Raw genomic sequence first — 71124 nt, 5'->3', positions numbered from 1 at the left:
AGTACAGCAGAGGAATGACTCTCAGGTCAGTGATGCCCCTACAAGGAGGGTGGAGCTCCTTTCTCAGAACATGTTCTTGCATTACTTTTGCAGAAACATCTGCCAAAGGGGCCCACTGGAGTGGAAAGCAGCCTGATCCTTCCACTGTTCCTGGGGGATGTGCTTGGGAGAGAGCACTGCTTGGCTGCAGAGAAAGAAATCTGTGCAAGAATCTTCCTCTGAAGGTTTGGCAAATATTTTTCTTTTGTAACCTCCCTCCTATGTTGTTTGGGAGCACACAGGGAGTGTTTTACTGGGCTGCAATGATCTCCGCAGCCTGGGCATCAGGTGCTGCGAAGAGCTCAGCATTTGCAGAATTATTGGTCATTTTGGGCTTCCAAAAATAGATGTGATCTTTAAGGCTCCATTCCAATAGCTGGCTCTGATGACAGCTCAAAATGCCTCACAAAATGAAGTGCAGTTAATGCTATTTCTGTCCTGAGCTGATCTATGGGTTTTTTTTAAATTATTATTCTTAAATATTAATAACAATGTCTCCACAAATGATCCAAAGTTCAGAATTCCACATTTCCTGATCATTTAGTGAATCCATTCCTTAAGCTAGGTGCTACTTATGCTAAAATGGCGGAAAGAGCACGTCTCAGCAAGGTAAAAACTTGAAGGATTGGGATCACTCTCCTTAGGAGAAATGGTTCCCTTGGGAAAAATCCTAGAGAAGTTGCTCCTGAGAACCTACTGGGAAATAAGAGGAGTTTTGTTTGCTTTTTAAAAGTCTAGAATAATTCATTTATTTTTAGATGTTTGGCAGTGAATCTGGCTGCTTTAGGGATGCTTAAGCTCTTCTTAAATTCAAGTGAGGTTTCTTGTTTTTCCTTCAACACCAAGATGCCAGCAATAGTTTTGATTTCACAGACCTCTCAGTTTCAGTTTTGTTTGCTTAATTGACAGTCTGATAAAGCCTTGTTTGTAAATATTTTGGTTCCAAGGGTTTGACTGGCCTATCACAAAGGCAAGGATTTATAACAGGAAAAGATTAGGACATGATATATATTGTAAAGAAAGCTTTTCCTAAAAATCAGAGGCTACTCAAAGCAGAGTTCTAGAAAAGTTTAACATGTGATGATGTGTACGAACAGGAAATTAAATTTCTGGGTTTTCAGGGCTGTGGAACTGAAACATGATAGGAACTTTATGGCTCAAATTCAAAAACAGCTTCCATGATAAATTTAAGGCTTCTCTTCATCTTTTAAGAAATAATTTAGATATTTCTCCACAGAGGATTATTGACTTCAGTGAGAGCAAAATCAGAAAGAAAATCCCGTCTGAACAGAAGCAACTGGAGTTTGAAATCTTGCATGGGAAAGGCATTATGTATTTTTAATAGAAAGCAATAAAATATTAATTCCTTTTAGTGACTTGGATGAGCTCTCTAAAAAAAAAATATTAGAACTGGGGCAAAAGAATTGCATTATTCAACCACATCCTCTTCATTACACGTTATTAAAGAGTTGTTCGATATTTTGAGAGGAAAAAGGCTTTTATAGTTCTGGTTATTAGAGTAAAAAGTTAAAATTTTGTCAGTCTTGGGAGAGAGAACTGCGGCTGAGGGAGATGTTCCCACTCCTTTCTTTCTAAAGAAGTGAGCATCAACATTATAATTAAGGAATTTTGTTTGACCCTTGTGCCATTTTACAGAAATGTTCCTCAGAAAAGCCCTCAGTGGAGCCAGGCTCTAATACTGCTGACATTCCAGGCTCCCTCCCAGTGATCCCAAAGGAGGTCAGAGGGATTCCACCAGCCAAGGAAAACTGCTCCCATGCCTGTACCTCCAACAGTACCTAAGTTACTATAAAAGGCTTCTCCTGGGACCAAGATGGTGTAGTATTTGTTCCTTACAGTCACAATCCATTGGGTGCTGACATCTTTACAGTAAGCCTTGACCTGGTCAATGCTATAAAAAGTTAATTTTATGGATTTCTCATTAAACTCCAAAGGGTGTTTTAGGAAGGTTTGTTTTACAGGCAGCTTGTGCCTGCTCAGGGTGGGTTTTTTAAAAAAATATAATGAAAGTGGTGCTGCTGTTGTTTCTCCTCCCAAGTCCTGAGGCCTGGCTTGGCAGGCATTAGGAAACTTGGATATAAGTGTATAAGACAGATCTAATTGGAGAGATGTCATGGAAAGAGCATGATTCACTGCTTTGGGCTGTGCATAGAGCTCAAATCCTTGGTTTAATCTGGTGTTAGGTGACAGCTCCATGTCTATAGTTTGAGACTAGGACAGAGAGCTTTTTTCCTTGGCTCCTGGTGATCTTGAAACTCTTCGTCCCTTTTGGAGGATCCTTCCTGCATGCCTCAAGTTAATCATATCCCAGTGTGATAATTATATATTGGTGCTGTAGACGTGTTCTGCAAGCAGCAACTGGAGCTTGGAGAAAACACCTTTTCCTTGGAAAGCCTTGCTCTCAAAGAGGTTTTACAGCAAATCTCTCCCCGGTCTGCTTCTAAGATTAACACAGAAGGCTCTAAACTGCATCTAGTGCTTAAAACTGTTACTCTACCAAGATCCAAACCTTGAAAAAAACTAAAATTGGAGGTCTCATATCAGACAAATTTGCAATATAGCTCTCTTCCATTGCAGTTTAACACATTGCTCAGATTCCATTAAGTTGTAACACAAGACATAGCCAGGGAAGTGCAATGGCTTTTGTTTCCTAGATAATGGACATTAAGGATGAGACAACACTGTATTCCTGATAAAACAAGGGAGGCAACATTGCTGGGAAAACTAAAGAAAAACTCCAAAAAGCAATGAGCACCTCAGATTTTCTCCTGTTCTTTTCTGTACCTTCCCTACCCCACTCAGCAATTTATGCATTAGCTTTCCTTTTTTTTTTTGCCTGTTTATTTATGGAGCCAGTTCCTCTTGCCCTGAAATCTGATTCAGACTGAAAGAATCAGAACTTGTGGCTCTCCAGTGGTTTCCAAAAAGTCCCAGAGCAGACAGAGATGATTTTTGCATGGGTGATTTCTGTCAGATATTTTTCATCCTCGCCTTATTTGTGACTCTTACGTTTTTTATTCAGCTTCTCTGCAATGCCCCACTGCTTTCCAGCAATTTTCATGCAGGGGAAGAGATGGCTTTTGTTACAGAGCTAATCTTACATGTGTTTTTATTGCTGTGTATTTGAAGACTGACTTTGTGTTCCAGTGGTCAAGAAGAGGGGAAGTAATTTCTAGCCTTTATAGCCAGGAAGGGTGGGAAGGCTGTGTGAGTGGATTTAGTCTGGTACTGAGTTTTGTACATCAGGTTGAGCCCTAATTGAATTTTTTGTCTATTTGGTTTATATTCAGTAATAATAATACCAAAATACTACGTTCAATGATCATGTTACTGTTATATTTTGAGGAATCTGGTAAAGCCCTCTCTGCCCCAGCTGGAAGGTTTCTTGCTGATCTTAAGACTGCTCAAATGAGATTGTTTCATGTTGCTTGTCTACCTCTGAGCTAATTTGCTTGTTTGTTTTTATTTTGAAAGCTTCTGCTAAAACAAACCAGGAAAAAAAAAATTGGCTGTCTCAGAAACAATGTTGGTGGAAAATGTTTTGCTCTGCCTGTCAGAAGTTATTACACTCATTTTGCTGCAAAGCTCTCCTACTTTTTGAGCAGAGCCAGAAAATTTGGCAGGGGGGTATTCTGATATCATGGTGCTCTCTGCCATCCTTGAAGAAATTTTTCTCAATGCATTTTTTTAACATGTATTTCATTAGAGACTTGTCAGAGCTTTACTATGGAAGTGCCTGAGGATTTCTTAGCTCTGTGAAGACCAGATGTTCCTGTATCAGTGGGGGGAGCTGTTCTGGCTGGCCAAGACCTGCCGCTCCTGGCAGGGAGGGATGCAATAACAGGTGGCAGGCTGAGAGCTGTGTCTCCAGGGCTCTCCATGCCTGCAGGCAGGACACTGGTAAGTGGAAGGGCACAGAAATCCGAGAATGGGATGAAGGGAGAGGCAGCCTGAGGTGAGAGAAGGAACACAGTGCTGCCAGCTGTCCTCACAGGTGTGGACATAAACCTTTTTTAGCCAGTTGATCTCTGGAAGTCTCATCACTTCCATTCCAGGGGTGAACAGAAATCCCTGTGAAGGGCAATTTGAAGTCACAGAAAGGCCAAAAAGTTTCCCTCCTCTTTGTGGTTGGGGACTCTGGACAGGCAGAGGGGGAAGGATGGACGCATGACACACACAAGGGATGAGGGCTTCTCTTGCAAAAGAGAGTTCCCTTCACATCAGAGTGGTACAAATTTCCCTAAAATCTTTCTTTATTATTCCTTCTTAATAAAAGAGAGGGTGGCATAAAATAAAGTAATTTTTTCTGATGATACAGGCAACATCTAACAGGCTGTTAGAACTTGTTAAGGACTAACAAGTTCTAACAAAGTAACAAATTTAAATGTAGTGAATTTCCACAGCTGAGATGTTCTTTTGCTACTGTTGGTTGGTTTTCTTTTGGGTTTTGTTGGTCTGATTTGGTTTTGTTTATCTTTTTAATAAAGTTTAAACAGGTGTAAGTGCATGTGACTGTAGAGATACCCTCAGTGGAAGTTTTACTGGGTGATCCCAAGCTCTCAGGGATGGGTGTTAAGGCATGCTGTAAGTGGCCAGCAGCTCCTAAACTCTCCCCAAGTTTTCCATAGTTTCATAGGCCCCCTTCAATTGTCATGGCTCCTCCTGTTCCTCGTTGCCCTCATCCACTGAAATTAGTGACTGAAAAATTGTGGGATTTGTAATTTCTCAGTTATGTCTTTGTGTCTCTTGGTGTTTTTCTTTCTTTTTCCCTGTATTATCACCTTTCATAGAATTGTAGATTCACAGAATGGTTTGGATTGGAAGGGACCTTAAAGATCATTCAGTTCCAACTCCCTGCCATGGGCAGGGACACCTTCCACTATTCCAGGTTGCTCAGAGCCCCATCCAGCCTGGCCTGGAACACTTCTAGGGATGGGGCAGACACAATTTCTTTGTGCAACCTGTGCCAAGGCCACTCCACCCTTAGAGGGAAGAATTTCTAATTTCTTCTCAATATCCCATCGAAACCGTCTCTCTGTCAGTACAAAGCCATTCCCCTTGTCCTGTCCCTCCAGGCCTTGTCAAGAGTCTCACTTTGCATTGAAATGGTCCTTGACTGGGATGTCTTAAAACCAGAAAAGAAAGGAGCAGAAGCTTTCTCCTTCTACATAGCTTTACACAGGATATAAGGCATTGATAATTTCCTGGACCACTTAAAAAACATTGCACCACCAGCTAAAACAATCAGAGGTGCCACTGGCAGCATGTACAACCTGCTCTTAGCCAGGACTCTTTGCAAGGGCATTCTGGACTTGGGCTAACACAATTTTTCTCCCTGTATGTTCGGAAGCAGTGGATGGGCACCCAGATGTAGAGGGACTAAATGCCACCACAGAATTTTCAAGAATTTCGTGTCATTTTGGAAATAATGCTTTTCACTTGCATGGAAGCAGGACTTCATTGAAATATTGGGGTTTTGGTGTGAGCCAAAGTTAAATGAAAGGATTGGAGCAGAAGGAACTGGGAAATGAGGAAGGATAGAACAGCAAACTGAAAAGGCTGGGAGAAGATATAAAACGGGACATAGAAAGGAGCTGAGGAACAGGATAAAAGGATAAACACTTGGGACCACCTCAGGGCCTCTAGGATGGAAATAAATGGAAGAATGGAAATTGAATATTGGAGTGCAGGAGCAGAAGGGTTGAACTGACCCACAAGAAGACAAAGTCCAGCTGAAGCATGACCAGAGCTGTCCAAGCAGTTGCATCTGATGCTGCAAAACCTGACACAGTGTTTGTACACCTCAGTCATTTTAAGCTGCCTAGCAAAGAGCTGTGAGACCCTCCATCTTTCCCTGGTGAGGGGTCTGCACACTGCTGTCACTGTCTGTCACACATTCGTTTGCTCATGCACCTCAGGATTGTGTTGTGAACCTAAAAACTATGACAAGCCAGAATGCTTTTCCTCCTGTGATAAACAGAGATGTAAAGTTCCTGTAGTATATCCACAGTGTCTCTCTGGGAAAGGGCATCTGAAAAAACCCCAGCGTATTTACATGGGAAATACTGAAGGGATTAAAAATAAAGTTTTTTAAGTTGCTCATCTGTAGATAGTATTTTGGCGGGGAACCCAAGACAAACACAGTATTGAAGGCACTAGGTTAACAGAAGTACTTGAAAGCTAGGAAATATTTGTGTGAAAGTTTCTGGTACAGCCTGTTTCATCTTCCCCTGCCTCATTTATCCCAGTATTGTGAAAAAAATCTTTAGTTATATCATGTTCTGTTTTTGCCAGTACAAGAACCTGTCCTCATTCAACAAACAGAAAGGACAGCATTCCAGGAATAGTCTGGGTTGATCCAGGGAATGGGACTGTCACCTTCACTTTGTGGAAGTGCAGTTCTTCCTCCATCAGTGAGCAGTGGCACAAGCACCCTTTTCAAAGGGCAGCATAGAGACTGCTCAAGGCCTGGCTCCATGGGACTCTGAGCAACCTGGGCTAGGGGAAGATGCCCCCCCTGCCCATGGCAGGGCTTTGGAATAGGAAGGTCTTTAAGATGCCTTCCAACCCTGGCCATTCTATGATTCTGAGACTGGGATGGAGGGTTTCCCATCAGAGAATATTCAGGGTTACTTCTATTTTGAGAAAATTGAGGTTTTTTTAATCTCTGCTCATTGTAGTGATGCATGAAAATATGATTGATATGTGTGTATTGTTAGATGCCCCAGCCCTCCTCACCTTGTCTGGTTCTTTGAGATCTGCAGTTACATGAATTGAGAACTCTTTGAGTACTTTCTTCACTCTAGGAGTGTAATAAAAATAGGAAAGCAAAGGTTTCATTGCCCATATGCAGTGAAATCACTGTTCTTTCCTACCGTGAGTCTGGCTTTCTGTGAGATGCAATGTTTCAAACTCAGGCCTTCACTTGGACTAGAATAAGGAGGCTGAAGGCACTCAGGGATCTGACCAGGAACATTTTATACCTGACCATGAACATTTTATGCCACAGCAGTTAATGGCTGGAAGGCCATTAATAAACATCCTTCAGGTTTCTCCTGCTTTCTGGTGAGAGAACAAACCAGGAGAACTCCTGTTTCTGAGTGGTGTGCCTAACAACTCCAGGGCTCAAGCTAATTCTGCTTCCCTCCCCTGCTCAGCACTCTAATTTATAGATTTATGGTTCTGAGTAAGAAGGGAAGTATGAAGTTGGCTGCAATTGGTACTGTGCATAAGTGTAAATTACCATTTCAAATGGGGATGCTCTGCCAGCTATTGCTTTTCTTTTTTTTTTTTTTTTTTTTTTCATTTTTCCTGTCTATTGCTCTTTTTAGACTGTGGGGATTTGCTTGATATGTGGAATATTTTGGCTCCTGGGAAATGAATCCTACCCCAGGGCCTCCAGCCTGTGGGAGGTTCTGTTGTGACTCCCAGCCTGCACATTAGGGTGCTGATGGATGATTTTAGAGGTGCATTGATCACCAAAATATACTGCAGGCATGGAAGGTATTCTTGTGTCTCCATTTAATGAGGGTGAGAGTTACAAGATGTCACATGAGCAAAGCATGTCAAGCTGTTCTGCTGAAGGCCCAGTGGCCAGCCAGCATTCCCAGCATGTACTGGGCAGCCTTCAGCCCCAAAAGGAGTTTTGGAAAAGAGATATGAAAAGTATTTTGCTACTGGGCTGCAAACAAGTGAAGAGACTGTAGCAAGTTTAGGGGGATGAGCAGCTGGGAAATGGGGATGATAACTGGGAAAAGTACCTGAATGTGGGAAGCAGAAGATAAGGGTAACATAGGAGCCATGGAGGAGGAAATTGGAAAGTTCAGGAGATGATGGGGTGACTGGGAAATGCAGGAAGACAAGGAAGTGGCTAAGAAGTTTTGCATGCCCTAACCTCAAACCTGGATTCCCACCTGGGATATCCCTAGTTTTGGAGTGAGTGTCTTTGGGTTTGGCTTTCCCTGAGAATATGCTACACAGACACATTTTTTTGGCAGCTGCAATGCTGATAACATCCAATCCTGCAAAAGGGAGCTAAAGGAAATCCAAAGGGTGGCAGTGTTACCCAAAATGCTGAGCCACATTTGTGGGTGCATCCAAAGGAATGGTTGAAACTGAACTCCTATGCTGCAGATTGACAGTGCCTGTATGGATCAGGCCTGGAAGGACAATGCCCTTCCAGTTTTTGGAGCAGGATGAGAATCCAGAACTGGGTGTCCTGTGCAAGCCAGAACAATTTTCCCCATGAGTCTCTGAAGGGATTTTTGTTCACCTTGGCATTAATGACCAATACAGCTTGCGTGAGGATGTGGTCATCATAAACTCTTGAACCATAGCGAGGTGCCAGACCTGTGTTGGAGATGTGATCACAGCTACTGCCTCAAAGAGGAGCTTAAGGGCACCCTGAGGTGGAACGGCCTCGTGGTGTTGGCTTCAGAGCCAACACACAAATCTGTCTCCAGGGAGCATTATGGTACAGCAGTGTGGCTTTTGGGGACACTATTCTTGTCCCTCCTGACATTTCCGGGTCTCCTTGCCTCCAGCTCTGCAAATTGTGTGCCATCAGGAGCTGCTGGCCCAGCAGGATCTGCACGGAGGCTGAATTGTGGCAGCTGGTATTGCCTCCTAATATAGAAGTGAGGGAGGGGTGTGGCAGCACAGGCAACGCGGTGTGGAGCAGCTTGGGAGCAGGCTGTGTACTGAAAAGAGCTGTATTGCAAGGGCTTCTGGCTTTAACACCAAGCCTGCACACACTGTGAGCGCACCAGAGGGACAGCGGCTTCTGAAAGACTCTCAGAAGCAAGCCCAGGTGCTACAGAGCAGCTGGAGCGCCTGCTCGGAGCTGGGCTGTGGCAGAAGGGTGGGAAGGGATGGGATGCGGGAGAACCTCGGCTGCCTGGAGGTACTGCCTACTCGCCCAGGTGTTGGGAAGCCCAGAGCAAGGGCAGCATGGAATGGTTGTGTGGGCTGTGTGATCCTGCAAACCATTCTGGAGCTCCACGCTGACTCTGCTCTGCTGACTGAAGCTTGCTCCTTCAAACCCAGCATAGGGTGAGCTTCATCATGTAGACACGCTCTGTATGTCCTCCAAGAAACCTTGGGAGCTTTCCCATCCCTCCTGAAAGCTGTTTTGAAAGGATTTCTCAACAGTTGACCCTGCTAATGAATAAATCATAATTATGATTCAAATAATCCCAGGAATGAATAATTCATTGTAATAATTGAAAAAGAAATTTCAGCAAGAAGCATTTTACTATTACAAAGGCAAACATTGATTCTTTTTTTATTTTTTCCCAAATAATAGGTATATTCTCCAGCACAGTCTATTTCATCTGGCTGCCATATCCCAATTATGTTTAATGAAACACAAATACACTTCCTTGTGTGACAGCCATCTCCTCATAAATGAAATAATATGCTTTCTTTTGCAACAGCCATCTTCAATGCTAATGAGCAAGAAAGCAAAGTGGCATTTAATCCATATTCGCCTCCTTCCTGAGAACAAAGAAAGCAGTCACAGTCAGCTGGTCAAAATGTCCAGAGCCTGAACCAGGAATTGCCAGCCAGTTAGGAGGGAATGGGAGGAGGGAGGCATAAAAAGGGGAATGTTTTCCCCTAGATCTGTGCTGCTAAGAGATGATGTAGGCTAAGCACACGGCTTGCAGCCAGCAAAGGCATCAGATGCTGTGATGATAAAAAGCCTGGTTAATAACATTTTAGCACCGACAAAGGGTTTTCAAGGGAAATACAGACTTTTGTCCTGGGAAGGCTGGAACCAGAGTCACCTGTTAGCCAATTTTCTATCTTTCAGGAGAAAGTACAGTGTCATGAGTTTGTGCTTTCAAATGCCGAGCGTGACAGGGATGGCGCAAACCCACAGGTTTCTAAAGACAAAAAGAGCTGGTAGTCTGATTGCTTGTGAAATGCAGGTTCTGATTTTGGGAAGACTTAATGTTGGCTTTGTGGTGATGGACCAAAAAAGAAAAAAACAAAAAGAGCAAGCTCACGTGTTTGGTATGTGGGAAAAGAGGCAAACTCGATACACCCCAAATGAAGAGAGAAACTGCATTTACCTGTATCTTTCCCCGGTAGCACTGTTCACCGCGACAGGTTGTCTCCATCTGTGGATGGTCCGATACCCCCGTCGTGCTTGCATCATGGCAGTGACACTTATAAATGGAGGTCCACGAGCCACAGGCATGGAGTGACTGGCTCAAGGTCAACTCCAGCCTGAGGCGGGGACGGGAACAACGCCGAGGTCAGCCCGATCCCACGGCTGAGCTCTGAGCCCTGCCCGAAGCCGGCGGTGTCGGACAGCCCCCCCTCCAGAGGTTTGCCTGAGGGGACAAGGGCAGAACTCCAGGGGGAGAGGTGGGCGAAAGAAGGGCGGTGGCAGTGCCGCCCTTTGGACCAGCTGTTGCGAAGCTGCTGGCCGGAGAGCTGGTCCCCCAGCGGCTTCCTCTCAGGGGTCTCCCGCGAAAAGCCGACGCTCCGGGGCTGGGGCCGCCGCGTCCTCCGCGGCGGGGGAAGAGGTGGGGCAAGCATCCCCCGTTGGCGGGTGCGCGCATCCGTCTGTAGCTGAGCGTGTCGGCGCTGGCGCGGCGTGCGTGTCTGTGTCTGTCCGTCTCTGTGGGTGCCTGCCTGTGTCTGCGTGTGCCCTTCTCCCGTACGTGACACCGTGCGTGTGTGCTCGCACACCTCCCTCTCCTGCTCTCTCTCTCGTGTGTCTTTGTGTGTCCCTGTGTGTGCGCGGGGAGCGCAGCGCGGAGCCGGGCGCGGCAGCAGCGACAGCAGGAGCAGCAGCGCGGTGCCCCGAGCCCCGCGACCGGAGGAGGAGCCGCGCCGGGAGCACCGCGGAGCCGCCGGGCGAGCGCGGCCGCACCGAGGCGCAACAGGCGGATGGCGGCGGGCGGCGGGCGCTGAAGGCGAGCGGGGCGAGGCGGAGGGGCAGGGAAGGGCGGGAGAGGAAGGGCAGCGCCGGGCAGAGCGGGCGGGATGCGGGCGGAGGAGCCGCTGGCGCTGGCGGCCCCGCGAGCGGGCGGCGAGGCGGAGGCGGAGGTGCCCGGCGAGGAACGGAGCGGCGGCAGCTGCTGCAGCAGCGAGCGCCTGGTGATCAACATCTCGGGGCTGCGTTTCGAGACGCAGCTGCGTACCCTCTCCATCTTCCCCGACACGCTGCTGGGCGACCCCAGCCGCCGGGTGCGCTACTTCGACCCGCTCCGCAACGAGTACTTCTTCGACCGCAACCGACCCAGCTTCGACGCCATCCTCTACTACTACCAGTCCGGGGGACGGCTCCGCCGGCCGGTCCATGTGCCCCTCGACATCTTCCTGGAGGAGATCCGCTTCTACCAGCTGGGCCAGGAGGCTATCGAGACATTCCGGGAGGATGAGGGCTTCATCCCAGAGGAGGAGAAGCCTCTGCCCCAGCACCACTTCCAACGCCAGGTCTGGCTGCTCTTTGAGTACCCCGAGAGCTCCGGGCCAGCCCGGGCCATCGCTATCGTCTCCGTGCTGGTCATTCTCATTTCCATCGTCATCTTCTGCCTGGAGACCCTGCCCGAGTTCCGCCAGGAGCCCAAGGGACCCCAGCCTGGCTTCGGGGAGGCTGCTCCTCTCGGGGACGAGGCACTGCTGTTGCCGCCGCTGCCCCCGCCAAGCGGAACCCCCCCGCCTCTGCGCCCCGCCGCTGGCTCCGGCCCGTTCTTCACAGACCCCTTCTTCCTCATCGAGACCCTGTGCATCATCTGGTTCTCCTTTGAGCTCCTCGTGCGCTTCTTTGCCTGCCCCAGCAAGCCCGAGTTCTCCCGCAACATCATGAACATCATCGACATCGTGGCCATCATCCCCTACTTCATCACCCTGGGCACCGAGCTGGCCCAGCAGCAGCAGCAGAAGCAGCAGCCTGGGAGCAGCAGCAACAATGGGGGCCAGCAGCAAGCCATGTCCCTGGCCATCCTCAGAGTCATCCGCCTGGTCAGAGTCTTCAGGATCTTCAAGCTCTCCAGGCACTCCAAGGGGCTGCAGATCTTAGGGAAGACTCTCCAGGCCAGCATGAGGGAGCTGGGCCTCCTCATCTTCTTCCTTTTCATTGGGGTGATCCTCTTCTCCAGTGCTGTCTACTTTGCAGAGACTGATGACCCTGACTCGCTGTTCACCAGCATCCCTGATGCTTTCTGGTGGGCAGTGGTGTCCATGACCACCGTGGGCTATGGGGACATGTATCCCATGACCATTGGTGGCAAGATTGTGGGCTCCTTGTGTGCCATTGCTGGTGTGCTCACCATTGCTCTCCCTGTCCCTGTCATCGTGTCCAACTTCAACTACTTCTACCACCGAGAGACTGACCATGAGGAGCAGTGCCAGTACACCCACGTCACCTGTGGCCAGCAACAGTCACCCTTCTCTGAGCCCAAGAAAGGGGACAGTAATCAGTCCCTCAGCAAATCTGAATTCCTGGAAGCAGAAGACCTGGAGTCCATGAAGTATTCCAACTTCATTCCTCCCAATAACCAGGGATATAAAGAGAAGAAAATGCTGACAGAGGTGTGATGGGTTTTGTTGTCCTGGGTCCAGACATGGAGCTGCAAGCCACTGTTACAGTTGTCTTCCTACAAGCAGCTGGATCTATTCAGCATTTACATGCCAGACTGTGAATTGTGATACCGTAAACAGAATGATTGTGATAATGGGCTCTTCTGGCCTGATTTGCTGTTTCTCATTACTGTGTGCAGCCAGAAATGTTCTTGCTTTATTCGGTGGAGTGCTAGCTGTCATCCCCACTCCCTTATGCATTTCTTTCTCTGCTTTTGATGACTGCTTTAATCCAACATTTGCTCTGAGACCAAGCCTTGTAACTCCACTAGCAGAGAAGTCCTTGCCACTGCTTCAGCAGAAGCATTCAGCAGTGTAAACAGTTAAAGGGGCTACAAACATCTGGCTCGAGCCGTGCTCTCAGTCTCTGAGCCAGTGCGGTGCCCTTGGCTGTGGAATCAGTCACGCCTGCCATGCCATTGCCTTTGAATAATGGAAACGCTGCAGCCAGGATCACAGGGAGCTCTGCAGCTGTAAGGGAAAACCAGCAAGCAGATTCCTGCCTTCTTTGCAACCCTTGCAATACTAAAAGATCCTCCTGGTTTGGGTTTCAAAAAAAGAAAAAAAAGTGCATAAATCTAAAAGCTCTTTGCTACTTGTGACCATACATCATGTATCAAAAACAGGCTTAAAACAGTGAACAAACTTGGTGAAGATTCTCTGTGTTTTGAGCTTATCTCAGCCTTATTTATGCCAGTACCCTGATGTTAATTGGCTTTTATAGTACCAACTTAATCTTCATAGTGGTAAGTGCCTTCTGATACAAGGCGTGTTTGAGTAAATTCATTTGTTATCTGCAGAGTTCATCTTCACACAATAGCGTTTAATGAGATGTGCTTTGTGCTTCAGATACCCAGCTCTGTATTGGGCATGTGAGAGCAGTTGACTCCTCTGCTTCTTTTGATTGAGCATTTGTGTAGCTGAGGAAAGTTTGCATGTTGACGTTTTGTTGATGTGGCAGGAAAATCCTGACTACAGAAAGCTCTGCACCTGTGCTGTGTGAGGATCGTGCTGGTTTAGCAAGTCACAGGTATAAAATGCTCCAGGGTGAATGTGTCAACATTTGAAACTGAGACTGACACAGATAAAAACTTCCCTAAACTGTCTGCACAAAGCCAGCAATAGCCAACAGACCCTTTAAATGAGGGGAGAAACAGCGAGACCCAAAGAGATGTTCTTGCTGTATTGCTGGCCTAGCCAGTTCCTGGTATTTCATGGATAGGAGCGACAGCAGTGTTTTTGTAATTGGTTTTATGAGAGCAGTTTGTGCCAGCCATGCAAAATATGCATAGCTTGGCCTGCAGTGCCAGGTTTGCCAAGGGACCAGAGATTTCTATCTTCAAATACACATTTTGCTTCCCAGATAATTTCATTAGTTTCACTCAGCTCTGCCTTACACCTAACTTTTAAAATGTTTCAAGCTCTGCCAGCAGGTAAGAAAGGGAAATGTATGCTTTCAGATTCCACTAGCAGATTTTCCTGCAAGGAAAAATCCTTCTTGTTTGAATTCTAAGTGTTTATTCTGCTTTCACATGTCTGCATGTGTATGAAAGCAAAGGCAGCCATTAATGTCTTGAATTACAGTGTATGAAATGCATATTGGAATGTACTATATATTGCATGGGACACATGTAATACATAAAACAGACATAATGCCAAGGTGCAAAAATATAGAGAATAGATTTTGTATATATATTGTGCTTTTCAGCCATAAGACTAAGAATGCTAAAGGCATATCATAGAATCAGAATGACGTGTGTTGGAAGGGACCTTAAAGGTCATCTCTTTCCAGGGAGGGAAACCTTCCACTAGACCAGGTTGCTCAGAGCCCTATCCTTTATTATAGTCAAAACTGGCCATAGAACTGGTTATGAGGTGGTATCTGTTTGCATCTTCATTACTCTGTTTTCAATTGTCTTGAGATATGGCTCCATGCCTAGAGTGCTTTTATTGAGGCCTGTCTCCATCCTGGCCCTGCTCATATGGTAGAAGTTGTTTGTGCAAATCCTAACTACTCCTTTTCTCCAGAGTGCTGTTGCCTTCTCAAATGTTTTTAGTGTGGAGGGATCTCCCTTGGGGTCAGCACACAACCATTATATTAAAACCTCTGCTCTCTCTCTCTTGCTGAAATCAGTAGGAAAATGCCACTTCTCTCAGTCTGGAAGAAACAAGTTTGATGTGTGTGGAGATTCTCAGTTCAGTCAAAGAAAGAACAGAGATAATTTCTCCCAGCCTGAGCTTAGAAATCTTAGAGGAAAGAATTAGAACAGTTATTATCTCTCTTTCTGTAACCATTGTTTATAGTTATGGTTTTCCACAGTGTGCTATTCATAGTGCACCAATAGTGTGAGATGATTCTACTTTAAAACCAACCAAGTATCACCTTAACAAACCACATTATAAAAATACCTGCTACTTTCATTAAAATTAACCTTCTTATTCACCTAAAAACTAAAATCTTTCTTTCCATCCCTAACTCAGCAACATCAGATGTAGTGAGGGCTCATAGCTCAGAGGGGTTTACCTGAATAAAGCCTAATTTCTCTTTGCTTCATGGGACTGAAGCAAAGGTTTGTGAAGTTCTGAGCCTTGGGGACCATTCTGCATCCCTTGACACCTATAATCAGCTGGTGGGTAAATTGTCCTGGTAAATAAGTGGGACTGAGGGGCATGGTGGCATCTCTGTTGATTTTGTGTAAAAGTTGTCCAGTTCTTAGCATGTCTTAGTCTTGGTGGTGTTCTTAGTTGAGTTTCAGGGTCACCTTAATGAAATCTTTACTGTGAGGCAAGAGAGGCACTGGTCTTCAAATTTCGTATTGCTAGAAACTAGCAAAAGAAGCTGCTATTTAATAAGAGGGATGTTTTGAGGCAGCTGCCCTTTCCCAGCAGAATGCCCATGTTTGGGGATATTTTATGCCTGAGTCTATCAGCTGATAAAAGTTCCCCCAAAGTAAGATATAAAAAAATCAGGTTGAACACAAGTTCAGGAGGAGTCATGAGACACGCTGAGCCTACGTCAGAAAATTCCTGGGCTCATTTCTCCCCCTGGACCTGGCCCTGTTGGCCCTGCCAGATGAGAGCCCTCCTTGCCCAGAACAGATTGTTCTCCTGACCAGCATGACAGACAGATGGACATGGAGACTCTAGCAACAAAAAAAGATCACTGGTAGCACAATCTCAGTGTGTCTTACACAGATCCTCCTGGAAAGAGGTGTCCTGCCCTTGGGTGGAATCCAGCAGTGAGTTTCTAGTGGGTATTGGATTCTCCCTCCCGCAGATCGCACCCAAGGTGTGAAGGAATTTTTGTGGTGAGCAAGGCAGCTCTGTGCAGTTTTTGTGAGCCACATTAGTCAGTTCTGAAAAGAAAAGGGCACATGAAAAAGTGTAAAGCAGGAGTGGTGTTTGCTCCTTGGGTTTTCTATGTTTACTCTAAGAGAAATACAGACCACCAGCAGAAGCATGGAAACTGTAACCTTGGGACTCATTTGAGGCACGTAAATCCTTCTCAAAGCACCTCCTGAAAAGCAGTGAAGTCCCAGAGTCATCAGTAATGCTATATGTTACAGAACTTGTGGAATCTGACCTTTTTTAAGGAGCCTTCAGATTTTTTTTTTTTCATGTGACTGAAATGACACTGTGGCACCCATTGACTTTACCCGAGGTCTTGTGCCACTGAATCACAGAGATGCTTTCAAAAACCTTACCTCAAGTTCTCAGCCCTTGGCACTTCCCCCCAGCTGCTCAAAATGCAAATCAGTTTCCTTCTGAGGGTAGAGCACATCCCTGTGAAGCCAAGTAGGCACCTCCAGGGACTTGTTTCCATAACAACCTCCCGGACTGTTTCTCTCTGTGCTTTGATTGTGGCTACAAGCAAAAGCACTCCTTGGATATTTTGTGTTCAGATATCAGCACCTTATCTTTACAGATGTTTTCTTTGCCTAGTGGAGCTGATCCCATCACCTTATATCATGTACAGGACAGCTGCCCTGTCCAACTTCAGGTGGGCAGTTTCCAGCCTTTGAAAGCAGAGAGTGTAAACCTGGAGAGGGGAAGAGATTTTATTCGTCCATTCTTGCACACAGAGAGCTGGAGAGTGTGTGAAGAACAATCTGAGCACTCAGCCAGGGAGCTGAGGGGCAACTGGTCTGATGTAGAGTCACCTGTGTGCCTGATGACAAGGAATACAGCTAAAGCATTACATTAAAGATCCAGAAATTCCTCTTGCAGCAATCTCACTAGGAAATAGTTTTGCAGTGGAAGAGACTATTCCCCCTGGCTGGTTTGTGACAGTTGGTTCCTCTGATCATTTTCCCACAGGATGTTTTCACCAAAGCAGGACAGGGCAGAAATCATCTCCTTGGAGGTGGGGAAGGAAGGAAGGAAGGAAAGGACAAATTTTACTGAGGACACCATTTTTTTATCCACTCAAAGGTCTGGAAGCATGAAAGGCATGAAGACCTGTTCTGAGGTGTTTTACTGTTGGACTCCAAGATGAAATTCCTGTTCTGCTCCTTCTTGGAAAATACTGGAATTTGGGATTTTTTAGTAATTTTGGGCCTCTTGATTCCACTTTCATGGATAAAAATGCACTGCTACAGCAGCTGTGGGGGTGAAGGTGACTGAACTTGGTCTTCTGTCCTGGGTCCTCTCATTCAGAGGTCCCTATGGGATAAAGAAGAGTGAGTGTAAAAAAAATTCAGGGCAGCAAGAGACAGGGTAAGGACTGAAATGTCTTCCACATGCTGATGGAAAGAGCAGCATCAACCCTAAAAGCAAAGGAACAAACAGCTCCAGCATCTGCTGCTATGGCAGAAATAGGTAAGGTTTCTTTCTGTTCTGGGAAATTAATGACCAAGAGTTTCTTTAAATTAGTGAGGAAGGATTTCCTAATTAAGTTTTGCAGCCTAAAGGGAGAATCTGGTTCTAGGTGAAGAAAGAAAGATAATTATAAACTACAGAAATGTAGTATGAGCCAGATCCTCACCATCTGCTGATTCAAGCTGGCAAAACTCCTTTTAGTACAACTGCCTTGGATTATATCGGGCTCCATCTTCAATCTTCTGCATCAAATCCAAGCGTATGTACTGTTTGTTAAACTGCTTGTTTTTGTTTGTTTTTTCTTGAGGTCCTGTTTACATCAGGGAAAGATCTGCAGATTACAGCAGGAGTCAACCACAGCTTTCCCAAAAGCTTCTACCTGACTCGAGTCCAAGTAAGTCCTACCAAACACAGCAGAGCTAAGTTAAACTTAAATTTAAGTTTATATTGACAGAAATTAAGAGCAGCAGCATTTTATGCATTTTTTTCCTCACTGGTGGAAAGATGTGGAAGGATTCACGGGGAATTGGAAGACACTGCCCTCCATGGTACCCCTGTGATCACAAGATATCTCTGTTGCTGCTGCTGTAACCAAGACCACAGCCTTGAGCCCTTCATTGTTGCTCTTTGAAGCTCCCACTAGAGGCAGATCCCATCTGAGGAGATTTGCAGCCATGTTATCAGCAGGTTTGCAGGAGAATGCCTGAATTGCAGACACCTGCTTTAGACATAAGGAGGGGAGCAGGTGTGGCAGGATGAAAAGACTTAATCCCCCGATGAAAGGAACCAGGGAATGCGGTGTGTCCTTAGCTGCCACCAAAGACAGTGCCTGAGGAAACTGCCTGCCAGTTTCAAGGAGCTCTTCTTGTTCAGGCTGGGGTCCTACAAGACCCTGCCCAAGGAGATAAGTCCAGAAAAATGTTTTTGGGGAAAGCAGACAGCAACTGTGCTAATTAACAGTACAGCATATGCTGTTACTACATGTTAATTCCACATGCTTTTCCCTCTTTGGGTGGATTTTCCCTTGCTCCAGGGAAGTCTGTCTGGGGCTTGTTGGCTGGCACAAGGAGTTTGAATGTCATAACATGGCTTTATATTTTGGGAAACTCATAGCTGAGGTCAGTGAGGGTTTTACTGTCCTAAAACATCCAATGGTGAATCCTCACCACTGGACATTTTGAGGTTGTCTGTAATGCCAATTAATAAGAGGATGCCCAAGAAATAATTGAGCTTTGCTATGTAAAACTTCTTCTTAGTGAAAGGAAAGAAAGGATTTGCAGGAGGGAAAGTGCTCATCCATTTCTGTGTTCACCATAAATACTGAAGCTGTGTTGACTACTCATTGGAGATCAGAATTAGGGGAAACTTTTGTCTTCACACAAAGAAAATTCAGCAAGTCCTTCTTTGGCTTATTTTTCACTAAATTAATATAAAGATATTTATTCAGTGATATAAAATTTTGGAACACCCTTAGTCCAAAAGTGACATAAGTCACAAATTTATTGATTTAATTACCAAATCTAGCCACTGTCTGTTTAACAAAATGAGGGCCCTCGATTCTGCTCTCTACCCAGGGTAAGATAAACGTTTCCATAGGATTGTGGATGGTATGACTCCTGATTTAAATGAGTGTGAGAGAAGAATCAAGCTCAAAGAAGATGACCGTAAGTGCACATGACTAGACTGGATCTCTTTAGGGTGCTGAAGGTGCACATTGGTCCATTCACTTAAAAGCTTGTATACAATTTTACACCAACAAAAGGTCTAGCTTTTAGGGTACATATTGGTTTATTCTCTTACATTCTCTGGAGGGAAATTAAATGGTATTTTACAAGAAAACTGGAACATTACCATCCCTTCTTGCTGCTCCTTGATGCATCGGTTGTTTTCAATTAGCTTGATGGCATCCATTTTCAGAAAGCAGATGCTGCCCTGTTTTACACTGGTGCAATTCTGGAATAACTCCACTGATATCAGTGAAGTGACTCCAAATTTATCCCCAGCAAAAGCAGAATTGGACCACAGTCTCTTTGTCTGCCTCTTTGCTCTGGAGTTCTGGGGAAGGTGTGGCACTGCCACAACATAAGGTGAGGGCGAGTGCCTTTCTGCTGTGCTGTGCTTGGCATTTTTGTGTCCTTGACACCCCCACTCACATGCCTGGCTTGAGCAGGAGCCAGGCTGGCCTGGGTCAGGCATGGCCACCAAATTCCTCGTGCTGAATGTAGCACTTTCTGGCTCTGGATTCCTGACCACTCTCTATCTTAGCTTCCTCTTGCCAGGATATGTTTCTCAAGGAGACAGAGCTTTTTAAGATGAAGAAATGAAGTTGCAATTCTTAAGTAATAGAACAACAGAAGGGTGGCAGAGGTAGATGTGGACACAAGCTCTACGCCTCCTACATTTTTTTTTCTGATAGAGCTATGTGAAAATCATTGCAGTCCTGGTAGGTTGGCTTTACATCTGCTGGTTTCAAAGTCTCCATTTATAGGGAGTACTAGGTTAGAAAAATGGGACTTACTTGCTCTAACTATTCTGATGTCAGTCCTGCCTTCCCTGAAACTGAACAGAAAGCTTTGTGTAAAATCACCAGTTTGCTGTAAGGAAAAATACCACTGGAGCTGGGACAGATGAGGGTGAGTAGAGGGAATAGTTGTGGAATCATGGAATGGCCAGGGTTAGAAGGGATCTTAAAGACCATCTCATTCCAACCCCCTGCCATGGGCAGGGACACCTTGATTGCTCAGAGCCCTATCCAGTCTGGTCTTGAATATCTCCAGGGATGAGGCAGCTACAGCTGCTCTAGGAAACCTGTTCCAAGGCCTCCCCACCCTCACAGGGAAGAATTTCTTCCCAATACGGAATCTAAATCTCCTCTGTCAGTGTGAAGCCATTCCCCCTTGTCCTGTCACTCCAGGCCTTGTCAAGAGTCTCTCTCCATCTTTTCTGTGGGTTCCCTTCAGGCACTGGAAGGGCACACTGAGGTCACCTCAAAGCCTTCTCTTCTCCAGGCTGAACAATCCCACTGAGCCACCAGAGTGGCTCAGTTAAAAAAAAAAAAAAAATCCAGGTGGAAGTCTTGGAAAATCTCAGGACAAGAATGTCCAGTAACACCTGGAAAATGTTAATTCTGCAAGGCCTCATCTGGAATGCTGTGTGCATTGTTGGTGACCTAAATTTGGTCAGGCAGGATTCACAGAAGAACAGCAAGAATGATCAGGTGGATGGAATGTGCTTTGCTAGTGGAAGCTGGAAGAGCCTGACTTTTCTAGGCTAGCAAAAGACTGACAAGATCGATAGTTGGGAAAGTACTGGGGGCAAAATAACCAAAAAAGAGGAAGAATATGAGAAATTGTAAGATCTTCACATTTCTTGTGTCTCCAGATCAGTTGCCATACTGCACGTTTACGTACAAAACACCAAATTGTGGTGATTTTACTACTAAATACTTGGGTTTTGTGGGTAGGAGGGAGAGCTAGGAGAGGAACTGTGAGTCTTGGGAGGTTTTTTCCTCTGTGGGACTGAGGAGAGAGAAGGAAGTCCTAGTAGTGGGGTAGAACGGCACAGAGGATACCATATCCCTCCAGGAGCTGGTCTGGAGGCAGAGAGCAAATTCACACCCTTTAAAAAACCCCACCAAACTCTGTTACTACTCTTCCCCTCAATCTGGAATGGCTGCTCACCTTGTCCAGTCCTTTCTCCCTATCCAGAGCTCTCCAGCTCTTTGCTGACCTTCCTTCTTCCTGGAATCTGTGGTCATTCATCACTCCCATGAGCTCCCTGGAATCATTGGAATGGTGCATTCATTGCATCTAATGTTGAGGAAAGCCTTGAACCAGCTCTGCTGCAGCTCAGTTAGATTATCTGATTTGAGCAACCTGCCCTGGTGGAAGGTGGTTTCTGCCCCTCTGACAGGAATATTGTAATTAGGTGATCTTTAAGGTCCTTTCCAACCCAAATCAGTCTGTGATTCTGTGGTTTGTTGCAGAAATGAGCAGTGATGCGTGGTCTTCAACAACTGCTGCTCACAGAATCATTGAGGTTGGAAATACCTCCAAGATCATCAAGTCTATCCTTCAGTGGAATATCACAATGCCCAGAAAACCATATGATGAAGTGCTATGTCCACTCATTCTTTGAATAGTTCCAGGGCTGGTGACTCCAGCACTTCCTTGGGCAGTCTGCTCTAATGATTAACTGCTCTTTCAGAAAAATTTTTCCTAATCTGGTCCTGTCCCTTGTTCCCCTGGAGAAAAGGCTGACCACTACCTGGCCACACCCTCCTGTCAGGGAGTTGTGGCGAGCAGCATTGTTGGGTAGGAGGTCAAAGCAGTTGGTCCCAATGGCCACTCTAGCCTTAAGAGATGAACAGAAACATTTCCTATGGCATGCACTATTCTGACACAGAACAAAATTTCACATTTCCACTCTTACCTCTCTTACCTCTCTCAAATCACAGAATTCACAGAACCACTAGGTTGGAAGAGACCTTAAAGACCATCAAGTCCAACCCATGCCCTAACACCTCAACTAAACCATGGCACAAGTGCTACATCCAGTCTTTTTTTAAACTCATCCAGGGATGGTGACTCCACGACGTTCCCAGGCAAGCCATTCTAGAACTTTATTACTCTTTCAGTGAAAAACTTTTTCCTAATATCCAACCTATATTTCCCTTGGCACAGCCTAAGACTGTGTCCTCTGGTTCTGTCAGTTGCTGCCTAGAGAAAGAGACCAATCCCCACCTGACTATATCCACCTTTCAGGGAGTTGTAGAGATTGATAAGTTCACCCCTAAGTCTCCTTTTCTCCAGGCTAAACAACTCCAGCTCCCTCAGCCATTCCTCACAGGGCTTGTGTTCCAAGCCCCTCACCAGCCTCGTTGCCGCCTCTGGATGTGCTCAAGCGTCTCAATGTCCTTCCTGAACTGAGGGACCCAGAATTGTTTCCCCTTGTGGAGGTGAAGATCCTCTTAGGCTCAGGAGGCAGACAAAATATTGACTGAGGTGGGAGCTTCATCCATTCAGCCAGCTCTGTGTCATGGAAGTACCAGGAAGAGCTGCCCTTAGACTTTGTCCTTGAGCTTTCCTGCTTGTTAATGCTCTTTGTTCACTTCAGTGAGGAAACCATTGTCCTGTGATTTCCATCTCTATTTTAGACAAACTGTTCTGCTCTTTTGCTTTTCTCCTGTGTGTAGTAAGATGATGAAGGACCTGGATGGGAAGCCACATGAGAAGCAGCTGTGGGCACTTGGCCTGTTCATCTGGAGAAGAGCAGACTGAAGCCAGAGCTCACAGCAGTTCTGCAGCTTCCTCATGAGGGGAAGAAGAGGGGCAGGCACTAATCTCTGCTCTGTGTGACCACGGACAGGACCCAGGGAACAGCTGGAGCTCTATCAGGGAAGGGTTAGGTTGTTAAGAAAATTTTCTTCCCCCCAGAGAGTGCTGGGGCACTGAACAGGTTCCCCAGGGAATGGTCATGGCCCCAAGGCTGCCAAAGCTCCAGGCACAGGGTGGGATTGTTGGGGTGTCCTGGGCAGGACCAGGAGTTGGACTTGATGATCCTTGTAGGTCCCTTCCAACTCGGGCTGTTCTAGGATTCGTGATTCAATGAGGAAAAAAAGAAAAGCCAGGCAATAGAAATGTTATTAATATCCATGCACATCACAAAAGCCTGTGAATGTGGACACCACTTGTGCTCTATCCATGGCATTGGCAGGATGGTGCACACAAATATGGTGGCCCTTAAGATGTCTTAAGAACCTGTCCCAAGCACTTGGCATCATTTGAGTCATGGCAACAAGCCACATTAGAAAGGAGTTTTAAGAAATACGGAGTAAGCCAAGGAGTTTGATTTGAACCATGAACACAGTTGTGCATTTATTTCTGATCTCAGTTTACTCACAGAATTATGGAATAGCCCAAGCTGGAAGGAACCCTTAGCAGTGTGTAATTCTCAGGTTCTGAATTATTATCATATTTTAGCGTGTCAGAAATAGCATTGTCCTGCACATTCCTTTGAAAATTGTAGACTATGGCTTTTCATGCTTATGACAAAGAATTGATCTTTGTAGCTTGTCCTTGGAAGTGACTTTCAGAAATGTGTTGGAGAGTATTCACTGTTGCATTAGTCTGGTATTTGATGATCTAGTTTTCAGCAGTGGAATGCAAACATTTCTTTGGATGTGTTTTCAAGAGGTGTCCCTTCCTCAAAATCAGCAATATTTGTGTGAGAAGTTTCATTTTGTTCATTTTGGTACCCTTTACAAAAGGCATGTTTGGAATTTTTTGTAACATGCACAATCTCTTTCTTAATATTCTAAATATTTTTGCCTTTCTTTAAAAGAAAATGCATGTAAACAAGGTAAAATACAAAATTTTGTCCTGTTTTGGTTTTTGTTTGGTTGGTTTTGTTTGTTTGGTTTGGTTGTAGGATTTTTCTTTGTTTGTTTGGGGTTTTTTTGTTTGTTTTCTCTAACTTTGATCTGGAATGAAATATATAACATGCATTTGGGGTTTTCGTTGTTTTTTTCTTTTGGAAGGGAGGGGATATCCTTGGTTTAGTGGAGGTTTTTTTTTAATAAACTAATTTTTTAAGCAGTGTAGTGGTAGGCATTGGTTGTTCGTGTTTGCTACCAGCATGGCTCCAGTGTCAGCTCCAATACTTCCTTGAATTCAGCTAGGTGGTACTCAAATGCTCCAGAAGAGATGAAATGACAGCCCAAAGCTCATTGGTAATTACAGCATGTACTCCCAGTGACAGAAGGGATGTTCCAGTGCTTTGGCTATGGCTGAGCCAAGCCAGTTTTTCTTTTCTGCATCTCCAACACCTGCCCAGTTGGAAAAGTTTTTTGATGAGACCAAACTGCTTTTCCAGTGCTGTCGGACTTGTTAGAACATGTAATTCTGAACTGTGACCTCCTCCTGTTCCCACTCGGCTGGTCAGCTTTTAGGATCTTTTTACTCTGAGATTATGTGATAAGAAAAAAAAAATTAAAAAAACTACAAAAAGCTTGTTATTAAAATTTTCTGGATGAAATGAGAATGGAAGGAAAAGGTGCTATCTGCAGAGGACTGTGGCTCCTCTCTTACTTTTTTCTTGGCTCTTTAAAAATCAAACCTGTGCAGATTTGTGAGCTGCCACTAACACTTAGCTAAGGGGATTTCAGAGGAGATGAGTTGGGAGTTCCTTGCACAGTAACCACTAATCAGCATCCGTATAGAAAATGTCTGAATACATATTGATAGAGCCAGCTGCAGCTGAGAGGGGTTCTGGGAGCTGATGCAGCTTTCCTCCCCATCCTCTGTCCCCAGTCATGGAAACTGTGTAGACAAACCACCCATTGATACTTCTGGTCCTGGTATTTCTGCTTGTTGTAATTGCACCAAAAGGTTGTGTGGGTTTTTTGATAGTTAAGAGACTGCTTAGGAAGGAAGGTGATTTAAATATTGGGCTTGGAGTCAAGGGGACAGTCCCCAGTTCTGTCACGGGGCCTTTGGATATCACTCACATCTCAATGCCTCAGCAATAAGATGGGACAGTATAAAGCCATTGGTTTCCTTCTTTTCCCTAAACCTTTTAGACAGGGAGATCTTTCTGAGTATTCCTCATCTCCTCCCTGACACCTGGATAATGTCAGGTGTTGCAGTTTCCTGCAAGGCGACCTGGTTCTGGGGTCCGGCACAGTGACCCAAATACAGAGTCACTCTGTCCACATGCTGCAGACACCAATATGGTGGATAGCAAATGGCGTTTATTCAAAGGTTTCAGGGGTATTTATGGCTTGGGTAGTTTGTTGTCACTTCCTTTGGCCCTGTCCTGGGTGCGGCCAGGTAGCCAAGGTCAGACTGAAGGTGAGGAGGGTTCTTCCTGTCTACGTGTAACAGCCCAAGTTCTTCCGGCCGCAATCCCTAACTCTCCCACATTTCCCCCCCCCATCATGATTAGTAAAAATCTCATAAAGTTATAAAATGTAAAGGTTACAAAATTTCATGGGTTAGTAGGATTAGTGTAAAATCGTAAGTGTGTTAGTAACTTTAGCATGCTTTAAAGTAATTGTCGGCGCTCGAGAAACAAAATGTTAGCTGTTTCTAAACACCTTTTAACGAATAACACTAGTTTGTTTAATATACAAGGCCCGAAGATTAGGGTTAGTAAGATTATAGTGATTGGGCCTATTAGGGTAGAGATCAGGGTGGTGAGCCATGGAGACTGATTGAACCACGACTCGAACCAACCCTGTTGAGCTTCTCTGTCCATTTTTCTTTGGTTCAGCCGGTTTCTCAGTTCGGCCATGGAGTCCCTGACGACTCCGGTGTGGTCTGCATAAAAGCAGCATTCCTCTTTCAAGGCAGCACACAGGCCCCCTTGCTGCATGAACAGGAGGTCCGGTCCTCTCCTATTTTGGAGGACAACTTCTGAGAGTGAGGAAAGGGATTTTTCCAGCGAAGAGATGGACTTCTCGATCCTTTGCAGGTCCTCATCGATCGTCATTTGCAGTTGGGACAGTCCTTGGTGTTGGGTCGCTAGGGCTGAGACACCTGTGGCCGTTCCGGCTGCTCCTAGGCCGAGCAGCATGGCTATAGTTAAACCTGTCAATATTTCCCTTTTGTGGAGATGGCTGGTTTCTTCGAAGAGGTAGTACACTTCTTCGTCTGAGTGGTACAGGACCCTAGGAACGATTAGAACTTGGACACAAAAGTCATTAGAGTGATCGAATTTTTCAAGGAGTACACATGGGCTTACTCCGGATCGGTGACAGACCCACATCCCCGATGCAGCTGGGATCACCTACTGGAACTTCCCTCCCTTAAGTTTGCCAAATTCTTTGCAGACACTGCCCGTCTGCCTTGCCAAGGTTGCATTACCGAAGCATTTGCCTTGGCCCGTAACCTGACTTAGGGTAATGCCTCTCCGGGGGGTGTCCCATCTGCATTGGCGTGGATTGTTTGACTTTGAGTAGATGAACAGGAGATCAAAGGCAACACCTTCGTAAAATGGGGGTTGTGCATCATAGCATAACCAGCATGATTCTGTGAAGTTTGGGTTGGACTGATTTAACGATATGAAGGTAGCATTTAGCACGTTTATGATTGAATTGGAAAGGTTCGGTTTGGCTAGGAGACTGGATGGGGAGACTAGTTCTGACTTCTGCGTTTCGGGGCTAGAACTACTGTTAACTGCGATCTCTTCCCTGGGTTTGCTCACTACTAGAACTGAATTGGGTCCGACTGATTGGGACATAGAGGCTGGGAGTCTGATAATCTGCACATTCACCCACTCTTTTGACCCTTGAACGGCTACTGTCCATATTCTGCCTGTGGTCCAACTGGGGTGATCTGGCTGTAAAACTGTCATGTTGTAGTTAGTGCATTTCCGAAATTTGGGGATTTTATGACTGTTTCGATGGAAATTGCCATGGAAAAAGAAGGGTGTTTTGCAGCCAGTGGGTGCCCAGGTGAACTGCAAGAACCTGCCGGGCTCTTGTGGATCCCACCCAGGCCCCGACGGTCTGGCATCTGTGACAATGGTTTCGCAGCCCCAATGCCCACAGTATCCCCACCCTGGGTGATTGCAGTAGCTTTTTCCTGGGTTTGAGTCTGGACACCAGTAGGTTAGGTACGTTTGTGTGACGTGTGGGGAAGAGGGGTCTACCTTTGGTCGTCCCGGAAACAAGTCAGTAAAGCGGAGTATGAAGGATGGTGTGTTTGGTGTGGTGACTCCTTTGAGCACCTTGCCACTGCTAAGGTGTCGCATGACCCACCTGAATGGCTGATGAGGGTAGTGGTCTGGGCTGGCTTGCCCTCTGGCGACAAGCCCCAACAGCAAAATCACACAGAAACACCGTTGATGTCTGAGTCTCACCCGCGCGGCTCTCTCGGGCGCTGCTGGACGGCTTGGCAGTCCGTCCTCTGGAACGGGGATGTACGCGTCACGAGGACACCCCACGAGCATGTCCTGTAAACAAAAACTCACAACTCTCATCAGTCTTGTTCTGCTCATGGTTAAGATCGGGCTTGATTGACTTAAGCGGACACCATTTAATGTGCCCGTCCTTTTTAACAGCCGCATATCCCCGCCCCGTGAGCACCAATCTCCAACCCTGTTCCCACTCCCCCAGTTCGTTTTTGATCATCACCCACGGGCCCTCCTCTAATGCTCGAGGTGCCCAGTGTTTCTGAGCTGGACTGTTTGTTTCATCCCCCCCAGGGTATTGATTTAATGCTAGTAGTGCCGTTGCCAGGATGCACGCTTGGTCACCCGGGGGAATGGCATTGGAGAAGCCTTCTGCCTTTGCTAGCACTTCTAGCTTAGCATTCAGAGTCTGGTTCGCTCTTTCGACGATGGCTTGTCCGGTGCTGTTATATGGGATGCCCTGCACCAAGGAGATGTTCCGTTTCGAGGCGAATGTCTGGACTGCCTTTGAGATGAAGTTTGGGCCGTTGTCTGTTTTGATTTTCTTTGGAACTCCAAGCCATGCCATGGCTGTCAGCCAATGTTGGATGGTCGCTTTGGAGTCCGTCTTGAGATGCTGTGTGGCCACAATCATGCCGCTGTACGTATCTACAGTAACTGCGAGTCACGCTCGAGGTTTCAACAGCTGGCATTGTGTAAAGTCTGTTTGCCACACTTCTGAGGCTTTGAGACCTCTGGGGTTGACACCACACGACCATAGTGGCAACTTCTGGCAGTGAGGGCATCTTGCGACGACGTGCTTTGCGTCTGCAGTAGAAATTCTGCACTTTTTTGCAAGCGCTTTCGCTCCGATGTGAAGGGTTTCGTGCAGCTGACGAGCTTCTTTCAGCGTCCATACGCCCTTTGCTGCGGCGTTCGCTTTGTCATTGCCTATCTGGTAGAACCCTTCGGGTCGTGGCTGTTGACGTGGATGATTGATATGGTGCCTTTCCGTGAATAGAGCGCTTCCTCCAGCATCGTTGCCACTAGGGACACTGACACACCTGGTCCGGACATGGCTAGGCAGAGTTTTGCCACAAATATGGAGTCAGTCACGATGTTAAGGTGTTCTTCTGGGAACAGTCCGCACGCTAGCGCCACAGCTGCTGCTTCAAGCTGTTGAACTGAAAGTGTAGGGTTGGCCGCCTTGACACATTGCCACTGTTCTCCTGACTGCCACACTGCCGCTGCGGTGGAGGTCTGCGATGATGCGTCCGTGAAGATGGTTGGCCCTACCTGTGGTTGATCGACCACCTTGGGTGGGAGGTCGATATCGATGACCGTGAGCAGCTGAGTCCAAGGGGGTTTCTCTGCGTAGCGAATTTCTCCTCCAAAGCCTGTGAGGGCTATCGCTAGATATTCCGATATTGTTGTTGACTGCGCAGAGAGCTGTTTGCGGAGAGGCAAGCTTATCTTGGACGGCTCGATGCCTAGATGTCTCAGGGCGAGTTTCCTGCCTTTCATAATGAGATTGCTGAGGCAGTCGACTCCCGGAGAAAAGGCTCGTGACGGTTTCCCCAAGACCACCCATAGTATCACTTGGGCCTTGTCAGGGGATCCTTGGGCTAAGGCTCCCACTCCCCCCTTTTTTGTAAAGTGGACATACAGATCGACTGGAGCACTTGAATCCCATCTGGTGAGCATGCTCTCTGACATCTGACGTTCGATGAAGTCGAGTGAGCTTACCGCTTCTGGTGTCAGGGTTTTCTGCTCCCATGGGTTCTTCCCTTTCAAGAGGTCATTTAGAGGGTCCATGACCTCGGGAGGAATCAGGACAATGTTGCGGAGACACTGTAAGGACCCTACCAGCTGTTGCATGTCGTGCAGCGTCTTGATGTCCCGGCGGATTTTCATCTGGGGAGGGGTTATGTAGGAACTTGTGATTCCTACTCCTAGGAAGGTCACGCATGGTCCCTTTTTTATTTTTGCACTCGCCACCTCAAAGCCATTCGTCCTCAGGGTCTTGGAGATGGTTAACACCAGCTGGTCCACTTGACTCGTGGTTGGTGCTGTGATCAGGATGTCGTCCATGTACTGCACGATGGTTACCGTCGGATTGCTCTGCCGGACAGGTGCTAGCGCTCGGTCCACGGTGATCTGGCAGATGGTAGGGGAGTTGAGCATTCCCTGTGGAAGCATCCTCCATTGGAAGCGTAGGTTAGGCCACTGGCTGTTTGGGAAGACAATGGAAAAGGCGAAGCGCTCTTTGTCGTCTTCATGCAGGGGAATAGAAAAGAAGCAGTCTTTGATGTTGAGCACTGCCCAGGGTTGTCCTCTTGGTATCATTGAGTTCATGGGTAGTGACATTTGGACAGGTCCCATGGGCTGGATTCGCTTGTTCACCTCCCGCAGGTTGTGTAGGAGACGGAAGCCTTCACCAGACCGCTTAGGTATCACAAAAATTGGAGTGTTCCATGGACTTGTGGAGGGTTCTATGTGATTCTTGTGAAATTCATGGCTAACCAACTCAATGGGGACAGTTATTCGAGGCTTTGACAGGGGCCACTGATCGACCCACACTGGGTCAGCTGATTTCCAAGTCAGCTTGATGGGCAATGGTGGGTATGCTACAGTGGCCCCTAAAATAAATTTGTCACCCTAACATCCAGCAGGGCAAGGGCATCTCTTCCCAGTAAGGGTGGACAGTCCGACATCACGTATGTAGTGAGGGTGATGGTTCTTCCCGGTCCTCTCTCGGTGCAGAGGGTTATTGCCACTGGTTGGGTGCTCTTGTGGGCTCGGGACAGCCCTCCAACTCCGCCCACCATGGGGGCTGCTTCTAGCTTCCATGGTCGGGGCCAATGTATGCCTGGGATGACAGTGGCGTCTGACCCTGTGTCCACCCAAAAGGGAAGGCAGATGGCCGAGTCGTTGGAGCTGTTGTGAAGATGACACACTGCCCACATGATCAGTGGGTGCTTGCCCACTTTCGCGGCAACGGCCACCCATGGGTCCCGTTCCCATGCTTTCATGGCCAAAGCCACCCAGGGACCTCTCCCCCAAGGGGCTGTTTGTGGTATTCCTGAGGCGCAGGTGGGTTTGGTTGGACCATTGGCTGGGTGGCAAAGTTGGACATTCCCTGAGGGGTTGGCAGTGGTGGGCACGGGAACCCTGTGCCCCATTGAGGGTTGCTGTAGCTGGACCGTCGCATGTTCCCAGTGGGAGGAGGCTGGATACGGCCCGGCTGCCCCCTCCCTCTGCTGTTTCCCTGATGCTTGGATCTGCATTCCTTAGCTACATGCCCCTTCCTACCGCATGACCAGCATGGTCCCCGAGGTTTCCCCTGACGTGGGGGAGCAGATGCCAATGGGTGTCCTAACCGGGGACAGTTTATCGCCACGTGCCCACCCTGGCCACACTTAATGCATGCCATGACACTCGTTATTGCAGTGTGAACTGCTGCTTGGATGGGAGCTAGGTGTTCCTCCTTAGCAACATGCCTGATCATGGCAGCTGTGTTAGACCCCTGTGGCAGTGATCTTAAAATGTCCTTTGTGGCTGAGTTACATTGTTGGCGTAGGCACTCTGCCAGCACTGGACCTTTTGCCTCTGAGGGTAATGTGGAGGCGTCCAAGGCTGACTGCAGACGGTCCACAAACTGAGTGAAACTTTCACTCTCACTTTGCTTTATTGTAGTCCAAGGTGAAGGCTTGGCTATTACTTTAGAGGCAACACGGATGGCTTCTCGGGCAGCCCGAGTTGTTGTCATAATCTCTGGGGCCCTCAGGCCTTCTGCCTGTGCTTGGGGGGTAATCATAGTAGGGTCTGTGCCCATTAGCCTCTGTATGCTGGAGCCGTGCAGTGGGTGGTCTGCCCCTGTTACCAGGGCTAGCTGTTTAGTACAGTTATCTTCCCACTCCTGCTTAAATAAAATCATCCCTGCCCCATCAAAAATCATTCGGCAGGTCTGTTTAATATCAAAAGGTAACATGTCGTCCCCCCCAAAAACGCCATCAATGAGAGTTAAAACCATTGCAGAATTAATCCCCTTATCCGCGATCGCTTTAATAATCGCCTGCACCTCTTTCGGGTTTACCGGGGAATAGAACCTTTGGTTGCTGCCGGGTCCTCCCACCCGGACCGGAAACACCAGTTTCGCTGACGGGGTCCACTCCGCGCATGCAATTTTTATTTTCCGCCAGTCTGTAAGTGGGGTTCGATCTTTCTCTGATGTCCCCTTTACCCATGCGGGAGCGCTGTGGCTAGTTGCCTTACGTGCCGCTGCCCTTGTTTTGTTAGAACTCGAGTCTGAGTCGGAGCTCCCTGATCCCCGCACCGAATCCTCCGGATCGGAGCTTGACTCCGAGTCCCAGTCGGAAGTCGACCGCTTGGAGACTTCCGGTTTGCTCTGCCTTTTTCTCGGGCTCCGACCCCGCCCCTTCTTGCAGGGGTCGGACCGTTCCCTCCCCCTGGGGTCCCCCCGCCTCCTGCTGGGGGAGGTCCTTGCCCTATAAGGACCGAATGTGGTCCTTATAAATCAAAGCTGAGCGCTTTGATTGGACATACGCACCTTCGCGAGGGCCGCCTTGTACCCCGCTCGCCCGCGCATGCGTTGTTAAGCGGGCTGACTCCATTTCCACCCGGCGCGCCTTCCTTTCCGCCCTGAACACACGCCTCCCCGCCATTTTCAAACGCATATGGCGGAGGTGTATCCCTGTCCTCCCCTTCGGGGTTCGGCGGTTTCACCACCACCCTCGCCTCCTCCATGAGCCCCTGCCAAAACGACCGCGCGTCCTCCCCCCCCTCTGATGGTAAGCCGATCTGCTCGGGGGGTTCCGGCGTTCATGGCTTTTCACCACCGGTTTGTTCTAAGTCCTCTGCGGTCTGTGTCGCCGCGCCCACCCCCAGCTGCGGCGTGGCCAGCAACCACGCTTTTGCAGCTTGCCAGGTGTCCTGCTCATTTCTTGCCTTTTGCAAGGCTTGCACAACCCTGCCCCATGACTTGAGAGCTTTCCCCGAGCCACAGGACATGGTTTCTTCAGCTAAAACCTTAGTACAATGGTCCCATTTCTCCGGATGGAGAATATCCACGGCGCTATCTATTGCCTGTAATTTAATAAGCCTCGAAATAGCGAGGCATAAATCCTTGAGTTTACAATCTATTCCCCACTGAACATGCATTTGGGTTACGACCTTCGCGACGGCTTCCATGTCCCTCGCTGGTCCGGGAGCGTCCTCCCCGCCGCACTAGACCCGCTGTGCAGCCGCCGGCCCCTGTCCAAGCGATTCCCGCACTCCGGGTGCTGGTTCTTTGAGTTTCGGCACCAGAATGTTGCAGTTTCCTGCAAGGTGACCTGGTTCTGGGGTCTGGCACGGTGACCCAAATACAGAGTCACTTGGTCCACATGCTGCAGACACCAATATGGTGGATAGCAGTCAGGCACAGCTGGAGACCTCTCCTCCCACAGGACACGGTGTTGTGCTGCTGTCACAATAGTGGTGACAAACAGATGGGCAGTGAGGATGAAAAAAACCACAGGAAAATGTTTGTCCCTGTGCATGTGACTCATGGAATACCCAAATGCTGACAAGTCCTGCTGTTACCTGGCTCTTTGTTGGGCTTGGCTGATCTGATGCCTGTTTTTCAGGCTCAGACACAAAACACTCAGAGCAGGCCCCTCATTTGTGACTCTCCCTTCCCTTGCAGGCTGCCTGATAATGAAAAGTGTGCAAAAATATTTCTGTCTGACAAAGCCCAGAGGTGACTAAACTGCAAGGTAAATTGAAAGCTCCTGGAACGCTCACTCCATGGAGATAAGAGTCTGACATCACTTTTCACAGCTATTTCAGAAGAAGGGAATTGAAACAAATTCTTCTCTTCTACCCCCTGAGTTCCCCTCAGGGACCAAGGTGTTAAAACAGCAGAAGACAAATATGCTGGAGGTTGAAGGAGTTCACTGTCTCTTTCAGAGATTTGTGTCAACTCTCCAAGCATGAAGGACTGGCACTGAGCAGTCAAATCTGCATTTTGAATCTGGCAAGATTGGAGGATTTTTGCAGATATTCACTGGCATTGTTAGGAACTATTCCTCCTAAACAATTTGGTAGTTTTTTTTCCCTTTATGGTATTTCAGAGAGATATGAGGATATATAGAATAGCAATTACAGCTCTTTGTGGTTTATATTTAGTCATATATTGGTGATTCAGAAACAAGCATATGTAAAAAGGCCCAGATGAGTCCTCTTGCAAATTCCATCTTGTCCTACAGCACATTTAGGTGCTGGAGACTTACAAGAAATGCACAAATCTTACAAAAACCTTATGTTTTTGGAGAGGGAGTAATCTTTGGACACATCTTTGTGTTCACCATGATGCATGAAGAATTTTTTTTGATGGCTAAAATATTTTAACAGCTCTGCTGATACAGAGACTTAGTTTCAGGCAAATGGAGCTAAATCCTCAGCTGGTGTTCATACATCAGCACATTTTTCCTCTCATGCCAACTAGGCAGTATGATAGAGGGTGCTTTAGAAGCATGGTAGAGAGAGCTTTAGAAGCCTTTTTTATAATTTAGGGGGTTTGGGGGGTTTATTTACTCTATCATTGGGAAGCAATACCTGTTTACTTTGAAAATTCAATGTTTTGAAGTGTAACTAAAATTCCAGTTTGAATGTTTTTTGAGTTCTGACTGTCAGATGTGCCACAGCACCGTGCTGGTCTGTGGATAGACTGATGATCACAGGCACATTCTGGGTCAGGATCTGGGATGGATCTAACATTTCATTTTTTCCCCTACCTCAACTCCTCTGACTCTGGAAGAAAAATAACATTTTTCTCTCCTCAGCCTGCAGTTGGGTGTTTTTCAGTGGTAAAGTTCTAGGTACACTCATTTGTCTTCAGATAATGCAAATGGCTATTTTTTTACTGCAGGGAATCACAAGTAGATGGTGTGAGACAGGCCTGGGTAATTAGAATAATAGAATTACAGAATGGCTTGTGTTGGAAAGGGACCTTAAAGATGATCTCATTCCAGTGCCCCTGCCATGGGCAGAGACACCTTCCACAAGACCAGGATGTTCAGAGCCCCATCCAGCCTGGCCTTGGACACTTCCAGGGATGGGGATTGAACCTAGATGTGCAGCTGGGGCAGCTGCTTACTCTGAGATTTTCAAGGAGTTTCTCTGATCTGTTCCTGATTTCACATGATTGTAACTTCTGTAAAGGGTATTGCTGTTTTCACAGCTGCAAGCAGGATAAATGGGATGTTGACCCTCTTTACTTTCTTCAGTATTGTTGCTGCCATTGATAATTTTATTTTAGGAAGAAATTCTTCCCTGTGAGGGTGGTGAGGCCCTGGCACAGGTTGTTCAGAGCAGCTGTGACTGCCCCATCTGTGGCACTGTCAAAGGCCAGGCTGGATGGGGCTCTGAGTAGGGTTTGGAATCAAATGTTCTTTAGGATCCCTTCCAATGCAGGCCATTTTGTGATTCTCTGACTATTTCCCTGTGCCCCTACATACCTTTCCATGCTTTCTGTCAATAATTGGAAATCTCACTACTGTGTCTTCAGGCAACTATAGTGGGAGTATAAATACTTAACTAAGCAGCCAGGCACTCAGGAGATACCATAAATTCACACTTCCAGAACTTTGATAGAGGGTGGCATTTAAACAATACCTGAACACACCATGGCCATTGTGAATTTTTTCTAGTGACTTTAGTGAAACAGAATTGGAGCAATAGCAAGTGCATTTGAAAATCTTTCCTCTTGCTCCAAGCAGTAGGTCAGGAGTGATCCTGCTCCTCTGCCCAGCCCTGTGTGGCACATCTGCAGTGCTGTGTCCACAGGGCTCCTCAGGATAGCAGGGACATGGAGCTCCTAGAGAGGGGCCAGCAGAGGCTGTGGAGATGATTTAGGGCCTGGAGCATCTCTGGCTGAGGGAGCTGGGGCTGTCCAACCTCGACAGGAGTCCCAGCTGAGAGGGGCCCTCAGCCCTGGGTGTCCCTGTCTGCAGGGAGGGCTCCGAGCAGGGTCCAGGCTCTGCTCCAGGGGCCCAGCAATGGCACCAGAGGAACGGGCAGGGACTGAGCCCAGGAGGTTCCACCTGGGCAGGAGGCAGAACTTCTTCCCTGGGCAGACTGAGTCTCCTACACAGAGGACATGAACTTGCTGCTTGTACTCCCATTGCTGGCTTTGATCATAGGGGAACCCTGGAGACCCTTGGGACGAGGGGAGAGGTAAGGAGTGAAGATAACTATGGCCACTGCCACAATCATGGCAGGAATTTCCTTGTCCCTAAGCCCCTTTCCCACATTTCTCAGCAGCAGCTGCCATCCTGGCCTCCCAGGGCTGGGCTGGCAGCAGGACCATGGCTGTTTTGCTGTTCCCAGCAGGCTGTTGTCCTTAGCAATGCTGTCTTTGCCTCTGCTGCAGAGGGATATTCCAGACCTTGTGTCTCAGTATATAAAGTTGGGGAAGAAGAAGAAAGAGAAAGGTATGTTCAGGGTTTGTTTTAGTGGGATTTTGTGTGTTGGTTCACTTGGGATATTTCAAAAAGGCATTTAAAACAGCAGTGAAGAGAAGAGAGATGATGATTTAATGAGGGCTAGCAATGACGTTAAAGCTGATAAGGAAGGTTGGATTCAAGTTGAGTAGAACTCTGGTTGCTTCATCTCCTCAGCCACTTTAAGCTGAAAATGTTGACCTTTGTGGTCCTTTCCAAAAATTTTAATAAGAGCAAGCGTATCTTGTTGAATTTTAATTTAAAGTCATTAACTCTGCAGCTCTCCCAAAATACTGCTCTGAAAGGGATACTTTGTGAGCCAAGAGAAAAATCTAAGCCCTGCGTCAGAGGCTTCTCTGCATAGACGACAAGACTTTGAAATCTGCACAGCCCAAATTTTAAAGTCTGTGGTTTGGCTGCATCTTTGACCCATAAATGGGAAAGGACTGGGAAATTGTGTGGGTGCTGTACCAGTTGAACAGGAGTTCATGTGCCTTCACAAGCACAGGTATGTCTGTGCTTGTGAAGGTGTGCTGGATGTCAGTGCTGGAAAGTTGTAGGCTCCCCAAAATGCAGTGATCTGAAGTATAATGCAAATGGTGGTGTGGTAAATAGCAAGATTGCAACGTGAATTTGGTTTTGTACAGTACTTTGAAGTGTGTTGGAAGCAGTAGCTGGTCATTGAGAGTAATTGAGGCTGGGAAAGATCATCAAGTCCAGCTGTCTGATCCCCACCTTGTCCCCAGACCATGGCACTGAGTGCCACGTCCAGTCATTCCCTGAACATTTCCAGGAATGGAGACACCACCCCATCCCTGGACAGCCCCTTCCAATGCCTAACCACCCCTTCTGTGAAGAATTTCCTTCTGATGTCCAACCTCAACCTCCCCTGGCAGAGATGGAGGCCTTTCTTCTCATCTTGTCACTTGTTCTCTGGGAGCAACGGAAGAGCCTGACTCCCAGCTGTCCCCACCTGTCAGGGAGTTGTGCAGACCCAGAAGGTCCCCCCTGAGCCTCCTTTTCTCCAGGCTGAACCAGTCCATCTCCCTCAGGTGCTCCTCAAAGGACTGGCTCTCCAGACCCTTCCTTGTTATTAATTAATCTCAGGGTTTACTGGATACAGTTTCTCAGCTGCAAAAAACCTGTAGTTTTTTTGGTGGGTTGGTGTGTAGCTTCCAATGGAGCCTTTTCTGAGGGGAAGAACACTGATGTTTATTCCAGCAAAATGCCCACAGAAAGAGAGGTGATCTTTCTGGGCAAAGGCACAGGAGATTCTGTGGAGTTCTACTGAATTCCAAAATGCTTGAAAATTCAAAGGAAATTTGAATTGCAGTGGGAAAAAGTCTGACTTTCGGAAAAATACTGACTGTTGCTGTCAGGAAGCGGCCCCGAGGACCCGGGAGGAGTTTGTGGAGTGTCGCAGTGCCATCCTGTGGGCCAGGGAGGTATGGGACAAGGGACACCTGCACGGGTGCCCGGTGGGCGCTCCCTCACTCCCCACCTGCAGGATATGGGAGAGCATGGCAAGGGTAAAACCTGGAAAATTCCTGGGTTGGGATAACGGCAGTTTTATAGGGAAAGGAAGAGCATGCACACAAGCAAAGCAAGGAATGAATTCCCTGCCTGCCATGGGCAGCCAGGTGCTCCGTCGTCCGCAGGAGAGCAGGGCCCCATTACACCTAAGAGTGACGTGGGAAGACAAATGCCATCACCCTGAACATCCATCCCTTTCCATCTTCTTCCCCCATGTTATACAGTGATGATGATGATGCCATAAGGTCTGGAATGTCATTCGGGGTAAACTGTCCCAGCTGTGTCTCCAGCCACACACCCCCAGCCCCCTTGCCAGTGTGGCAGTAGGAAAACCAGTTGGGTCTGTGTCAGCACAACCAAAACCATCCCTGTATTGTCAACCCCAGTACAAACCTGAAACATAACCCCTGGGAAGGAAATTACCTGTACCCCAACCACAAAGGCTCCACTCGGATGAGCAGCACTGTCTCCCTCAGCATTTATTAATGCATTTCCTTTTATGTTGAGAAATTCAAGATTTTCTGTGGTTTTTGTCTCCAGAGTTAGCTTTGAAGGAGCTGCTTTGGTGGCAGCTGAGAGGACAAGCACTTAGGCTCGGGCCGGATTTAGGGAATGGACGTGGGACTAGCCACATGGTGAATTTTCTGGAACAAGTCAGTGTAGTCTTTGCACAATGTCATTAAACCAAACAATGTCCTTTTAATGTCAGAATTAAACACATGTTCTGTAAAGTCAGGATTCCTCAAGGGAGTCCCAGATGGCTCCCAGGGAGACAAGTGTGAGCTGCATATGGCTAGCACTGTGTGGGGTTATACTAGGGATTTAATTTGAGGAAGGATGGTGCAGTGTTGGGAATTTGAATATTTTTATTTGCTCAGTTAAGCTAAAACAAGCAATCTCACATGAGGCTGTGCAGGATCTTTCCCTTTAGTTATGCCAGCTGATTTGATGTGTCCTTTGCTACAGAGAAACACTGGAAGGAGTTCATCCTCTCATTAGGAACAAAACTGCTTACTTCACAATCCTGCTGCTCTTTTCTGTTCTCTGCTTTAAGATGGGCACTATAAATACATTGGATCTGGTCTGTTTAATCACCTCTCCCTTATCTCTGCTCAGTGGGATAGCCTGGCTGCCACAGGGGTCTGTCCTAGTGAAAGAAAGTAAAATTTGCTTCAGTGGAGTTACATCCACTTGAAGTAACTTTTCCCACATTTTTTGCCATACCCAGGGACATTCAAAGCCTGAAATTATTCTTGGTTAACTCACTAGAAGTTGCTTCTGTCTCTAGATCTTCTTACTTGCTAATGGACAGTCTTAATGGGATTGCATCTCTCACCACTGAGGGGGATTCCAAGACCTTGCATGGTAGCAGGAGGCAGCAGTTTGGTTTTAAACATAAGTGTTATTCCATGTTTTCAATTCATAAATGTAGAAGGTGTCTGAAATGGGGTTGAAAAGGTGAGTTTAGATCCCATTCCAGAACATGGTCCAATTTTTCACGTCTCTGGTCTCAGAAAACTTCACTGAGTGTTGAGCTTTTTATTATAAATTGAGGCATCAGTATCAGGCTCTCAAAATTAAGGACAATAAAGGATAGAGAAATGGGTGCCCAAAATTGAACCCCTGCAACCCTCTACACATAAATGAGGTCTGCCTTGTAAAAATGACAGCAGTTTAGCAGGGTTTTTTGTGTACAAGACCTGCATTCTCCTTTCTGGAGCTCAGCCCCTTTTGACTTCAAGCTGAGCATCCAATGCCATTCGCCACATGGGAAATTCTTGGTTTAATTTTGTACTTTAAATAGTATGTAAAAGCAACTAAGCAATAACTAAGTCATAGGCAAGGAGTACTTTGGTATTTTGTTTCTCTTATGTTTCACATTTGCCTTCATGCCCATTCCTTTTAGGTGCTTTGTAACTTTTTTATTTATAGAGTTAGAGAGATAGAAAAATCTTCTTTGTTCCATCTGCCATTTTTCTGGCCCAGTCAAAACCTTTCCTATTGCTTTCTCTGTGTGAGTGAAAGTAACCATCATTTTGATGGTGCTTTCCAGCACTGTCATAAATTTGGATATAGGATGATTTCACACCAGTTTCTGCTGTGCTGTGCTGGCTAAACCCTGGCTTAGTGGACAGATTTAGAATGTGAGGTTTGCTGGCCACAACTGGTTGGGCTTTTCCCAAAATTTGCAGTGTTGAACAATTGTTTTTCTTCTGTAAGTGAATAAAACAGCTCAGTTATACTTTCTAAGCTCTTTGCAGAAATCTGCTTAAAGCTGCAATGTTTGATCCCCCAGATGCCTTGTTTCTAGAACACTCAATGAAAGGTTGGCCAGAAAAAAATACACTTTGGCTTTTCAATTTACAGGTAATTCAAGAAAATTTTTTGTACTTAAAACCTGTTTATAAAATTCATTACTTTTTCATTTACTGGGACCATGGTTCTTTTGTACAACCCTTGCTTTGAACAGGGAGATAACATTACACACCTTAAACATGCAGCACTTCCAGTTCAAGAGGAGTCATGTTTGCTGCCAGAGAGTTTTCCAGAGTTTTTCCAAATAAATTTGCAAACATAAAGGAGCAGGAATCATCTTCCTACAGGTCAGAAGCAAGCTGTAAGAGAGTAAATTTTAAAATTTCTAAGCATTTTTTTTTTTTAATATACACAATGGATAAAAGGAGATCCCAGACATCAAATATTGACTATTTAGAGTCTTATCCTCTCCTCTTTCCTAGGGGAACATCTCTAGTATCCTTGGGGAAGATCCATGTCATTCACATAAGTGTAAAACTAGAACAAGAATCAGACCAAACCACCACTGTGATTGCTCACACTGCTGGGAAATCCAGGCATTTGGCAGAGGTTCAATTTATGCAGCTGCTGCAGATATACCTCTGGATTGTCTGATTTGGTCTCTGCTTTACCAAACTCCAAACAATCACTGTGATTCAATTATTGCTGCTTTGAATCTCTTGAAAACTGTGAGCTGGCCTCAGAATCTCAATTTTTTCATCCTGTGTAATCCCTGGAGTGAAAACTCTCTTCTTCAACATATAAATCCACAGGAAAAAAATTGACATGAAAGAAAACTCGCTGAGGGAATTTTGCTTTGAAGATCAGCACATATTTAGCCTGGAAAGCAGAGATTGCTTACAATTGTGGTGAGCAAGCAAGTTGTGCATTTTGTTGGTAGACCGGGCTTTTCTTTGTCTTAGAAAATTTTTTGAAGAGCAGATGCAAATGTGTTGGTGTATATTTATATTTATGTAAGGATGCATATTTATATATTTTTTTGTGCTGTTGACATTTTCTCCTTTTGGTCCTAGGCAGAACTCCTGACAAATCTTGTTCACTTTGTAAGCTTCTTCCATCTCTGATGTTTCTCCCACTTCTTTCTCCTCCTTTGGGCTTTGGCAATGTGACAAACAACCTTCTGGCCCAGAGCTTTCTCACTGCCACACTTTTTACAGGCTGTTCTTTTTCTTTTTCTGGCTACTTGAGTCATTGCCAAGCAGTAGCAAGAACTGTGAGAGCTTGGGACTGGAAAGTGTATGGTTTTAATTGTGGAATAAGCTGCTTTCAATCCTCTGCACTGAGTGGGAAAGCGAATCGTGGTGGAAAATGCTGTGTAAAAACATAAATGGTGCAAACTCCTTGCAGTGCAAGGCTTGAGCTACTCAGCATTTTGTCAGGCAGCAGCTGAACTTCTTTAAGCTCTTTAGTAGCCCTGCTCACACAATTAAGTCTGGACCTCAGAGTTTTGTTTAGCACTCAGGAGTCCTGAAATGGTGAATTTAAGATCATATCCCATCCATTTGGCTGTGGTGGGTTAACCCAGCTGTGCCTGGATTCCAGGTGTCCCCCAAAGCCACTCTGTCACTCTCCATCCTCAGCTCCACAAGGAAGAGAAAATATCACCACAGACGCCTCACACTCCTCCTCTGGTCCAGTGGGGGGCTCCTCCCATGAAAGTTCCCTCCTGGAACTTCTCCAGTGTGAGCCTTTCCCATGGGCTGCAGTTCTTCATGATCTGCTCCAATGTGAATCCCTTCCACAGGGTGCAGTCCTTCATTTATTCCAGTCATTTTTTTGTTTCTCCTTCTTTTGTTTTGGAAGACTGCTGATACTTTTAATAACTTACTAATAACTCTTCAGGTTTTATGAGTCACCAGCTGGAATGGACTGCACAAAAGTGCAGCTGGAATGGACTGCAAAAAAATGTGACAATGGAGAAGTCTCTAAAGGAAGAAATGTTCTTGCAGACCCCACTTTTTTTGTTCTGCTGTCTCATAAATTGTTTCAGATCTAATTTAAAAAAAAATAAAATAAAAATTTTAAATTCCCTTTTAGACTTTCCTGCCCCTGGCAAAAGGGAGGGGCTATAAGCTAAATTGTCATTATAGATCTATCTTAAAAGCACCTAAAATTAGATGCCATGAAAATGGCTCTAGGAATTCCCAAAGTCCCAGTTACAGTAAGAATCAGACCTTGTGCCTCAGTCCTTAAAGAGCACAGCACTGCAATGCATCTTATCAAATTTTGCAACCTTCTAATAAATATATTTCATCTCATGCAAGAAGACAGGTGTGTAATTCCAAGGAGCTGCAAGGAAAAATTGGCCCTAAAGCCAATCCCAGTAGGCATCAAAGTAAGCAAAGAAATTGAACACTTCCTATTTTAGCCAGCTGCAGTTGACCATAGATTTCAAATTCAGCCCCTTCAAATATTCTCATGAAGAAATGAACCCTTAGGTTGTTGTGGCTTTACTGTGATCCATGTAAAGTAACACTTTTTTCTTGTGCATTTTTTTTAACATAACACCTTTTTTATTTTTCCTTGCTAGGCTGGATTCTGTATGCTGCAAGGCTGTTCTGTCAGGACGCTGCAAAAGAGGTTGTTGCATCTTCTTCCTGTAAAGCTGGTGGAGTTTCTCTCTATGCAGGGGGTGCAACTTTTATGGTCAGGAAACTGTTTTCCTTGCTCTGTGGTTTTCTTGCTGCTGCTGCTTTTAAAGGGGTCAACACTCTTAGTTCTAGGAAACTGAAACTAAATGTGAGCAGGGACTGGAGGAAGGAAGCAGGGAGAATCCCCTGCAAGATTCCAATGCATCTTATTTCTGGAAAAACTAAATAAAGCAGGATTCATCTGCAAGTGACTAAATAGCAGCAATTTATGAGCTGTTCCTCAAAAGCCCCAGACAAGCACCGAGTCCTGTGGGAAGCTGGAGATTGACACAGGACACCTCCAGAAGAATCTGCTGTTGAAACTTCCTTTAAGCCTTTTTTTCAAGTGGAGCATCCAGACCTGGCAAATGCATAAGGGCAGCCCTTAAAAGAGCAAAGAGCTCTCTAAGAAAACCAAATGAGCGGCCAAAGTCTGTCCATTTGTCTGCCTGTCTTTTAAGCCTTAGATTACTGTGCTTTTCAAAGCTGTGCTTTCATAACTTGGATAAAAAGGTAGATGTTTCATATAGCTCTACAAGTAGCAATCATCCTTTTCATGCAAAATATCTGCTGCCTGAGGGATGGGCCCAAACCAGAGGTGTTTCTCATTTACCTACAAAGTGTCTGGCTTTAGCATCTGTAGTCAGTTTTTGTGAACATGTGAACCATTGCCTGCTCTAATGGAGTTAGTGACTTATTTTCAGTGGTTGTAGAGAGTTTCACTGAAATAGCAGTCTTTGTAGTCCATTGTGTGACTTAGGAGACACAATAGCCAGACAATTCTGCAATTGTAATATAACTGTCTGTGGCATTCCCAGAAAATGCTCTGAAGTCTTCTCCTGTTGCACTATGGTGGTAAAGACTTCTGCTGCTTTTCAAGCTCCATGAGTCCATGATGTGCTGTGCTGAAAGTGATAGAAAACCCAATTAGCTTTGAAAATGAAGGGCAGAGAGGGGTGCTCTGGCCTGGAATTCTCTCCTTTTGGCAGCAGCAAAGGTCAGCCATGCAGCCAAATTTCCATGAGCACATGTGGATCCAGCTTGTTTGTGCTGCCAGCTCTCTGCACAGCGGAGTAGGGGCAGGGTAGGAAGAATTGATTCTGGAAGGGGGAAGCCTGAGGGGAAGAGTGGAGTTAAATGTGATAGCTGGGACTTCCAGAAAGTAGTTTGATGGATGCTGGGCATCCAGGTTCCCTAGAACTCTTTATCAGTAACACTCTCTGTATCTCCCTGGGTGAATTTTAGCCTGTCTGGCACTTTTCAGCATCAGTGTGTGAGGGAAAAGAAGTGGGACGCAGCTCTTTCTGATTTGGCATCTGATTTTTCTGGGACTTCAATGCATCTTTGTGCTGCTGGCTGAGGGTCTGGATCTCTGAGGAGCTTCCTGACTACCTGTGGTTCCCACAGGCTTGTAGGACTGGGCTTAGAGAAACCCTGAGCTGCCAGATGGAGGCTGCTCCTGGTGCAGCTCTTCTGAGTAGTCCTGGGTGTGGAAGTGAGCCTGCAGTCCTTGGGAGGTAAAATGCACTCCACAATCCCAAGGGACCTGCTCTATCTCTCAGCGCAGGCCAGCTGTGGGAATCCTCCAAGTCCCTTTATCCTGATCTGTGTGTCAAGGCCATGTGGCTGACCATGAGTGACCAGAGCTGCCATGGACCTTTCTTGCAAGGGCAGTTGTCTTCAGAGTCAGCGTAGGTGCAGGTTGCCTTTGGAAAAGTGTGAATATCCTGGGGAAATCCATGGGGCAGAAATCTTGGGCCATACTGTGTGCTCACACTATCAGCAGGCATGACATTGGCAGGCATGCTTTGCTTTTGGTGTGAAATCTTGCTCTGATGAATCACCAAGAAAAACAGCTGGAATTTGCAGGCCAAGTCTTGTGGTGAGATAAGTAATTCCAGCTCCCTTACTGGATCTGATTTATACAGGTCAGGTCCAATATTTCTGAGAAATTGTTGATGGTGGGGGCTTTTTTGTTTGTTTCAGTGAAAACTCAAACCCTTTCAAATAAAGAGCAAATGAGGTATAGGGAATTTTTAGCTGGAGTATGTGCTTCAGGATGTTTGCTACATTTAGGCTTTGAGAACACAAATTCTCTGCAGACTACCCCACATACAGTGGGAAACGAGGTTATTTGGCTTGGAAGTGCAACAGGGAGATGGGACTCAAGTGAGCTTTGAACAGCAATCATTGTTATTAGTGGTGGTGCCATATTATGTGCTTGACTCAAATCCAGCATTACACAGGTGAGAACCTGGTGAAACCTTGTAACGTGATATTTGTTGTTGTTCCTGCCAGTGTGATCCACTGTTGAATAGGCTAAACATGAATAAAATCTGTATTTTTTAAAGTGTTGTGTTGGGTTTTTTATGTCAAAAAGACTGGTTGCCCTCTTGGATTTTACTGTGTTCGTATTTAATGTTTGATGTGGAGTTAATATAGGTGTGCAGCTTTTTTGGGACAGTCCACATCCCCTTGCAGAATTTCACCTTCCTTGAGGTGGGTGCTATAGTGCTGCACTGAACTCCTCCCACAGGGAAAGATGTGAAGATAATTTGGCATGTTCCCCTGCTGGTTCTGCAGGGGTGGTCCCTCTGTGCTGCACAGGACATCTCTGCCTGCCATCAGGCTGGAGTGATCTCCTGGCTGGAGATCATTGTAGTGTTGGTAAGGGATGTATCTGAGTCCATTCCAGCTCTTGCTCAAGGAAAAACGACATTAGTGAAGATGCTTTTGCATCTCCCACATCCTGTGTCTGGTTGGATACCAAGACTAAACAGACACAACTTAGGCACTCCACAGAGTGTTTCCACCTTCCACGAGACCTGTCCTGCTCTATCGTGGGCAGGACATGTGGGAATGCTCAGTGGCAATCTCCAAATTACTCCTCACTCAGCTTTTGCTTGCTTCTGGACTCAGGAGCCACACAGCCCATGTGTCTGCCTCACAGTCACGCTGGAAAAGAGCAAGGGGGCACCAGTCAAGGAAAAAGCCTTGTTTTCCCACTGGATGCAGGACTCTGTGTCTTGCTGAAGAGCATTGGTTCACACACAGATTTGTTTTCTTTTTTCTTCTTCCCCACCTCTGTAGCAGCATTGTTACATGTGCTTATCTGCTCCCTGTCCCTCACCCAACGCCCTCATTGCTTTGGACACATTTGCACATTTGAGTTAATCCACATATTTTCCTTGTTGTACAAAGTCTTTTGTTCTCTCAGCTGTCACATTTCAAACTACACTTGCTTGCTTTACTTCATCTCTTTCCCTTCTTCATCCAGCCCAGATGATTCTTCACTCCCCTCTGGAGGGAAGTTGCTGTCCCAAACCCCACTGCACTAAAGTGAGTGGCACAAATGCCACCGAAGAGCTGTGTTGTGGATCCCATCATTACAGACCCCATCACTGTCAGGCTTCACCAGCAGTGCTCCAAACCTGCAGCAATGTGTGTAGAATCGAGATTGCTCACAACTACAGGTAGATGGACAGTGTCCAGGCAATATCACATAAATCATCTTTTCACCCCAAAAAATCAATCAGATTTGGGTTACCATGATGCAAACCCCTTTATCTCCCTATAACCACCACATCTCCTCCTTTTGAGTTTTATTAAGTAAAACACAAAGGTACTGCAGTCTGGTAAATTTAACTTCTGTAGAAGGACAATTAATTGTATAACAAGGAATTGAGTCAATGAATGCCTGAAAAATACGAAAAATGTCCTTCATAAAAGTCACCATAATTTACATTATGGAAGGTTTTACTTTAGGACACTGATTTCTTTGGAGAGATAAACAAACAGTGGTAATGGCATCTCCTTGGTTAGGTCAGAAGGTTTTAGAGTGAAATGTCCACTCATGGGATCAAAAGAAAAGATCCTGAAATAGTTAAAAATGGGAAACAGTGAGCTTCTAGGTTTAGGTGGTCTGCTTGTGGTCATTCTTCTGACTTCAATATTCATGCAGAAGTTTGGCAGAAACAGAAAACTTATGCCTAGATCAAAATCAGTTCAGCTTTTACAGTTAATGGTATTAGCTGGTATTATATAGCTTTGACCCTTTGAAGAGATCTAGATCTGACTTCTCCCAAGCTCTGATGGAGTAAAATAACTGTTTCCCAGTCTTTTATTTGCAGATACTCTAGATATTGTTTCTGGGGATGAGAATAGCAGTACAGTAAATACCAGCTTGCTGACAACCAAATATTTTTTCTTAGTGACCTTTTTGGACTCCTTAAAACTTGTCCACAGACCCTTAAAGAGTCTTGAACCATAGCTCAATGGACATTGGCTGCACCGTGTAGAGTTCATCCCTAATTTTCAAATTTATTGCAGGCAGCAGACATCCATTCCTGGAAAAGGAGCAAGTAGTCACAAGAGTGAGAGTCTGAAGCTCATGAATAAGGAAGAGATGAAGTTCTCACCAGAGAAATGTGTGTCTATTTCTCTTTGTGACCTGGTCAAATCTGTGTGAAGTGCTGAGGTTCTTGGTGAAACCATCAGATCTGCACAGCACTCTCTCTTTCCAAAGAGGGAAATTATATTCTATACCCCAGACCAATCCAAGCCAGTGTGGCTGCTGTGTTTGCTCCTTTCAGTGGAGCAGACAAACTGTCTGGGAATTGATTTTGTGCTCATTAACAGTTCCCCAGAGCCCCGGCCATTTGCTGAGTAGCAATTTGCATACTCATAGAGGAATCATTTCCTTGTTTATTACTGGAAAAATTCACCCTTTCCAGTAGATTTTGATACTGTGTTTCAGGAAGTCACTTCCTATCCTAAACTTGTATATATGGATGTGTATCCGTAGCTCCTTCCAAATCAACCAGGTGCTGTTTGCCTCCTGCAGCTGCTCACTTAGTAACTTCTGATTGCTCTGCACACCCCATACAGTCTCGCCATTCTGGTATATGTCCATGTAGGAATCAAACCTGGGCATCACAGAAGGAGGGAAGAAAGCTCCCAGGGCTTTTCATCCACCCACACTCCTGACCAAGCTGCAGTTCTAGACTGGAGGCAGCCCCAGGTGTCAGAGGTAAAGGGCTGTAAAGGGCTGAGTCTCAGTGATACCTTTGTCCTGTGCATCCCTAGAAGTAGGGATGGCCATTCCAGCATCTGCTAATCTGCCCCTCCTCTGAGTATCCCTGAAGCCAGAGGCCTGGAGAAGTTTGCAAGGATAGCTTGCCTTACATCTGCTGCACAGTGTTGTTGTTGGGACATCAGAGGACATAATGGAACTTTCTGGGAAAGTGGCTGCAGTGAGTTGAGCAGCACAGGTGGAGATGGAACCCTCCTGTCCTGGTTTAGGGCAAATTTAGGAGAGAATCCCCGAAAAGGGCTTCTCCAAAAGCAAACCCACAGGCCCCTTCCCCAATTGGTTCGGGAAGAATTCCTTGGAGAGAGGTGGAAAGAACCTGTTTATTTGACAATCACAGCACCACCCCCCCCCCAGCACACACAATGAACAATACCGAATGACACCACTCTTCTACTGCTCTGAGAAAGATGACAAATTCAGAAAAGTCTCTCCTGGGGGTTTGTTGTTGTCAGTCCCTCCGGTGCTGAGGCAGCTGCTGCAGTCACAAGGTGTAAACTCTCTCTCGGTGTTCTGAATCTCAGTCCAGAGCAATCAGCAGGTCTGACGGGGTGGGGGGAACAGTCCAGAAAGAAATTTTGACTGTTTGGCCAAAGTAACTAATGAGAAGGGGGGAAAGAAGGAAGAGCAAGCAAAGCAGAAGCGAAGCAGAAGCAAGAGCGAGAACATAAAGCTGGACAAAAAAGCAGAGAAGCCGCAACATGCACTGGTGCTATCTGTATGTCCCGCTGAGTAGCTGATAGGAGGCCCAAAACAAAACCTTCACTCTGCCAGTCTTAAAGGCACAGAACATAATATCCAGCATAAATTACATACACACGAATGGGGATAATAGTCACTCTAGGACACCTCCTCAGAGGCTGTGCAGGCAGTGCCCTTCATCCATATCACTGATTTCACCTGTGCTTGCAGAAAAGATTGGCATGGTTCTCAGGCATGCCAAAGATTTCTGATGATGTTTTAGTAAACCTGACATTCCAAATTCTCCTCTGCTGTAGTGTCCAAATTTTGGGGTCTGGTCTTTGCTGTGAAGTGAGCTGAGACAGCCCCAAATCCCTTTGTCCATCAATCCCTCTTTGGGTACCCTGCAGGGAGCAAGTTCCCCCCTCATCACCTATTGTGTAGTGATTCCTTTTCCCCTCATTAATAGCCTTTACATTGCATTATATCCTTCGAGCTTTCTCCCTCCTAACTGGCCCCTGCATGTTCCCAGCTCTGACCCTTCCACGGCACACCTGTATTCCGTTCTCTCCTCCCTGGCCGGCCTGGGATGAGCACAGCGCTCCAGCAGAGGGCGCGGGATCCATTCAGGAATAAGCTGTTCCAAAGCTTGATTATCTTTTATCTTTTTTTTTTTTTCTTTCCTTCTGCAGTGCTGTTTCAGGTGCGTGAACACTTGCCCCTACACACTCTGCCTCAAGGACAGTCTCTAGATTTTTCTCTCTTCCTTTGCTGATGGAAGTGTGGGGTGTTTGCCTGCTGAGGTTAGTCCATTAGGGTACCTTAGAATCATAGAATCACTGAATAACAGAATCATTCAGGTTGGAAAAGACCTTTAGGATCATCGAGTCCAACCTGTCACCAAACACCACCACCTTGTCACCCAGCCCAGAGCACTGAGTGCCATGTGCAGTCATTTCTTGAACACCTCCAGGGATGGGGACTCCCTGTCCTCTCTGGGCAGCCAATTCCAGTGGCTGAGCACCTTTCCATGAAGAAATTCCTCCTGATGTCTAACCTGACCCTCCCCTGGCACAGCTTGAGGCTGTTTCCTCTCATCCTGTCCCTTGTTCCCTGGGAGCAGAGCCTGATCCCCCCAGCTGCCCCCTCCTGTCAGGGAGTTGTGCAGAGCCAGAAGGGCCCCCTGAGCCTCCTTTTCTCCAGGATGAGCCCCCCCTCAGCTCCCTCAGCCCCTCCTGGTGCTCCAGCCCCTTCCCCAGCTCCCTTCCCTTCTCTGGACAAGCTCCAGCCCCTCCATGCCTTTCTTGTCCTGAGGTTCCCAGAAGTGCCCCAGGATCTGAGGTGTGGCCCCAGCAGTGCCAGCCCAGGGGACAGTCACTGCCCTGGCCCTGCTGCCACACCATGGCTGGCACAGTCCAGGCGCCATTGGCCTCCTGCCCCCCTGGGCACACCTGGCTCCTGTCCAGCTGCTGTCCCCAGCACCCCCAGGGCCTTTCCCAGCTTTCCAGCCCCTCTACCCCAGCCTGGAGCTGCAGGGGGTTGGTGTGACCCCAGGCAGGGTGGGGCCCTTGGCCTTGTGGAATCTCAGACCACTGGCCTGGGCCCATGGATCCAGCCTGTCCGGGTCCTTCTGCAAAGCCTTTCTGTCATCCAGCAGATCCACACTCCCACCCAGCTGGGTGTCATCTGAGAAATGACTGAGGGTGCGCTCAATCCTCTTGTCCAGGTTGTCATTTAAAGAGAACTGTCCCAAACACTGAGCCCTGGGAACCCCTCTGGATGTACTGGCTACCACCTGGATATAACTCCATTAATCACCACTCCCTGGGACTGACCATCCAGCCAATTTTAACTCGGTGAAAAGTGGATTTTAACTCGTGGATACTAACTTGCACATTTAGAGGACAGGGAAGGTGGAAGGCTGACACTGGGAGAATTCCTGGCTGCCTTACAGAGCTGCTCTGCCACCAAATGAGATTCCACAACTCCCTTTTCTAAGTACAATATATGATCATAGCAATCTTTCCTGGCTTTAAAATTGATGGCAGATGTGCCCCCCCCCGACAATGAGTCTCATAAGAAACCTCTATGAAATCTCCTGTTGAATTCAATAGCAGAGGGCTGATCCAATTTAAAGGTTACAGGATGACACAAAAAAAGAGCTAAAGAAAGGTTCTCCTTTTCCACTCAACCTCACGAACCTGGGTTATAACAGAGCTGACTTTGCCAACACTAAAGCAGATGCTTTTGGGTGACTGAAAGCTCTCTGTGGACAAGGAAATGCAGGAATGTTCTCCATATGTGAAGTGCACAGAACTGCAGAGGGACAAGAGCTGTTCCACCATGATTTGCCACCAAGCTTCTCATGGCAGAGCAGTGCCACCTAAAATTTCTCCAAAAGGAAACTAAAAAATTCCTCCTTTTTTTTTCAAACTGGAAGTATTCTATCATATGGCATAATGAAATTCTAAAATATGTGTTAATCTTGGTGGTATGTATTAAAATAAAATAAAATAATGACAGTACTGTTATACTGTCAGCTCTTTTTCATTATTAGATATGATGCCATCTTATAGACAGGTGTGTATCTTAGAGATTTGGCAGCAGGTGCTCTTCTGCTTCTTTTCACTAAAGTCTTTGCTCCTCTTATCAGCAAAGGATGGGATGACTCCATGGACCAGGTGTTTAAAAAAGGCTGGATGTGACACTTGTGGCATGGTTTAGTTGATAAGGTAGTGTTAGGTCATAGGTTGGAGATGATGATCTCCAAGGTCTTTTCTATCTTGGCTGATTCTGTGATTCTCTAAATCTGTGACCAAAGCCCTGCTCTGACACTGGTGCCAGGGCAGTAGCAGTAGCAGCAGATGCCTTTGTTATGGTGTGTGACAAGTCTTTGCCCCATGCTCACACAGCTGTTTGAACACAAATGTTCTTGTTAAAAGTCTCAAACACGAGCGTGGTTGAGGCTTCTATAGAGCAAGAAAGCAGAGAGCCTTTGTGTCTTAACACACCTTGTGTCAAAAGGCTCTTTTTTCTTTTTTTTGTGGCTACCACAGCTGAAGTTATCCCGAATTTGGGATTGTAGGGGATGCTAGGGAGCACATCAAAACAAATTCAGGGAAGGGTATGATATTTGCTGATATGGGAAGGGTGGGAGATTTTACCGACATACAAGGTTTAGTGACTGAAATCCCATTTTGTGCCACTAGAGGATACTCAAACTGTTGCTAGTTTATAAGAAACAGCTCCTAAATCTCTGCTTTTCTGGAAATCAATTGCTAGGAGAAGGAACTATCTTTGAGAGGAATAAAGGGAGTAGAGTTTAGGTACATAGAAAATCTTTCTTTTAGGTTTCAGTGGGAGTTCAGTGAATAGAACCACGTGCATAAAAATTGGAGCAGTGAGTTGTCACAGACATGTTTTATGAAAAATCCTTTCCTTAGGATTTTTCCCCTCCTGAGAAACTGAGAGGCCTCAGGAACAAACTGTAAACAATTCTGATCTGCTGCTGTGGAATGCAACAGGGGGAATCTGTGATTGGCCTCATCAGGCTGTTTCCAATTAAGAGCCAATCACAGTTCGCCTGTCCGGCCGGTCTCGGTCTGAGACAAGACTTTGATTATTCATTCCTATTCTATTCTTAGCTTAGCCTTCTAGTGAAATCCTTCTCTCTATTCTTTTAGTATAGTTTTAATATATTATCTATCATATATTAATAAATCAAGCCTTCTGAAACACGGAGTCAACTTTCTTGTCTCTTCCCTCATCCTGTGACCCTTGTGGACAAGACCACATATGGTGACCCTGAGTGAAAAAAGGGACATCACCATGAAAGGTGAACATCGAGGACAGAACTGACAGATGGTGCCTCGAGTGAAGAAATCACCACAATTGGACCCTGAGTGAAGAAGAATTCTTCATTTGGTAAGCCCAGAGGAGCATTGCTACATTTGGGTAAAACCCCAAGTGTTTGGCATTGATGGTCACCTACACAAGTGACCACAGAAGTGGCTTCTAGCCAGGAGCTGAAGAACCAAAGATCCTGAAATTGGACAGAGTTCACAGCCAAGGCTGGCCACAGAGAGAACCTTTTGAAAAGTCTCCAAGACAAGATGTCCGGGAGTCTTCGCGGCGCAGAGCAGCCTGCTGAAGCCCAGAGGACACTGTCACAAGGTACTGTTTACAGTTCCCTTCCTGAAAATGCTGCCCGGCGTGTAAGGCAGATTCAGATGTGGACAAGGGTGCCTACGGAGGCGGAGGTTCCATTCTCTCCCTCAGAGGAGAAACTTACTGGCCTCTGGCAAAAATGGGGTCGTGAGGACAGAATTCCTATGCTGGAGACACATTTCTATGAGTTTTTCAGGTGGGCAAAACACCATGGCTTTTTCACTGATGTGCTGTATGCCCTTGATTCATACGTTTGGGAATGCATGGAATTAATTATCCGAGATCTTTTTTACCAGGGACTTGGATTTCCTCAGATTTATCCGTCATTCAGAACTCTCTTCCCAGTTTTGAAACGGAAAGCATCTGCATATCAGTGGATTGCGAATTGTAGGGGGATGTCTCCCTTCTCACTGGAGCTGGAAAGAGGGGAACCTGTGCAAATCCGCTGCCTGCAGGTTCCCAGCCCCCTCGAATCGGGGTGGGGGGGGGGGGGGGGCGAAGCTTTGCCCGTGGCAGAAGAAAAGTTTTTTCTGCGCCTTTGGAGCATGCTCCGACGGAACCGCTTCCCCCCCCTCGCTGCTCTCAGGAGGGAGGTGAGTTGGCTCTGCTGCCTGAGCCGGAGATGTGCGCCCCACCCCTGCCCGCCCCGCAGGAGGTGCCAGTCCCCGCTGCCCCTCCTGAGGCACCGCCTCAGCCCGGACTGGACCCATCGCCTCCAGCAGGGTTTGTCGGCGCTCCCGTGGCAGAAGCACCGCCTCCCACGGCTTCGCCCGAGTTGCTAGGCGACACACTCAACAGTGATCACCAAGTGCTCGTGACTGCGCTGACGCTCCCGGAGTGGGACAACAGTTTCGGTGGTACCGGTGGGCACCGGCCCCGCGCCCCTGCCGCCCCCCGCGGCTGTCCCGCCGCCTTCGGTGTCCGCTCTGCCGGCTTTGCTGTCTGCACCTGCGCTGCAGCTTCCGGTACCCGGAGAAGACGCGGCTGCTGTCCCCAGCCCGGTGGGGAATGCGCTCCCTCCGGCTTTGCAGCCCCCACCGACCCCCGCGGCAGCCTCGCCTTCGGCTGCCGCGCCAGTGGAGGGGGCTGAGGTTGAGAGTCACCAAGCGGAACCATCATCGGAGCCACCAGTGGTCCCGCCGCCTCTTGCGGCGGCTGCCGCGGCCCCTGCGATCAGCCTGGATTCCCCCCCGAGCTTTTCGGGCTGTTCCGAGGCTGCCCCTGCGGGGGGAGCTGGGACAGGGGAAGGGGATTCGGATTCCGGCCTGCCCCTCCATTGGGGGGGTGTGGCTTGACAGCTGATTGCGGGCTCAGCCCGTCTGCTTGCCTTCAAACTCAGTGTTTTTCACGGGCCGACTCGGGTTTGGTTTGGGGGTTCCCGCTGGGGGTTGGAATCCCTGACTCCCCCTGCGCACCCCAGCGGCGCTCGGGAGGTGGCTCCTGAGCCTTCTGCCTCTGGTCCCCAGCCCGCAGGGGGTGGTACCGAGGGGCGGAAAGAGGAAACACCTTTTGCGTTTGCGTTGCGGAGGCAGGAGAAACAGTGGAAAGTGAGGATCGCTCACTTGCTCTGGGGACAAAGCACCCCCATATCTGGGGTGTTGATCCCTGGGAAAGCTTTTCTTCACCAGCTGCTGGTCTGCACCAGTTCAGAGGGGATGAAGCGTTCGGTCACTCGTGCTGCCCAGGCGTTGGCAGCAGGGTGCCGGGTTGAGAGAACACAGAGCCCGCTCCGCGGGCCAGGTCTGGGCCGTTTGGCTCGGTTCCCTGGGCCAGGGCCTCCGCCCGGCCAGCGCCTGTTGGGTTTGGGGGCTTTGCTTCCCCCATCAGGACCTGGGCCACCGTTCTGTGAGCCAGGTCTGGGATCTCTGATCCTTCCACAAGGGCCTGGGCCACCATTTGGGAGCCGGGTCTGGGGTCCCTGTTCCTTCCACAAGAGCCTGGGCCACCGCAGGGTCTCAGTGGCCCCTCTCTGCTGCTGCTCTTTCAGACAAAAAAAAAAAAAAAAAAAAAAAAAGGGTTGAAAGAGCTAGCAGCTCAAAATTTTTGCAAGCCTATTTCAGGACAAAAAGGGACTTTCAGCAATGCCAAAGAGGAACATCTTCAGTTTGGACTTTTTCCTGAAACTCAGCTGTTTGGACTTGAAGCAATGAACTTTCTTTGCATCGTTTTTGTATTTTTTTCTATCTTGAGATTGTTTTGGTGATGTGATGGAATTTGGTGTTTTGCAGGTGAAGAATTCCCTGATGGTTCCACACCAGCATTTGACTGATATTTTGATTGGCAACACAAAGCCTCTCAGGTGCTTGTTCTTTCCTCTGCTTGGCCCAGCAAATGAAATTGCAAACATTTTTCTTTTTAATTTATTTAAAATAAAAAGGGTGAGATGTCACCGACATGTTTTATGAAAAATCCTTTCCTTAGGATTTTTTCCCCTCCTGAGAAAGTGAGAGGCCTCAGGAACAAACTGTAAACAATTCTGATCTGCTGCTGTGGAATGCAACAGGGGGAATCTGTGATTGGCCTCATCAGGCTGTTTCCAATTAAGAGCCAATCACAGATCACCTGTCCGGCCGGTCTCGGTCTGAGACAAGACTTTGATTATTCATTCCTATTCTATTCTTAGCTTAGCCTTCTAGTGAAATCCTTTCCTCTATTCTTTTAGTATAGTTTTAATATATTATCTATCATATAATAATAAATCAAGCCTTCTGAAACACGGAGTCAACTTTCTTGTCTCTTCCCTCATCCTGTGACCCTTGTGGACAAGACCACAGTGAGTGACAGCAAACAGAGCTGATGAGCTGCCTGTATGTCAAAACTGCAGCTTCCGCTGCATCAGAAAGTGTCTGATTCCTAGGAGGTAGAACTGATGAAGCAGCCACATCCTGTTGTGAGACAGGCTGGAAAAGCTAGTGTGGGAAAGAGAAGGACGTATAGAGAGGCTTAGAGAAGGTGCTGGTGGGACATGTCTAGATTTTGTTCTGGTTGGATAGCTGGGATCCGGTGCAAGCCAGAGATGTGGTCTTGATTCCAGTTAACATTGTAAAATCAGAGGGAGCAGAGCACTCAACATTCACTGCAGGAGTCATTGCTGAGGTGAATGGCAATGGGGGCCTTACGTGGGGATCCAGGTATGGTTTAACTCCTCTAGAAAAATCAAACCCTTTCAGACAGGGCAGAGCCCAATACTGTGATGAGCTTCTCAAGGAACTAACAAGAAACCACTACTTTCTGACTCCAAAGGACAGGCCAAGCAGGGCTTAAAGCATTTTCTTACCCTGTCCAAGCTTGGCTGCATCAAACACACCAGCAGTGCTGCTGCTGAGTCTGACAGTGTCACCACAAATCCTCCTATTGGGGTGGATGCAGGGAAAAAATTCCTCTCTGACCTCTTGTAACATTCTCTGCTCAGCAGGGTCTCAGTTGTAGAGGACTGTGATGGGGATGGTTATCCTGTTACAGTCTGATTTGCATCTTTTGGGGATGGTTAAACTGACAAAGGTGCTTAATCTGGCAATTAGAGCAACACAGACTTCTTTGATGCTAATCAAAGAATTTGTACTCCTCTTGGCAGACCCATGGCAGAGCTCTGTCACGTAAAGTCACTCTCCTGCATTCTCATCCAGCACATGCAGGACTAATGTCCAGGATACATTCTGGGCCTGTCTTTCCAATCTGTGTCTTCCTTTCAAAAGGCTACAGTAGTGAGAATGGGATACATACCAGGAAAAAATATCTCCAAACAATTCTCTGCAGAGACTGGAGATAATTTTTTTCACATGGGGTGCTCAGGAATGCAGCAAAAGGATCCCAGGCCAAAAGGCAGTGCTCTGGGATGGAGCTGCTGGAGCTAGGCCAGAGCAGGGACACCAAGGGGATCACAGGGATGGAGCAGCTCTGCTGGGAGGAAAGGCTGAGAGAATTGGGATTGTTCAGCCTGGAGAAGGCTTTGGGGTGACCTCATTGTGGCCTTCCAGTGCCTGAAGGGAACCTACAGGAAAGATGGAGAGAGATTCTGGACGAGGGCCTGCAGTGACAGGACAAGGGGGAATGGCTTCACACTGACACAGAGGAGGTTTAGATTGGATATTGGGAAGAAATTCTTCCCTGTGAGGGTGGTGAGGCCCTGGCAGAGGTTGCCCAAAGCAGCTGTGGCTGCCCCAAACCTAGCAGTGTCCAAGGCTGGATGGGGCTCTGAGCAAGCTGGGCTAGTGAAAGGTATCCCTGCCCATGGCAGGGGGTTGGAACTGGGTGATCTTTAAGATCCCTCTCCAACCCAAACCATTCTGTGATTCTGTAATTATAAATTAACGTGACACTCCTTCCTAAATGAGGTCAGACAGACACTCAGTTTTTCCCTTGGTCCTGGTGACAAGGATTTTCTGACTGTCTGTTTCTCAGTGTTGTTGTGCCTGCCCACCTGGATATCATCTCTATGCTGCTGGCATGAGGACCCGTTTCTACTATTCTGAGGTATGTATATCAGTGTTGAATAATGCTGACAGAAGTCTCCAGAGCTTGTGTCCTGTAAGTCATTAAGCTGGATTGACTGGCTCCATGCATGGTAAACAAGCTGTAAAACACTGATTTATTGTCTCAATTGCAGTAAATTCTGCTGTATAAAATCAGAGTATTTCCAGTTTGCATGGAAACAGTTTGCTTTACATTGTTTAAAGACACTATTGCTCTCTTGGTTAAATTCTGGTCATTTCTCCTCCCTGCAGTATATAATACACCTGAACATTTTTTTTTCTAGGTCATTGGGGTGCTTTTTCACTCATAGGAAGTTTCTCCAGCTGTACCTCTGAAATCTTTCAAAATTTCTTCCACAGTTCCTTCTTTTTTTTCACCTGCTTGATCTTCTCCTTTTGTATAATGAACGCTGCCAAATGCTTCCTTGAGTTCTTCCAAATGCAGACACCCCTTTCATTGTTTGATGGATTGTGGCAGAGTGAAAGTTATATTTTTTTTCCTTTTGTGGTATCCCTCCCAGAATAGAAGTGATAATTTTAAAGCCATTTGTGGATAGGGCTGCTGGGGGGAAAAATCCTTACTTTTTCTCACTGATGTCTGAGTATTGAGATACCTGTGGTGGGGAAGAAGAAAAAATGGACAAATTAATTTTCTTACTACTCTTCTTCTGGGTCTTCAGTTTTCATCTGTAGAAAGCCATACCAGGCTCATGACTCTGCAAAACTGCATTTCTAGAGGTTTTCCCATTATTTTCCATTGTTTCCACCATTTTAAGTATATTGAGGTTTCTGGAGAATAATTCAGTTCATAATTCTTATGTCCTGGGTTGGTTTTTTTAATGGCATCTCTGTATTCAGACTGATTTTGAAGGTCCATGAGAGAATATTTAACATGGGCTGAAAGGCTAATCTTCTCCGTGGCATCAAAAAGTGCCAGCCCACTGTGCCATCTGGGAATATCATCCTGGTGTCAGGAAGCTCTGTGGAATGGAGCACTCCTTCACTGTCAGCATCTATGAGTGGGCCGGGAAATGGGACTGGAGCCTTGTGGGGAAAATCGGCTCCATGCTTGGTAAAGTTTCCTGTTCCTCTCAAGAGTTTGTCCCAGGAGCAAAGAGAGCTGGGGCAGGGTGAGGTTTATGCAGTCTGTGAGGGAAGACTCTGCCATGGCATTCCTCAGCTGGAGAAACCCAGAGCAGCCTGCATTTGTTGCTGAGTGTACCCACCCTGTGAGAAGGGCATTGACAATCAAGAGAATATGTGGCACTTCCATGACACCAGAGGTAACTCAATTTTCTTGTGGTTTTGGAGAAAAAATAATCAAAACTGGGGTGATCAAAGTTAAAGGAAGTAAACCCTAGATAAGAAAACCTGCTTTCTTTTGCAACAGAGAGCAGCTGGCAAGGAGGGTCACAGGAATAGGATAATCCCAAAAGGAAAGTGCTGTCACACCTTCAGGATCCACCATTAGGAGATCCTGAGACTCTGAATCACACACACACACACAAGGTTCAGCTTCTGCTGAATCTACTTGGTAAATAACACAGAACTGGAGAAAGACATGCATTTAGGCCACTGACCAAGGAAACAAAACATCTACACTGAGCAGTTGTTTGTAAGGCAGCTGCCTATAGCACAGGCACAACTTCCTTTGCCTGAATTTGGTGCCTACCTTACAGGGAGAGAAATCCTTGGAGCACAGCTGTTCTCTAAGGTGGCAGAGTGGCATTTCTGGAGTGCCTAACCTGTGGCTTTGCCCATGGCTTTCCCTTTCTATTGCACTCCTGTCAAAAACTCAGGCTAGCCCCTTCCTCCCCTGCCACTTTTTAACGGAAATCAAGTTATTATCAACAGGTGACCATGGCCACAGTCCTCACATGTGTCTGTCCCAGACTGCAGCTGTCCAGCCCTTCCCAAACCAGTTGCTGGCTGGGGCCAAGTTAAAGGAGGGCAGCTAACTTGGAGTCTATCTCTAGTTAGCCTCCAGCAAGGTTACTGGTGTGCTTTTGGCCACTGGAGGGCTCTGGTTTTATTTCGTAAAATATTTCATATTTTCTCATTCTATGAGAGAATGATACTAAAACTTACCAATGTCTTGGGCCAAAAGGAGGGTCTAAACTCCTGCAGAAGCCTCATGCCTTATCCTGATACGTGAGCATGAAAGTTGAAAATGGGGTGTCCAGCTTGCTGCATCATGAATAACCAGGAATCTGGAATGCTTCCTTGCAATTATTTGGGTTATTACAATGATTTTCTCAGCCTCCTGAGGTCTGTCTCTGTGCCAGTGCTCACAAAATCTGTTTTTATGAGAAGGAACACTAGAGAACAGAGGCAGAGTTGTGTGTGGAGGGAGAAGCAAAAGGAGATCCACACCACTTCTGGGAGACGTTTTTATCAAGGGCTGGTCAGGGGTAGGAAGGAGGGGAAACCCTAGGTTGTACCTACTTGGATTTGCTAAAATTGTGCCTTTTCCGTCTTCCCCTCTCATCGAAAGACCAGTGTGGCACAGGAAAACCTCAGAGAGGGAGCTTTCATTCATTGCAATGAAAGAGCACTGCAATGCATTCATTAAGTGTCTTTGAAGGAAGCTCACATTTTGTAGCTGACCCTAAGCTTTAGAACCAGGAAAGTTGTTTTTTGGGTTTTTTTTTGTTTTGTTTTGTTTGTTTGTTTGTTTTTTGTTTTGTTTTTGTTTTTGTGGTTTTTTTTTTCCCTTCCTCAGCTCTAGTCCTATTTTTAGAACCTGTTGTTTTCTCAGGGGCTTCACAGTCTATTTTTAAAAAGACTCTGCAGGCTGCAAACCATTGTTATTTCCTCTTGGGTGATGTCAACACAGTGCCTATAGTAAACATGCCTGGCATTTACCTAGGTGATGCTTTAGAACAGATAAACATTATTGTTGAAGGTGAAAAATGCTTTTGCAAGCAGAGCCCCACTGTGAAGTGTTTCATTTCCACAGAACATCCTTTTGCTTGCCTCATGGCTTTCCCCTTTTCTGAAACACTGTTGGTCTGACCGTCAAATTGCTCACTGCTGCACGAACCTGATCTGTACATTATTAGATCATCTAGAGTGACTGTAAATCAGGTTTGGCCCAAGTCTTGCAGCATGTTTAATGTTTTTACCAAGTTTTTTTTCCCTTTGCCTTTTATATTGGGAATAAATTTAACAGTCCAGCACTGAAAGAAATATGGGGGAAAGTTTAAAGGGCTTAAAATATGAACAGCAGCAAATATTGGTAATAATCATCATGGTGTCATCAATTTTGGTGGAATTTCTTGAATGAATCCAGCATAATCACAGCTTCTTTTTACCTGTGGGGAGGGGAGGGGAAAAAAAGGGGAAAAATTCAGGAACAGTTATGTAAAGATGTGGGAGCAGATGTACTGCTGGTGTAAGCTGGCACTGCTCCACTCATGTCAGTCAAAGTAGTTGATGTGGGGGAAGATTTGTCTGCAAGGGAAGCAAGATTAACACTGAGCTCTGGTGGCTCCATAGAAATCACAGAATGGCCTGGCTTGGAAGGGACATGCAGGATCATGTGGCTCAACCCTCTTGCCATGGGCCCATCCACTAGCCCAGGTTGCTCAGAGCCCCATCCAGCCTGGCCTTGGACACTTCCACGGATGGGGCAGCCACAGCTTCTCTAGGCAACCTGTGCCACGGCCTCTCCACCCTCACAGACGATGATCACACATCAGTTGAATGTAGTATTTGCCCATGTCATGCTCTGATCCCCTCACAAATGTGAGGGAAGATGTCTGAATTTAATCTTTTCATGGATGCTTAAGCCAATGTCTCTTCTATACTTCCTGCTGTAGACCACACCATCCAAGAGGACAATTCCTGCCTTTCAACCACATGGATTTGTTCCTTGAGCTGTACTAGCTCAGCTGTGCCTTTGAACATTGATTTTACAGACCATGGACAGATGTGGAGCACCTCCTCCATCAGCCACTTGTGTGAATGTCATGGGAAGACTGAGCAAAAGTTTCCGTGGGAGGTGGTGAGCCACCCTTCTGCAGAATCACAAAGACACAGAAACTTAAACTCCCTTGTTTCAATAAAACTTGAGATTCTAAATACTTCTGCACCTTTGAACCCTGAGTGCTGGTCAAGGAAATAACGCAGTACACAGGAATAACTCTTTGTGCTGTTCTTGCTCTGAGTCCATTACCCAAACAGGAAACATCCAGAAGCTTCACAAGTTGGTGGAATTTATTTCAAATATAAAACTCCAAGGAATTTCTCTTCCATGAGTTTACCAGCTGAACACTTGTAAACAGCTACCATTCACAGCATCCTGCAGCAAGGAGTCCAAGGCCAGGCTGGATGGGGCTCTGAGCAACCTGGGCTAGTGGAAGGTGTCCCTGCCCATGGCAAAGGATTTAGAAATGGAAGATCTTTTAGGTCCCTTCCCAGTCATTCTGTGATTTTATGATTCCTATCCTTCCTGTCCCAGCCCTTCAACTCTCAGATTTTCAGATTCCTACAAGACACTCCTTGGGGACAGCAGGGCTCCAAACTGCTGATACCCACTTTGCAGTGGAAGTACAGCAGTGACCTGGAGCTGCTGCACTCAGCCCTCCCAAACAGATTCACCATCTCTTGGATGAACCTGCCCCTTTTTTTGGTGCCTCCTCACTCATATCTTGATCTCAAAGAGCCCTGTTAAGGGCTCTAAATTTCCCAGCATCCAGTTCAGGTTCTCAAAAGGCTTATCTCAAGTTCACCAGAGGACCTTTGAACTTTTTGTGAACCTAAACTGAAACTCACATTCGTAACCAAACCGGGGGGGGGGGTTTGCCTAGGTTTGCATTTCATGACAGGTGCCTCACACGCTTCTTACATTTCATGCCACTGGACAAAGAGCAACCATTTGGAAGCCCCCAGGAAAATTGCCTGACTTCAAGTTCTGTTGGCAGCAGCCCCCATGCTCTGAGAAGGCACCCCCATGTTCTGCTTCGTGCTGCTGGCAGCTGAGCTGGTTGGCTGCCTCTGAAGGTACAACTGCCATGGCAGATGGCTGGGAGGTTAGCAGGGAATTTATTCAGTACTCCGCATAAATGAGGCTGCCTTTCCTCGGACGGAATGGCAGCCAAGAGCACGCTCACATCCCCCCGCTCAGCTGCATGGTGACATCCAGGAGCTCTGTGGTGACCCAGGAGTGGAGGAGCCAGCCTGTCTGTCACACACCAACTCCTCAGCGCTGCTCTAGCCCACAGTCTGTGCCAGCTTAGCAGGGCTGTGGGCTCCATCTGCACCACTGAGCAGCAGAGTTGTCCCAGCAAGAACTGAACCCACTGTGTTCATGCGGGAATGGAGCAGACCTCTGTCTCGGGGACATCCCTTCAGACACCCTTTGTGACCCATGACCAGTCAGCAGCTCCAGGAAACTACTGTACTTCCACTGCAAAGTGGGTATCAGCAGTTTGGAGCCCTGCTGTCCCCAAGGAGTGTCTTGTAGGAATCTGAAAATCTGATGGGAGTTGAAGGGCTGGGACAGGAAGGATAGGAATCATAAAATCATAGAATGGCTGGGTGGGAAGGGACCTAAAAGATCATCCATTTCTAAATCCCTTGCCATGGGCAGGGACACCTTCCACTAGACCAGAGCCCCATTCAACCTGGCCTTGGACACTAACAGGGATGGGGCAGCCACAGCTTCTCTGGGCACCCTCTGCCAGGGCCTCACCACCTTCATAGGGAAGAATTTTTCTTACTCTCTAATCTAAACCTATTCTCTCTCATTTTGAAGCCATTCCCCCTGGTCCTGTCACTCCAGGCCCTTGTCAAGAGTCTCTCTCCATCTTTCCTGTGGGCTTCCTTCAGGCACTGCAAGGCCTCAATTAGGTCACCCCAAAGCCTTCTCTTCTCCAAGCTGAACAATTCCAATTCCCTCAGCCTTTCCTCCCAGCAGAGCTGTTCCATCCCTCTGGTCCTTTTGGTGTCCCTGCTCTGGCCTGGCTCCAGCAGCTCCCTGTCCTTCCTGTGCTGGGCCCAGGGCTGGATGCAGCAAAAATTCCTTTTATTTTCCTTGGGAAAAATGAAGTGTTAGATGCTGGTGTTGCAGGGAAGATGGCTGAATAGAAGGAAAGCTCCAAACCCTCAAGAGGTTTCTCCTTCACTGCCTGCTTTTAAGGGTCAAGCATCTGCACCATGAGCTGAAGCAGATGTGAAAGGGCCTTGGTCAGAGGCTGTGTCCTGGCAAAGATACCCACAGGTAGTGGGATTTGAGCTGCCAGTTCCTTGACTTCTCCATATGCCCTTGGAGTAGCTGCATTAATTTTTCTCTTTAAAAATTGCTGCTATGCAAAAAAATCCCCAGTGATGTTACCACCTCTGAATCATGCCAGCATATTTGTGTGCCGGTATATTTTAGGAGCAGAGCTGCTGGAGTTCAATAAGTGTAAAGCAGGACTTGACAAGCAAAGTAGTGGTAGTAGCAGGCTATGTAGATAAGGGAAATGAGGTGTAGTGTGCTGTCAGTAAGTACTTGGGACCTTGTATCCATCCCAAATTAGTTTGGCCTAGGCTGTCTCTCAGTACCTGGATTTCCTGAAGGTTAAATTCCTTTCCTCAGGTTTGGAGGACGTATCAGTGTTATCAGCCTGATAGATCACAGAATACAGAATTGTAGAACCTCCTGAGCTGGAAGGGACCCACAAGGCTCACCGAGGCCAGCCCTTAGACCTGCACAGCACAGCCCCAAGAAGGTATGCTGTCATTTGCTTCAGATCTGTTCTTACCACTACAGGCACTTGAAGACCTTATCTTCTAAGTGATGAGACTCATGTATCACATCTGTCTTCTCCCTTCAGGCTGTTTCACAACTAAAGATCACTGATATGGGATTAAAGCAGTGTTGGATCATCCATCAGGACCACTAGAAAGAAGGTATGGATGTTCCTCACATTTCTGCTGCACTGTTGACAGCAGATGTGGGAGCTGCTCACCACAGCTGCAGGAAGAACAGTACCTGCTCTGACATAAGGCCTGGTGGGACAGAGTTATTCTTGTACATTTTGGGCTGCATTTGAATGGACACTTTATGTGCTTTTGCTCTGTGTCTATGCCATATTTGCTTTAGCAATAGAAGTCCTCAAAGGAATTTGCAGTGTCCATTCATGGGGTGTAGACTCTTATTGCGTCCTACGCCTGTGCCTGTACCACAGTGGGTGTGTAACCATGATCTGAAGTGTGGGTGGAAACCTGTGAGGCATCCCTGCACCTGTAGTGCCCTGGAGTTGTGCTGGACCATGAAAACATCTCTCCCCAACTCCCTAGCTGCTTTATTCCAAAGAAATGGTCATCACAGAATCATGAATGGTCTTGGTTGGAAAGGCTTTGAAGTTCATCTTGTTCCACCCCCATCCATGGACAGAGACACCTCCCACTAGCCCAGATTGCTCAGAGCCCCATCCACCCTGGCCTCAATCGCAGTGATCAGATAAGTGCTCTGTCTTTCCAATCCTGTCCCAGAAACTCACCTGCTCCCCTGAAATACGGGAGAGAAGCCCTTCATTCAGTCTCCATCCTTGAAATACAGGAGAGCAGGCTTTCTTTCAGTCTTTAACAGAGCTCCTTGCTCAGATCTGCATGCAGACAAGCCCTGCTTGTCAGGCTGTGGTTTCTGGGTTGCTGCTCTGCAGAGCCCTTGCTGCTGTTCCAGGGGAATTGGCTGGCTTCAAGGTGACAGGTTACCTCTTTGCTTCCAGCTGCTAGAGAGCATGGCAAGAAGCTAAAAATACCTCTGAGCCAACACCTAATGTCACTTCTCCTCACGAGGGGTTTCTGCAGTTGCCACGGGGATCTTAAGCAATTGCACAGGGGAGGGGATAAATCTCTTTATTTTTGTGAATAGAGAGGGAGGCGCACAGGAGAAAAATGCCTCTATGAAAAAGCTGTGCAGCCGCGTGCTTTGATGCCTGGGTTGAAAAAGCTAAATGTCCATGGATTTAGACCAGCCAATGGTGTGTGAGTGCTATATTTGGAAAGCACAGTGCAGAATTGTGGCACATGCATCACATGTGAATTGGGAAAGTGCAAGCTATTTTTGGAGCCTGTTTGCATATGTGCTGAGTCAAGGTTTGCACTCAGAGCAAGGCTGCACCTAGCATCTCTTAAATCTTTAGCAAGGTTATTAGTTTTCAAGCAAGCTCTGGGTCCCTTAAAAATCCTTTCTCCCTCTGATTTTATTAGCATCTCAGCATTGCAGTGAGCTTAATTAAAAAAGACAAAAAATTAAGTGCAGAAGGAGAGGCACAAGGAAAGGGGAAGCAATTTAGAGTTGAAGGGGGATGGGTTCTGAAAAGGTATTACCTAGGTAAGTACAGAAAGATCAGAACAGCATAAAAAATATGGAAAGGCAGGAGTGGCTCATAAAGAAAGTGGGAAATGTACACCTCGTGCTATTATTGCTGAAGGAAGCCTATTTACAGGGAGCAACCCCTGGGGAAAACAGGAATTAGTGAAAGAAATTGAAGCAGCATTGCATGAATCTTAGCCAGCCCTTGTGGTAGTTTGAAAACAAACCAATGGGAGAGCCCAAGTCAGAACTGACAGCCTGTTGGTCAGGGTGGTGGTAGCAGTCCCATTAAATGATATCTGCAGTCCTCTTGAAGTGATAGATGTGGTTCCGTTGAAGCAGTGATCCTGTAGAAGGGTCGGTCTTCCTCTGAAGATCTGCTGGTGGTTATGTAGCTCTTGTCCTCTGGGAATACAGTGGGAAAATGCTGCCTGTAGTGTTCCAAGCCTCAGATTACGCCCAGGTAGGAATGCTTGGTTCCTCCCCCTGGGTGGAGCATCTCACAATGAGATGATGTAATTTTATCAGTCATGCAGTGAGACCTGATGGCCCATTAACAGAAGATAGCCCCTGGAGTTATCAGGGATGAGTCGTGAAGGAGATAAGGAACTGCCCTACCTGCTTTAACAGCTTCTGAAGACGGTGGCAGAATACATACTTTTGGTTACATCTTACGCTGTTACCTAAAACAGCTCTGGATTTGGGGGCAGGGAGGAAAAGCCCCTAGCCTGCATGGCAAAGGGATGCCAGATAAGGATAACACCAGACTGACTGTCTGGGGATGGTCTCAACGGGGTTACTCTGTTCCCAGAGGACACAGCCTTTTGCAGTGCCTTCCAGAGCAGTGCTGGCTGTCCTCACAGATGACGGACACTCAGACAGAGTTCCCTGTATGGCCAGAGGTGTTACCTTAGAAAGGGATTTTTCTTATCAACTGTTTCCAGGAGGCAAAGGTCTCAAAGACGGGAGACAATTAGACTGCTGTGGTCATTGGGGAGAACTTGAGGTTCAACCAGGCCAGGTTCTGGGTACTACACCTTGGCTCCCACAGCTTTCTGCAGTGCTCCAGTCTGGGGCAGAATAACTGTAAAGGGAAAGGGCCTGGAGGTGCTGGTGACAGTGGCTGAATGTGAAGCAACGTGTGGGCAGGAAGGCCAATGGCACCCAGCTGTGTTCAGCAATGGTGTGGCCAGCTGGATCAGAGCAGTGATTGCCCCCCTGTACTGGGCACTGGTGAGGCCACATCTCAAATCCCATGTCTAGTTGTGCACCTGTCACTGCAAGATGGGCATTGAGGGGCTGGAGCATGTCCAGAGGCAGGAATAGGGAGCTGGGGAAAAGGTCTGGGGCACAAGTCCTATGAAGAGCAGATGAGGCAGCTGGGAAAGGGTCTCAGCCTGGAAAAGAAGAAGCTCAGGGGGACCTTCTGGCTCTGCACACCTCCCTGACGGGAGGGGGAAGCCAGGTGCTCCCAGGGAATAAGGGACAGGATGAGAGGAAACAGCCTCAAGCTGCACCAGGGGAGGTTCAGATTGGACATTGGACAGAAAGAATTTCTTTACTGAAAGGGTGATTAAATATTGGAAGGGGCTGTCCAGGGTGATGATAGAGTCCCCATCCTCAGAACTGTTTAAGGAAAGACTGGACATGGCACTGGGTGTCATGGTCTGGTGTTTGGCCACAGGTTGGACTTCATGACTAGACCTGAGAGGTCTTTTCCAACTTAATGATTCTGTGATTCAGGTGTTCTCCTTTGCCACAGTTTGTCTTCTGCTGGTGGGGAGCACCAGCCCAAATCTGCAGAGTGGGTGGGAGTGGGGCAGATGGGAGGCTCTGTCCATTCAGGTGTGGCACTAAAGGAATTTCTTGGTCTGGTGTGTACAGAAATAGAGTTGGAGGCACAGAGAACACAGCGCTGGCACAGCAGCAGGCCCGCCAAGCAGACAGTAAGGCAGCAGAAAGGTGTCTGGGAGCTCTGGGAGAACGGAAAGTGTTTTTAAACTACATGAGTGAGAAGCAGAGCAAGAGCAGCCTGAACACTGGCTTGTTGGTGGAGGTCCAGATGAGGTCCAGAGCAGAAACATTCTGTATTGTTCAGACACAGTGAAGTCCTGCAGAGTTTGTAGGGATATTTTCAACCCCTAAAGTCCTGGTGAGGTTGGCTGTAGAGATAGACCCCAGGTGAAAGAGGAAAAGGGAGCAGCAGTACATGGACACAGATAAACATCCCTGTAATGCTGATAATACCATGTCATGCAGCAGGACACAGGGAAGAGGTGATCTCTCTAGGGAGGTACTCTTGACTCAGTTTATGATTTCAGTTCCTGGAGACACAGATATCAATGTCAGACCTGACACACACCTATAAACAGGGTAATGAGCAATGAGAAGCAGCTGATGGCACTTGCCCTGTTCAGCTGGAGAAGAAGAGACTGAGGTCACCTCTGAGCACCCCTGACACACTGCCTCCTATGTTTGTCCTCCTGGAGGCTTTAATCCTGATAGAACCAGACCTACATGGTCCTTTCTGGCCCTTATCTGCCTAAGCACATGTGTTTCAGAAGAGTTTGATAAAATGATACCTGTTCTATTTGTCCTCTTTCAATCAGAGAAAATAAAAACTGAAATCAACTCCAGTGAAGAAAAAAAAAAGATTGAAATACTCATTGGGTTTCAAATCCTTGTCTTAAAGGTGAGCCTGAGAATGGGTTAAAACAAGAAGAAAAATGCAAATGTTGATGTAATTTCCCAGTTTGGAAAGCAGACACAAGCCAAAAAAATGCCAACATAATAATGCCCACAAAACAAACCAAATCAGAATTTCCCTCCAGTTTCCAGATTGGACAAGGATCCAAAATCTGAGGAGGGGCAGAAGAAAATTGTGCAGGACCCCATTTCCCCATTTTTAAGCAGCTCTATTAGATTGCTTTTTGGTTTTTTGTTGGTTTTTTGGGGGTTTTTTTTGGGGTTTTTTTTGTTGTTTTTTTTTTTTTTTGCTTTGACACCATTTTATTCTTCATATACCCAGATAATAGAAAGCAGCACTTTTCCAGATCTTAGTTTGGAGTGGTTTCCAGCTAAAACCACTTAGGTTCATCACCTTCCTTTCTGCAGATCTGTAGATCCCCAGCCTGTGAGCTGATCTTTAATTTTAACATGACTTGAGCCTGTTGAAAATCTGAGCACTCATTTCACTCAGTACTTAAATCCCATCCTGGAACTTTGATGCACCCAAACTGAGATTCGTGCTGGTAATCAAACATAAGCAGAGATCAGTTTAGCCTGGGTTTTAGTTTCAAGTAAGAAGGTGCCCACCTTCCTACCTGTCTTCACCTTGACCAGGCTGTGGGATGGCTGGCTATCTCCTTGCATATCATCATTAGCTTTTTGGGATATATGATAAGCCCCCTTGTCCTGCAATTTGTAAGCCACCCATTTGTGCTTCCTTGCCATAAAATCAGCTTATTCCTGGTTAGCGTTCCCTGCAATTGACATAGCCATGGAATCACAGGATATCCTGAGCTGGAAAGGACACACAAGGATCATCCTGCCCAACTCCTGGTTCTGCACAGGACACCCCAACAATCTCACCCTGTGTCTGAGAGCATTGTCTAAACACTCCTGGATCTCTGGCAGCCTTGGGGCTGTAACCATTCCTGTTCAGTGCCTCAGCACCCTCTGGGGGAAGAACCTTTTCCTGATATTTACCCTAACCCTCCCCTGACACAGCTCCAGCCGTGCCCTCAGTTCCTGTCCCTGGTCACACAGAGCAGAGATCAGGGCCTGCCCCTACTCTTCCCCTTGTGAGGAAACTGCAGAACTGCTGTGAGCTCTGACCTCAGTCTACTCTTATCCAGCTGAACAGACCAAGTGCCCTCAGCTGCTTCTCATGTGGCTTCCCATCCAGGTCCTCCCCCATGCTGGTGGTCCTCTTTTGGACACTCTCTATCAGCTTTAGATCTTTCCAAACATGCCCTAACACTGGAGGTGAGGCCGCCTCAGCCCAGAGCAGAGTGGGACAATCCCCTCCCTGGCCTGGCTGGCCATGATGGGCCTGGTGCCTCCAGGACAGGGATGTCCCTTCTGGCTGCCAGGGCACTGCTGGCCCATGTCCAGCTGGCCATCAACCAGGACCCCCTAGGTGTCTTTCCATGGCACTGCTCCCCAACATCTCCCACAGTCTGTCCCATTTAGCCAGGCTGGCTCTACTCTGGGAATGACTCTGCCCAGATCGTCATGAACTTGACAAGGGCTCTCTTCACGGCTGTATACAAATGAAGCCATCATGGACTGATCAGAGTCAACAACACCACAATTGCCAACCCACACAGCCACCTCTGCACAGCAGCATTCCAGCACTGTGTGGAAAACAGAATGCCTGCCTGACCCACGCAAGTCTGCTGTGCCAACAACCCTCACCAGCTGTAAACAGAATCAGAGACAACACACCAACAGCTGAATTCACACAGCAGTTCTTGTTTGTGGCAGCAGAGTGGCCATTTTCCACTGGAGAAACTGAGCTACAGCAAATCAAAAATTCTTTGCAGACGTCAGTCCTACACCCAGGAATAGTGACTGCACTGTTGTCCAAAAGCGATGATCTTGTTATTGTGGTGTTTTCTATATTGCTTTGCAAAAATCACATGAAAAAATCATTGTGTTTGCATCCTCTCTGCTCTCAGATTAACTGCCTGACCCCTTGTGTCTGAAGAAATATGCCACAATGTCAGAGGATTATATAGTGCTCACAAATAGGTGTCTATCAATAAATTATTACTTAAAACCCCAGTTACGTTAGCCTGCATAGATCAGGTAAACAAATTGCAGTCTATTCTCTTTCTGGATATCTGAATGTCTCAGATGCTTGGTGGTCTGGGAGAATTAGTCTCATCAATACCTTTAAAATGGACTTCCTTTGGTTGTTTTGAATAACTGACTTTGAATATTCTTCTTCTTTCAACTATCTGACCACTAGGTTTTATTTTTTATAATAGAGTATTTAATTCACAAGGTTTAAAACTGTAGCTTGACTAATAACTCTCAGAAGCAATGGGGCTCTTGGTACAGGATTTTTGGTTTCAAAGCAAACACAACTCTTGTATTAATGTTAGTGGTAAATGTGTCCAAGTAGGCCCCTCTCTCTTGAGAGGACAGAGCAAAAACCTCTGGTCCTTGACACAACCAACTCTTCAAGAGCAACAAGTTCTGAAATAAATAAGCAGTGAGCTTCCTAGTGTATCCCAGAGGTGCTTGGGGAATTATGCATGGAGTGTGGCACTCTTCTGCAGCAGGAACTGAAAGTCAGAGCAGAGATAGACATCCATGTCAGCCTCAGATGGCACCAGATGTCCATGAGTGAGCAACTGCTCTGAATCATGGAGATCCCAGTGATGGCCAACGGAGCCAAGAGAGATCTCCTGCTTGTCTGAAGCAGTGTTGCCTGGCAATCAGCTGTGTCACTGGGCTGCATGAGCCAGAACTGCCTGGATTTCCTGCATCTGCCGACCCAACACAAACAGCCAGCCTGCAATATAGGCACTGCCACAGGCATGATTGGCAACTTAAGCTCAGCCTCTCCCCAGCTGAGATAGAAAATGAGGTTGGGTAAATATAATGGTGTCCATGTTTTCACTGGTCAGAGATGGAAGAATGAATAGAAGGAAGAATGAGCTACATAGGCAGTCTGAGGAAGATGTTTTGGAACATCACTAGTAGGCATTCCATGGAGATTGAAAATACTTGTTGGTACTTTGGTCAGATGTTCACCTGGAATTTCACATATATAATAATGCCAGACCCCTTCCAGGAATAAGGCTAAAATAGACTCTGCACTGTTAATTTCTGCTGGCTAAATGGGTAAATAATACACCAACACAAATAATACACCGATAACTAAGCTTTTGGGAGGAGGCACAGCTCTATGGTGCTGGTCTTAATATTTGGAGTGGAAGTAGCCCTGCTGAAACTGATGAAAAACCAGTACTATTTGAACCTGGCCTAAAACATGCCCTCATCTCCCTTTGGGTGACAGGAATGGTGACCACTTCCACTGTGTGGCACC

At 46.8% G+C, this 71124-nt stretch overlaps 1 protein-coding gene across 4 annotated transcripts; it reads left to right on the top strand.

The window, feature by feature from the left end:
- Window positions 1-11055: 11055 nt before the first annotated feature.
- On the top strand, window positions 11056-44682 carry LOC103819556 (potassium voltage-gated channel subfamily A member 6). Of its 4 annotated transcripts, none has more exons than XM_050987553.1 (4): window positions 11056-17472; window positions 17780-17866; window positions 33071-33140; window positions 42247-44682. In XM_050987553.1, exon 1 carries the CDS (start codon window positions 11056-11058, stop codon window positions 12610-12612), a length of 1557 nt encoding a protein of 518 aa, XP_050843510.1. In that variant the 3' UTR covers window positions 12613-17472; window positions 17780-17866; window positions 33071-33140; window positions 42247-44682. The 4 variants fall into 4 exon arrangements, with proteins under 4 accessions (XP_050843510.1, XP_050843495.1, XP_050843506.1 ...); XM_050987538.1 differs by lacking the exon at window positions 33071-33140 and adding an exon at window positions 19047-19136; XM_050987549.1 differs by lacking the exons at window positions 33071-33140; window positions 42247-44682 and adding exons at window positions 19047-19136; window positions 22667-23856.
- The last annotated feature ends 26442 nt before the right edge of the window (window positions 44683-71124 follow it).

The sequence above is a fragment of the Serinus canaria genome, chromosome 1A (genome assembly GCF_022539315.1).
Source record: "Serinus canaria isolate serCan28SL12 chromosome 1A, serCan2020, whole genome shotgun sequence".
In the NCBI taxonomy this organism is placed as follows: domain Eukaryota; kingdom Metazoa; phylum Chordata; class Aves; order Passeriformes; family Fringillidae; genus Serinus; species Serinus canaria.
The sequence above is the reverse complement of the archived record's forward strand: the minus strand, read 5'-3'. Positions and strand labels throughout refer to the sequence as shown.

Excerpts from the sequence above, each read along its gene's own strand:
- LOC103819556 (XM_018918515.3), top strand. The coding sequence starts at position 11,056 with ATGCGGGCGGAGGAGCCGCTGGCGCTGGCGGCCCCGCGAGCGGGCGGC.